At 44.6% G+C, this 61,373-nt stretch overlaps 4 protein-coding genes across 5 annotated transcripts; 1 reads left to right on the top strand and 3 right to left on the bottom strand.

Moving 5' to 3' along the window:
• The first annotated feature begins 9,164 nt into the window (after window positions 1-9,164).
• Window positions 9,165-12,598, top strand: LOC109786890 (subtilisin-like protease SBT3.9). The gene is made up of 9 exons (XM_020345450.4): window positions 9,165-9,355; window positions 9,442-9,631; window positions 9,711-9,869; window positions 10,192-10,808; window positions 10,922-10,995; window positions 11,086-11,349; window positions 11,453-11,570; window positions 11,681-11,852; window positions 11,957-12,598. The coding sequence occupies exons 1-9, from the start codon at window positions 9,239-9,241 to the stop codon at window positions 12,502-12,504; spliced, it is 2,259 nt and encodes a 752-aa protein (XP_020201039.1). The 5' UTR covers window positions 9,165-9,238; the 3' UTR covers window positions 12,505-12,598.
• Window positions 12,599-28,005: 15,407 nt separating this feature from the next.
• On the bottom strand, window positions 28,006-30,639 carry LOC109786889 (uncharacterized). 2 transcript variants are annotated; one of them, XM_020345449.4, is made up of 5 exons: window positions 30,449-30,639; window positions 29,461-30,139; window positions 29,201-29,377; window positions 29,005-29,096; window positions 28,006-28,919 (listed from the first exon to the last, which is right to left on the bottom strand). In XM_020345449.4, the coding sequence occupies exons 2-5, from the start codon at window positions 30,112-30,114 to the stop codon at window positions 28,196-28,198; spliced, it is 1,647 nt and encodes a 548-aa protein (XP_020201038.1). In that variant the 5' UTR covers window positions 30,115-30,139; window positions 30,449-30,639; the 3' UTR covers window positions 28,006-28,195. The 2 variants fall into 2 exon arrangements, with proteins under 2 accessions (XP_020201038.1, XP_020201037.1); XM_020345448.3 differs by having other exon boundaries at window positions 29,461-30,136; window positions 30,449-30,638.
• An 8,282-nt stretch (window positions 30,640-38,921) lies between these two features.
• On the bottom strand, window positions 38,922-41,060 carry LOC109786888 (transcription factor bHLH162). The gene is made up of 2 exons (XM_020345446.4): window positions 40,698-41,060; window positions 38,922-39,699 (listed from the first exon to the last, which is right to left on the bottom strand). The coding sequence occupies exons 1-2, from the start codon at window positions 40,929-40,931 to the stop codon at window positions 39,256-39,258; spliced, it is 678 nt and encodes a 225-aa protein (XP_020201035.1). The 5' UTR covers window positions 40,932-41,060; the 3' UTR covers window positions 38,922-39,255.
• Window positions 41,061-50,788: 9,728 nt separating this feature from the next.
• On the bottom strand, window positions 50,789-53,113 carry LOC109786893 (transcription factor bHLH162-like). Its single transcript, XM_020345453.4, has 4 exons — window positions 53,040-53,113; window positions 52,787-52,951; window positions 51,682-52,071; window positions 50,789-51,033 (listed from the first exon to the last, which is right to left on the bottom strand). Exons 1-4 carry the CDS (start codon window positions 53,064-53,066, stop codon window positions 50,965-50,967), a joined length of 651 nt encoding a protein of 216 aa, XP_020201042.2. The 5' UTR covers window positions 53,067-53,113; the 3' UTR covers window positions 50,789-50,964.
• Between the last annotated feature and the right edge of the window lie 8,260 nt (window positions 53,114-61,373).

Raw genomic sequence — 61,373 nt, 5'->3', positions numbered from 1 at the left:
CATGGAAGCTTAATTAAGCATGAAGACAATTCAGGGCTCAATATGGTACGTGGTCAACTATGTGTTAAATATCATGTTATATTTGGCCAAAGTTTCAAAGCAATCACACCTTCATATTCTTACTATTAAGTAGGAGTACTATTTTTCAGTTGAGAGAGAATAAGTTAAATTACCATGGAAAAAATTATATTACCATCATTTTGATTGGAATAATATTTTATAGTGGTTTTCTTATGCTGTGTTGTGGCATATCTTGTTCAAAACATTGCCTTAGATTATTAAAAATCATCTTATTTTGCTCGAAACTACCTCGAGATCGTTACAAGCTGAGTACGAGCCACTTTCTACAACTGGACTTTCAGTTTCACTTAGTTTGAGCTCGCTTGAGTTTCAATATAAGTTGACCAGAGCCAAGTCCAACTCGCTCGAACTCGACTTGTTTGCAGCCCTATTCGTATGTAATACTACCATTTAGATCAATAATATGAGAACTGAAACTACAATATGTAAAAGTTAGTGTGCTTGATTATTGCAGAGTTGTGGAATATTTATTGAATATGAGATGCAAGAAGGGTGCATTTTAAAAATGGGTCTTTTTTCCATGCATGGTGACATGATGAGTCGGCATAGTTGCATGTTGAGAGAATTAGAGTTAGTGAGGATCAACTATTTAGGTATATATAGGATGTGCACTAAATTTATTTTGGATTTTTCTTTAAAACTGGTTAATTAATCCAATGTATTCCCCTAGTTGATTTAACATGTGCATATTGGACATAGTCATGGTAGGCATATGCATTCAGATAAAGATGGTGTAGTCATGTAATCACGTTCAAGAAAATGTTAATTATCTTCTTTTGTATTTTGCGCTTGTAGTTAGATTAATTACGTGTCATGTCACAAAATTCCTCTATTCATGCCACACTGTCAAATGCCTACGAAGCGAATATATTTGCTATTCAAGATGGTCTACGACTGGCGGCAATATACTGCAATGCCATGTGTGATCTAGACAAAGTTTTAAATAGCAGGCTATAGCGGGGCTATAGCGGTTTGAGTACGTGCCGCTATGTGCATAGCCCGCTAAACTTACGAAATAGCCAGCTATAGCAGGCTATAGCCTCGTTATAGCTGATTTGAAGGGCCACTGATATTTGGCATAGCCCGCTATTTAAAACACAGGATCTAGGCCGACTTCTCAAAGGTAATCAAATTCTTAACATAGAAGGAGGATGCTTGTTTCAGCCGTGACAATATCGTTCGGGGCATCAAAGAGTTACTATCGGGAGGCAGGGAACTTGTACTTATGAAGACTTAAGTAATAGTGAAAATAGAGCTGCAGATACTATAGCCAACACTTCTAGATTTGGGCAACTCACAGAGGATACCCCCGATTTCATTGCAGACAATATGGATGCAGATTGTAATTCTATTCCTGAGTAATAAAATCCCCATCTTTCTCACAATTTTCTCTCCCGTTTGGCTCTTGTATTGCATTTCAGTAGCATAAAAAGTAAAATGTGTTCAAACTTTGATGGACAAGAAGTGATTTGATACCTTTTAATTTGGCCAAATGTTGGCACGCCAAATATTGACATCAAATCAATCATCCTTTAAATATCTGAGCTACGCTTAGTTGACTTGGCAAGCTAGGGACTGGTGAATTGGGGAGTGATGATGGGCCAGCAAGGCTGATCATTAAGATTACGACCCAGTTTCGATTAGTGATGCACGTCTTCGTGGATGGTTCACCACAACTATATACAGGTACGTATGTGTTGATGGAAGCCGTACGTTATTTTCAGTGTACTAGTAGTAGCTGAGAATTGAGTTGATCGATCGCGATTCCTGAGAAGAGCTACACGTGTACATACATACTGGTTTAGTTACTTAGGAGTCGTCTCGTCTAATTACAGCGACTTACGCCGGCACTTAGGAGTTGTTTAGATAACCCAACAAGCACACAACGAGAAGCCCATGCTAGCCCACAAGGCTCACATACCCTAGCATACACTCGCCCCTACGGAACGCACACAAGCACACCCTACCCCTATAAGCAACTCCAAGAGACTGAGTCGGGCATAACATCTTGAGATTGATGAAGTCACCATAGACACCTCCTAGTCAAGGAGAATGTCTTCTCTCACTGAACGAACATCGCCGGAAAGTCTGAAATAGATCCAGAAAAATGCGAGCACCAATGTCAAGCCTAGGATTCGAACCCTGATGGGCTAGGGATATATTCTCCTAACCATCCAACCACAGGTTGGTCGGCAAGGAAGAGATCGATTGATAGGAAGACAAGTAGTGAATAGGACGAGAGAGATAGACCCAAATAAATAATTGCTAAAATATGTTTTACCATTTTCTCATCTAAACTAACCGAATTACTAGGAAAACCAGTTTTTTTTTCTAAAAATCCTGCTAAAACACATTTTAGTAAAATTAGACGTTAATTTTCTTTATCCAGACAACCATTTAATGGTCGCAAATCATAACTAGAGGTGTAATGTCACATCCCACGCTAATTCCTATAGAGCCGAAGAGTGTGATAAGAAACCTCAAGATTGTGTACACTATATTTCGGCTAGGCCCATAGACTGCACATGGGCTTAAAATGTCTTCTGTGCATGTGACATTTTGTTCGAAATGAATTTAGATATAAAATTATAACTTCCACACCGGGAGTCCAAACATAAAATGACATAAACTAGTCTTTCACAACATTTTTGAAGGCGAAATTATATGGAAAATTGTTCCGACAATACATAATTAAAATGTCCACGTGACTCAATAAAAATGATTCCTAGATCACAAAAATGTTGCAACAAAAAATGTTCATGCATATGAGAATAAATGTATTTAAAAAATGATCATGGTGTAACAAAAAATGTTTATGGTGTATTAGAGAATTATTCATCATGTATTTGAAAAATATTCATTGTATATGTACAAAACTGTTCATCATGTATTTTAAAAATGTGCAGCTTGTATTAAAAAAATGGTCCTTGTGTGTTTAGAAAATATGCTCATCTACTGAAAGTCACTTATTAAAAATGGTTCATCCTGTATTTCCAAAAAGTTGATGGAGTATTAAACATTATTTATGGTGTATTTGATTTTTTTCATCTAATTAAAAGAAGTGATCATGCATTTTTATAAGAATATTAATGGAAACAAGAAAAGTGTTCACGGATTCTGAAAAATGTGCAAAATATGTATTCACGTATTCTATGAAGTGTTCATGTAACACAGTCATTATGTATTTCAAAATTGTTTATCACATTGTAAAAATTCCATTACGGTAAAAATATGTTCATCACATATTTACAAAATCAATAAATGACATACATTTTGAAATACTCGAAGAACAATTTTTAGATACATGAAGGACTTTTCATACATGATGAAGAATTATTAAGGGACTGAAGATTTTTTTTAAGTGTATGATGAATAATTTCTAGATACATGGATCACATATTTTAATACCTGAAATTTTCTAAAGTACGTGCTGCATATATTTCTGAAATACGCGTTTGACTTTTTAAGAGTTAGAAAAATACATAATGCTTTTTCATAATACGTTATGAACGTTTTTCGAATACAAAAAAAATCTTCAGAAAAACTATGGAAGTTTTTTTATAGAGGATGAACAAAAAAGAACTTGAAGAAAGAAAATACATAAAAATAGGAAAGAAAGAAAATATACACTCAAAACTGAAAAAGTGAAACGAGAAACGAACAAAATCAAAAACAAAACATGAAACCAGCTAGAAAACCATGTTGAAAAGGCCATAATAAAAGCCATAAATAAAATTGTGGGAACCGCAACACAAAAAGGAAAATAGGTGAAACTGCTATTCCCCTCGCTATTGGCGCCCTGCATGCTGACAGATGCTAATAACATCCCCGCAGGTGACATGCATAGGCTTCTACGAATGCTATATCTCGCCTAATGCAAGTTGTAGAGTCCACTTGCGTACAGCTGCTCCAATTTTGGACCCCGCATTGGTCGCTCTCAGGATCTACAGCAGGGTGTTTTTTTTTTTTAGTTTTTGTACTTTTTGTTTTTTTATTTCTCTTGCACTTTTCTTTCTTTTATTTTTTTTGTTTTAAATTCTTTCTCTATTTGTTGTCTCTTTTTATTTTTATTTTAAAACAAGTAAACTCATTTAATTTTAAATGTGTTCCCCTTTCTTTTTGTCAAGCTCGCATTTTAAATGTGTTCCCCTTTCTTTGCCTCACCCATCAAGCTCGCAGTAGGTGACAAACAAATGCACCCGTAACGACCTGCGACGGACAACAATTGACAGTGGTGCAACACGCGCAACGGTCATGATGGGCCGTTGCAATACATGGTAACGACCTGTTTTTTATGGTTTTATTGTTTCCTGGGTTTTTAGCTAGTTAAAATGCAGGTTGATCGGCCCCAACTGATTTTAAATATTGTTTTGCAAATATTTCTCGGTTTCATGTTTCCCAATGTCCGTGCAATACATGGTAACAACATGTCTTTTAGATACACATTTTTAGGACATTATCATGTAAGCCAAAAAGCAGTGGCACAGGTGCTAACATGCACGGCCGTTGTCCGCGTTGCCGGACATGTCATCTGAGCAAATGAAATGTGGTGTTCACTTTGATCCGCGATTTCGGTGTTGTTCGGGACATTGTAGCATGACTTCTTTACGGCAAAGTTGGTGGCGGCAATATAGAGGACTTCGTCTACGGTGGTGCTCTTTGAATACCAGGTCTCGAGTTCCGGGGTGAAAACCCTAGGTCTCACCCTCTCTGGGTGTACGTGGCAGCGGCGGTTTATGCTCCCTTGCTGAAGGCGCTGTCTGGAGCTTACTCGATCTTTCTCTTCTGGGTGAAAATCCACGATCCGGCCTACATTGTTCGATCAGGCGACGTCGGTGCTCATGCATCTTCCTTATTGAAGGTGTCACGGTTGGGGGAACCTTCTCGTCATCCGGGTACTGCCAATGGCAATGGTACTGTTGAGATTTTCCTGCAGTGGGTCGTTCGCCTCGCCTTGACCCCTATGGGTCTTTTTCTTTTATCTTTTCAGCTGTGTGCACCGCTTGTTTCGTAGTTTAGTGTTAACCACCACATTTGTACATTATTTGTGAAAGCAGACACTATTTAATTAACATATGACCTAATCAATGTGCAGGCGTTGTCATGTTGCTACCTAGTACCACTGAATTTGTTTTTCCAAATAATGTATTGTCCTGCGACCATGACCACATTTCAATTTCATTAACTGACAAATATCTACGATCAACCAGTTACAATATACTCCCTCTGTAAAAAAAATATAAGATCTTTTAGATCACTAGTACAAACAAACATTGGTTCCGTGTAAATATGTACTACATAACATGGCACCTCTCATGCATCGTCTGCTCGCCCTGCGAATAGTGGCGGAGCGTGAACCATAATTAATGGGTGGCCAAACGGGATCACAGACAAGATATAGCTACAGAGATTAGAGAAGCCGGGTGATTAGAAGAGATATTAGTAGAAGGAGGGTGGATAATTTCTCACGGAAGGGGGGGCCAGGGCCCGGTTGGTCACACCGACGCTCCGCCACTTCCTACAAACCAGCTTCTACTCCCTCGGATTCAAATTAAACAAAGTTCTAGATTTATGCTAAATTCCAAGTTTATACGAAAGTATTTCAACGTGTAGAACACTTCGTAAGTTTCATTAGATTCTTTATAAAATATATGTTTATACCATGTGTATTTTTAATATTGGAGGTCTTACCATATTTTTTGTGAACTTAATTAAACTTAAACAGGTTTGTCTTAAATCAAACATATAACTTAACCTAATTTGGAATAGAAGGGGTGGTGGGCTGGGGGTGGGGTGCAATCGCCTACGATTAATTTCTTGAGCTAATTCAATTTTATTTACATAGCCGTTGATTTTTTAAAGGCATAGCCATTGATTTTTCAAAGGTGTAGCCGTTATTCAATCGATCTGATGCACCAATAATTCAAAGAAAAATAAACATGTATGCTGTCACTGGATTCCCACAGGCACCGAGTTCTCACTCTTTGTTGACCGGAGTCTTGAAGGGGTATTGGAAAAACAGACGTGTGGAGTTGGTTCATGTAGATTCACGTGCGTAAGAGATGTGTAAAAGAAGGTTTGACATGATGTGACTTAATTTGAAACTTTTGACCAGAGAAAAAAATTCAGATTTGGTCAAATTAGCTTAATCCATTCGCAGTGGGTGAACATATGATTCATTCGTACAAATGATTCATTTCCGCCAAATGTGACGTTCAGAAAAGATTTAATTGGACCCAGACTCCAATCGTGGAACATCCTGCTCCAGCGGTTGTCCACGGTGCACCTGTCACATGGGTCTGATGTATTTCGATGGAACCTTCATGAGAATGGAAAATTCTCAGTGGATTCTATGTATAGAGCGTTAATCCAGTCTGATGTGCCAGTTCATAATAATAAGAATATCTGGAAGATGAAGATACCTCTTAAGAATAAAATCTTTGCATGGTATCTTCGTCGCGGAGTCATTGTTACTAAAGATAACCTAATTAAGAGGAATTGGCATGGAAGTCCGCAATGTGTCTTTTGTCATCATGATGAGACAATAAAACATTTAGTCTTCCAATGCAAATTGGCTCGTCCTATATGGTCATTCATCCAAATAGCTTCTGGCTTGTATCCTCCTTGTAGTGTTGCTAATGTATTTGGCAACTGGTTACATGCGATTGATCACATGTTTAGAACTTTTCTCAGGGTGGGAGCGCTTACCGTTATTTGGTCGCTTTGGCTATGTAGAAATGATAAAGTTTTTAGCGATAAAAGTACTTCTCTGATGCAGGTTATCTACAGATGTACCGGGACTCTTCGTTTATGGTCCTCTCTACAACGCGTGGAGAATCGAGACCTGTTTACGGAGGTGTGTACACGATTGGAGGCTACGGCGAGGGATACTTTTACCCAACATGGGTGGCGGCATGATCTTAGGATTGGCCCCCTTCCGCTTTAGGCGTTATACGGACTCTTCATGTTTTTGTATTTCGCCTTATTTATTTATTTTTCATTTGTGTGAGAAGACCTTATTTGGCTGTGTGCATCTTAGTAAAACAGAGGCCGGGTGTAATACTTAAATCTTTTAAGTAATAAAGCGCCCCTTTTTCGAAAAAAATGATTGCATTTTGTCACTGTCATAACTCCATGCTTCTTAGTTAAGTGTTAGTCACCACATGTGTGTACACTTTCCCTTCTTCTTCCTCCATGCGCGCTGATCACCGTGTAGCTTTGGTGGTGCTACTGCTTTGCCTTTGCATGTTGTCATGCAGAGTACACGCAGGATCGTCTCACAAGGTAATTGATTAGTTATAATGCTCGATCGGAGTTTGTATATATATATATAAGGATTGACTATTCGTCACCCTGGGTGAGAAATATTTATTCTTCACCCCTTGTATTTTACCACCAATGCACTGTAATTTTACGTTCCATAAGTTTTGTCTTATTTTTGACGTAAAAAGACACCGTAAGAAAATATATAGTCGCTGTAAAAATATTTTATGTTATGTAAAATTACAAACGTAAAAACATAGTGTAAAATATACATAAACTCCAAATTGTCTTGTCTTATGACCTATATTTTATTTTCTTATACCAAATTTTACGTAGTGAATCAATAGAAATGTAACTATTTGAATTCAAAATGTAATTTAATTATGAAGTGATCGTAAGTTACCTCGGGTGATGAATAGCATCACTATATATATATATATATATATATATATATATATATATATATATATATATATATATATATATATATATATATGTGGAGATCTCACGTAGGCAAAGCTCGCCAGGAGAGCTGGACGCCGGTCAGATGGACACCGGCGGCTGCCAACGCCAATATACGTCAGCGCTTGGGCCTCTTGGTTGAGTGAAATATATATTGTACGGACCAATTGCATTATAAGTAAAGTTATTATTAGTTCAACATAACTATAATGTCAAATCAAATTAATTAACTATCCACTGGCTCGGCCTAGCTACCTTCGAAGTAGCTTCTAGATGCAATGGGTGGATGGGATTGGATTAATTCGGCACACTAATTCAATATGCAAAATGTTGTTAATCAACCTGGTGCACCATGAACCCAGAAACAATGGACATGTATGATATCACTGGATTCACACCCCATGCATCGATCCATCCCCCATCGTTCCTTTGAGATTCATGCCCTGTTTTGTTTTTTTGGCAAAGTTTATCTTGTTTCAAAATATTACATGATGATTCATGAGTTTTTTTTCTTGTTTCAAAATAGTATATGATATTTAGTTGAGATTTCTTTCTTGTTTCAAAATGTATCATAATATTTCATTGTGTACTAGAAAATCCACTCCACTCTTATTTGTTGGTATGCAAGAAAATATTATGATACACTTAGAAACAAGAAAAAAGACCTGATGAAACACTACGAAACAGACGATGTGGCATGAATCTTAAAGCAGCAACAGACGATGGATACATGCATGGCAAAAATATGATTTCTCTGCGCGGCAGCTCCGTAAAGCTTGACCGGCGCGAGCGTGTCTTGAAAAGGTATTGGAAACAAACGTGTGGAAGTTGGTTGATGTAGATGCACGCATGTGGTATAAAAGATGTTTGACATGATTTGGCTGAAGCTTTCAACTGGAGAAAATATATTTGATCAGGTCTGGAACTTCTCCATCACGGATATGTCTGAACTGGGCATGTAAACTTCAAACATTATAAATAAGCTCAAGTTCAGGAATTATCAGTGAAAAACAATTGTAGAGGCAGTCGTTCAACAGGATTTTGTGCGTGTGTGTGTGTGTGTGTGAGAGAGAGAGTGAGAGATGACTTAATCAATGCTTTAGCGTTAACCACCACATGCCAATTAGTAAAAGAGATGACTTAATCAATGCTTACCTTACCTCTGGGTTATTGACTTGGCTACACATGTCTAGATCAATGGTAGGTCAGGGGTGCTTTCGCTTTGGTTTCAGAAAACTCATGTAAAAGATTAGGTGGCGGTTTATAATTCTTCAATGGAAATTGTTGAGAAGGCTCGTTTGCTTCGGAAAAGGGAATAAAAGAGGTGATGGTTGGAACAGAGGATTAGTTCTAACGCGCAGCATGTATCCACTATAAATTCGTACTCGAGTACCCATCACATTACACATTACATCTCAGAACCAAGCGAGCAATGGCAAAGGGGTTCTTCTCTTCTTCCTCCTCGCGCGCTCATCGCCGTGTAGCTTGGGTGCTGCTTTGCCTTTGCATGCTCCTATGCACAGTGCACGGAGGATCATCATCTCGCAAGGTATGTAATTAATCAAGCAAGCAAGTTTCCGTGGTTCAATTAGTTAACCCACCTTTGCATGCACTCATGTGTCTATTCATGTTTAGGTCTACATAGTTTACCTAGGCGACGTGAAGCATGGGCACCCCGACCACGTTGTGGCTTCGCACCATGACATTCTCACCACTCTTCTCGGAAGCAAGGAAGAATCTTTGGCATCTGTGGTGTACAACTACAAGCATGGCTTCTCAGGCTTCGCCGCCATGCTTACACCGGAGCAAGCAGAGCAACTTGCAGGTTGGGACTCGTCGTCCAGTGAACATCTCGATCAGTTTTGCCTTGCATGACAATTTCTGATATGATGTGATGCGTGCAGAGTTTCCGGAGGTAATCAGCGTCGAACCAAGCAGAAGGCACAAGGCAAGCACCACGCGGAGCTGGGACTTTCTTGGGCTCAACTACCAGATGTCTGGCAGTGCGCTTCCCCACGGAACCAACTACGGAGAGGATGTGATCATCGGGGTGATTGACACCGGTTAGTATTTATCTATTTATCAGTTACCACTTAATTACCACCACCTGGTCTCATATCAATATATGCCATGCATATGTTTAATTTAATCTGGATAATTATTTAGAGGCCGGCCGGGAGATAAGTATTTTTAATTAACATTGGTAAATTTTCTGATCATACATAAGAATTCACGTTCAGTGCAAAATTGTTAAGAATTTTGTTTTTGATATGATGGCCATCGATTGGTAGTTGACTAAGAGCAAATTATTTTCATGTCAGACCGAGCCAATCACTCCCATCTTAATTTGGCACCTTGTTTTTCTTACACAAACCGACTAATCAGGGATCTGGCCGGAGTCGCGAAGCTTTAGCGATGAAGGGTACCCACCGATACCATCAAGGTGGAAAGGGATGTGCCAACTCGGGCCGGACTGGGACAAGAACAACTGCAGCCGCAAGATCATCGGCGCACGGTTCTACGACACTGGAGTTTCTGAGGAGGCCCTCAAGACGGACTCGCTCTCGCCTCGTGACTATAGCGGCCACGGCACGCATTGTGCATCCACCGCGGCGGGCTCGGCCGTGCAGGCGGCCAGCTTCAATGGCCTCGCCAAGGGGGTAGCACGGGGAGGCGCACCACACGCTCGCATAGCGGTCTACAAGACCTTATGGGGCGTTGACGGCTTCGGCGATACGTCGGCCTTTCTTGCTGCCATCGATGATGCAATCCACGATGGTGTGGACGTGTTATCGTTGTCCGTCGGATTCCCGGACGAGAACTCGTTCGGCGCCCTGCATGCGGTTCAGAAGGGGATCACCGTGGTGTACGCGGGCGGGAACGACGGACCTAGGCCTCAGACCCTTGAGAACACTTCACCGTGGGTCATCACCGTGGCAGCGAGCAAGGTTGATCGGTCATTTCCGACGGCGATCACACTAGGAAACAACCAGCATATACTGGTAAGCATACGTGCATGACTGAGGAAATCTCCGAAAAATCACAAGCTCAAATGTTCCGGTGTGTCTATATTCCTATTCCTGAGCAAACTCTGCCTGGCTATTTCATTTTGTAGGGTCAGTCCCTCAACTACCACGTGGTGAACTCATCGTCCGGGAGCAGCCGTTTCACAGGCCTTGTGTCAGACGAGTAAGTAAACCAAGTTACCTGTTAGTTCTTTATTAATATCTACTTATAGGGCAATTCTGACGCAGATTTCATTTTTCTTTGTGTATGTAGATGTACCATAGCATCTCTTAATGCCACTGCCAAGGACGTGAAAGGGAAAATCCTGCTCTGTTCTCCCTTGCCAGATGATCCATTGGCGATCGCCCCAGGGATCGTTTTCAACAACGCGTTACAATATGTCCGGAATGGCGGGGGATCCGGACTTATTTTCGCTCAATATACAACAGACCTTTTAGGTGTTTGCCAAGGCATAGCCTGCGTCATCGTGGACCTTGACACTGGTAAGAAGATCAAAAAATACATCCTTGGCACAAGGTACGTACCGTAGGCGCACCCAATTTCATTACATTTAATTTGTTGCAGTTGCATTGAGTCTATCCCTTCTGATTAATAGACATTTTCATTTGTAACTAAGCAGCTCTCCCATGGCAAAGATCGAACTGGCACGCACCGTTATCGGGAAAGAGATATCCGCACCAAAAGTGGCCTCGTTCTCCTCTAGAGGTCCATCACCTGATTACCCCGAAATTATCAAGGTACATACAGTACAAATGTGGCAAGAGTGGACTAGCGAGCCATTACCAAGCCTATCATCAGCACATCCTTGTATCAGCTTTTGTCTCACACTGTCTTCCTTCTTCAATAGCCTGACATAGCTGCACCGGGAGCCAACATCTTGGCAGCAGTGGGAAATTCCTACGTATTTATGTCTGGAACGTCAATGGCAACCCCACACGTTGCTGGCATCGTCGCACTGTTGAAAGCACAGCACCCAGATTGGTCTCCTGCGGCGATTAAATCAGCCATCATAACCTCCGGTAAGCGAACTGCAGCTAGCCATTGCCCTGAGATCATCTGATTCCTAGTTCACCAGTTCATGAATTTTTTACCTTTGTTTTGCTGTTTCTGCCTGGTGATGAAGCCCATGTAACCGACGAGCGTGGCATGCCGATACTGGCAGAAGGGCTGCCTCGAAAAATCGCTGACCCATTCGACTACGGCGGTGGGAACATCAATCCTGGCGGCGCGGCCGATCCCGGTCTGGTCTATGACATCGATCCCCGCGACTACAATAAATTCTTCGGGTGCACCATCATCAGGAGGGCAAACGTGAGTTGTGATGCGACAACGTTACCGGCATATCACCTGAACCTGCCCTCTATCGCGATCCCTGAGCTGAGGCGTCCAATCACCGTGTGGAGGACAGTGACAAACGTCGGCGAGGTCAACTCCGTGTACCACGCAGAAGTCCAGAGCCCAGCTGGAGTCAAGATGGAGATTGAGCCGCCGGTGCTCGTTTTCGACGCCATGAACAAAGTTCATACGTTTAAGGTGAAGTTGTCGCCTATGTGGAAGCTGCAAGGGGACTACACCTTCGGCAGCATTACGTGGCATAAGGAACAGAAGGCTGTGAGGATTCCTGTTGCAACCCGAATTACAATTCAGGACTTTTATGCGGATGTTGCATAAATAACTCGAGGTGCAACATAAGTACAGGAAATTATGCTCTTGATTTGCACTATAATGAATAACAACAGTAAATGGATATAAATTCTTTATAATGGCTGTCCCGGGGCTACTTTTGATACTCACTTAGCCTAGAAAGACATTTATCTTGTCGGAAGGCATTACTTATGATACTTAGCCACCATCCGCACAGATGACTAAGGCCGGTCATAGTGGGAGTAACTTAGCTAGTAACATAGCGCAGCCCGAGATAAGTCTGCTTATGTGGCATGCAGTTAATGAGAAGAGAGGTGTTTTAAGTAATATAATACGTTACCGTCACATAGCACTTCCTAAGATAAAATTAGTGTACGAACTAATAAATACAACCACTTATTACACTATCTCTATGTTACTCCCAACTATGAAAGTAGTAACATAGACTAGTGTCATATGCATGAGCATGACACTTGTTAACCGGATAGAGTGTTGACAAGAACGATTAACCATGCATATGATTACTAGTCAGAAGATTATAACATTTAACTCTTTAATTATCCTTAATTTTCAAGGGTATCTGGTTTGTTTAATACTAGATTCGAGATCTTTTTCACAAAAACTCATTTTAAATTTTCTTGATCGAAAGACATCTGCTGGCTTGGCTTACTCCCAAACTAGCTTCTACTTGATGGAATGTGTTTGGATTAATTCCACGCACTTATATGATATGTATTACTTACATGTGCCTTATAATGTCACTCGATTCTCTCATGCGTCGAATTCTCTCACGCTTTGTTGTGGTAGTACATGGCACAATCGGGGCCAACAATTCCTTGATATTGGAGGTAGATCTGATGTGTAGATCGCGTGCCTGTCAGCTGGATGCGTGTCTGAGACTATAGTCGATGTGGCCAATACTTTGAAACTTTCAACCATAGAATCAAAATATTCAGAGTTGGTCCCATTTGGTCAAACTGGTTTGATCCAATTGCGGTGGGAGAGTTATGTACATATGATCTAGTCACGTCCAAATGATTGCATTTCCTCGTTGTTGCTCGTAGCCGCCTGTTTCTTAGTTTAGTGTTAACCTCCACATGTGTACATTATTTGTGAAAGCAGCCGCTGTTTATTTAATAGAAGACTTAATGCATGCTCAATTATCCCTGTCTTATAAAACTGGCTCTGGAGTGGTCAGGAGTGGCCCGGGGGGGGGGGGGGGGGGGGCATGCATCTGTTATAAACTAGATGATACCCCGCGCGTTGCTGTGGAATCGGTTGTAATATATTTTAACGAGATTTTATTGGGTGGAATATAAATATTTAGATAAATAACACATGAACCACTATAAAAAATACATATAATTCATTGTATTTGATTATTTGTAGTTGTAAAATATATATTGAATATAATTAGAATAATAAAATAAAAATCTTTTCCCATGCATGGTTGCATGTGGTGGTGGTCTTTTCCCATGTATGGTTGCTTGTTGAGGTGGACATTATCTCATCCATAATTGTATGGTGATGTAGCATGCTTGCATGTTGAGATAAATAAGTTAGTGGGGATGAATCTCTTAAATATATAGGGTTCATGCTCCGCGCGCTAGCACCATCACATTACACATTACATCTCACGTTCAAACAAGCAATGGCAATGGAGTTCCTCTCTTCTTCCTTCTCGTGCCCTCATCACCATGTAGCTTCAGTGCTGCTACTGTTGCTTTGCCTGTGCATGTTGTCATGCAGAGTACATGGAGGATCATCTCTCGGTTTTGCTTTGCACGACCATTTCTGATGCCATTGGCGATCATGTGCAAAGGTCATCAGTGTCCAGCGGAGCAAAAGGCACAGGGCGAACACCACACGGAGCCGGGACATTCTTGGGCTCAACTATCAGATGCCTGGAACTACTGGTAGTGGGTTAGAACCACTGTCTGGGATCGTACGTACGTAGGATGCTGTCATTGGAGTGGTTTTTTTTTTTCGGGGGTCATTGGAGCAATTGAGTGAACTGCCTCGCATCTATATATGTCATGCAAAAATATGTCACACGTGTGTTTCAATTGAATTTTGCTACATTTTAGAGGACCGGGAGATAACTGTAATGTCGATACAATGACCCGGTAGGACTAAGTACTAATTATTTCCATTTAACTTGACACGAGTTGTTTCTTATACAATCCGACTAATCAGTTCACGGTGTATCTGAGCGGGAACAACGTGCCTAGGCTGCAGAGCCTTGAGAACAGTTCACGGTGGGTCAGCGCCCGTGGCAGAGAGCAAGATTGACCAGTCGTCCCTACGGCGATCACATTGGGAAACAAGCGACATATAATGGTATGTAACTATGGAGCTAGTTTTTTTCTAGAGGGTATTCTTTATTGACTCATAATTTCGTATCGAGTGGATACAAACACAATTGAGTACACACTTTTTGCAATCCACGAAATAGAAATCCGGAGGTTCAAACTCGAGAAAAAAGGATGTTCGATGCAAAACATGTTTTCCAGAATAAAACCCCCTTTGGAGTTCACCGGGCACGAATAATTCATGGGGAAAACCAAAAGAAAGTTCAGAGTCTAAAAACAAGAAAGTTTATAAAAAAGAGCATGCAAAACATAGATAAAAAATTGTATCAGAAAAGTTCAAGTTTTTTTTTCCGGGAAAGTTCAAGTTAGAACACAGTTGATTTCTAATCTTCAGTACTGAAAAAGTTCCTATACGGAAAAGGGTGTCTGGCGAAAAAAGAATTGTGGAAGGCATATGCTAAATCCGAGAAAGTTAGCAGATGAACAATAAATAATTATAATAAAATAAAAAGTTCACTTCAAAAAGATAAACACCGAAAGTTTAGATGCAATTACACCGTAAGTTCATATGTGTATTTTTATACCAGAATAAAACCTATAAAAGGTTTGATGTTAACAAATTAAAATGTTCATCCCATGATTGCTTGACTGGAAGTTCAAAAATTAAACAAAATGATGTTATTTTTTGCGTTTTTAAAACTGCTCTTAATCCATGATGAACACGAAAAAAGGTTCACCATGAAAAATTTACTCCTATTCAACAACTTTCCTATAGTATATTACATGCTTCTTTCTGACAAACTATTCAATAGTTCAATTTATGTCGTCCGATAGGAATTTCAATGAATTCAAATATGTTCACCATGATCTATTTTGTAAAACGTTCAACATGACAACAACTTACCAACGGTATATTGTTTTCTCAATTCCGATAAAAGGCCACTGAAAAACAAGTGAAGTTCAAACCGTAAAACACCCTTAGTTCAAACCCGCACAGGGCTCAGTTCAAGTGCCCTACAGATGGTTGCGAATTTGAGAAAACGTTGAACAGAAAAAGGTTTCATATTTTTTATGCCTTCCAATGGTATATCATTTGGCTCACTCCCAAGATAGTTCTTGAAAAATTTGTGCCCGGATTTATTTTTGTATCTGAATTTGATTTTGAGTTGTGAGGTATTTAAGAAACTTCTTTAAAAAAATTGTGCCCAAACGAATTTTCCAAAGGGTGCGCGAGCAACAACGACAACACATCCACACCATCGTGGATCGCATCGTCAGTGGCAGCGAGCACCGTGGCTGTGTTGCCTTCGCTGGTGCCCCAGAGGGACTTGTACACCGCGATGCGAGCCCGTGGTGCACCTCCTCGTGCAACCCCCTTGGTGAGACCATGGAAACTGGCTGCCTCGACACCAAGCCCTCCGCGGTGGACGCACAGTGTGTGCCATGGCCGTTGTGGTCCCGGGGCGAGAGCGAGTCCAACTCCAGATTGATCAAAAATTCCTGCGCTCTAGAATCGTGCACCGATGATCTTGCGGCTGCAGTTGTTGATACCCCAGTCTAGCCCGACTTGGCTCGTTCCTTTCCACCTTGACGGTATTCGGCCGCACCCTTGGTCTCTCAAGCTTCTTGACTCCGGCCATATCCCTGATGATTAGTAGGTCTATATAAGAAAAAGACCTTTAAAAACCGGAGTGATTGGCTCGATCAACTTGGAGATCATTATTTCTTCGTGGATTGATTGTTCATATTCGATCACTTGTTGTTCTACAGTGTACAAAATCAAAATCAAGCAGCGGTGATTAACTAAATAAATACTAACCGGTGTCAACCACCCCGATGATCAAGTCCTCTCCATAGTTGCTTCCTCGGAGTAGACCACTGCCGGTGCCAGGCATCTGGTGGTTGAGGCTCCGCGTGGTGCTCGCAATGTGCCTTTTGCTTGGCTGTGCACTGATGACCTCCGGAAAGTCTGCACCAGTACATCACATGGGAAATTTTTATGCACGCAAAACTGACCTAGACGATGATGGCGACGAGTCCCGACCTGCAAGTTGTTTGGCTTGCTCCGGCGTAAGCATCGCGGCGAAGCCTGAGAAGCCATGCTTGTAGTTGTAGACCACGGAGGCCGGAGATTCTTCCTTGCTTCCGAGGAGAGTGGCGAGTGTATGTTACGAGAATTGAACGATGTATTACTCAGGTGCAATCACACGTATATATGATGTACAATGGTGGACCACGACCTCAACTATACAAGGAAACTAAGAGGTGGGCCCAATACACAACACATATACTCAACCCCACCCCCCCCCCCCCCCCCCCCCCGCGCAGTCGAAGCGGCACCATTGCTGACGCAAAGACTGGACCGGAACTCCTCAAATGACGCCGTAGGCAAGCCCTTGGTCATGATATCTGCAAATTGCTGGGAAGTAGGAACGTGTAGAACACGAATATGCCAAGAGCCACCTGTTTCCGAACAAAATGAATATCTAACTCAATATGCTTGGTCCGACGATGATGAACCGGGTTGGCAGAGAGGTAGACCGCCGAGACATTGTCGCAGTAGACCACCGTAGCACGGTCGACAGGACATGAGAGCTCCTGAAGCAGCTGGCGAAGCCACGAACACTCGGCGACGACGTTGGCCACATCGCGATACTCAGCCTCAGCACTGGAGCGAGAGACCGTAGGCTGCCGGTTGGATGACCACGAGATGAGCGAGGGTCCAAGGAAGACACAGTAGCCCGAGGTGGAGCGATGAGTGTTGGGGCAGCCCGCCCAGTCGGCATCAGAGTAGGCGGTGAGAACGGTGTCGGTGGAGGCGTGAAGCGTGACGCCGAGGTCCATAGTGTCACAAACATAGCGGAGAATCCGCTTGACAGCGGCCCAATGAACGTCCCGAGGAGCATGAATGTGAAGACACACCTGCTGGATGGCATACTGGATCTCCGGTCGAGTCAAAGTGAGGTACTAAAGAGCCCCAACAATAGACCGGTAAAAGGCAGCATCCGAAGCAGGGGACCATCCGTGGCAGAGAGCTTGGCCTTCGTATCAACGGGCGTAGCAGCAGGCTTGCAGTTAAGCATGCCAGCGCGATCCAGGAGCTCATGAGCGTACTTCCGCTAGTGAAGGAAGAAGCCATCCGGACGGCGCACCACCTCAACACCGAGGAAGTAGTGCAGCGGACCCAAGTCCTTGATGGCAAACTCGGCGCGAAACGGGCAGTGAGCTGACTGAGAAGACCAGCCGTACATGCCGTCAAGATGATGTCGTCGATATAAAGGAGCAAGTATGCCTTGTCGGAGCCCTGGTGATAGACGAACAACGATGCGACTGAGTGGGTAGAGCGAAATCCGAGCTGGTGCAGAAACACCGCGATGCGCTGGTACCAAGCGCGAGGAGTCTGCTTGAGTTCGTACAAGGACCGCGAGAGCAGACACACGTGGTCGGGAAGCGCCGGGTCAACAAACCCCGTGGGCTGCTGGAAGAAGACCTGCTCCTCGAGGTGACCATGAAGGAAGGCGTTGGAGACGTCCATCTGGTGCACCGGCCAGGCACGGGAGACCGCAAGGTGGAGAATCGTGCGAATCGTCCCGGGCTTAACAACCGGAGCGAAGGTGTCGGTGAAGTCGATGCCAGCGCGTTGCCGGAAACCACGAACAACCCAGCGTGCTTTATAGCGGTCAAGGGTACCATCAGGACGGAGCTTGTGTTTGAAGACCCACTTCCCGATAATCACGTTAGCGTGCCGGGGACGGGGAACAAGCTGCCACGTCCGGTTGCGCAGCAAAACATCAAACTCCTCTTGCATCGCAGCCATCCAGAGCGGGTCACGAGGAGCGGCTCGAATGAAGGACGGCAACGGCGACGGCGTAGAGGTGGATGCCGCGTGGATGTGCTCGTCCGAAGCATAGCGCGAGCTTGGGCGAAAAACGCCCGTACGGGCGCGAGTGACCGGACCGACCATGGGTGGTGAGTTCGTAGCCACCGGTGAAGAGGCACCCGGGGGCGTCGAGGCCGCGGCCGAGGACGAGGCTGCGGAAGCTCGGTCCGTGTGCGGGGCTGAATCGCTGGCCGTCGAAGCCGCGGTCGAAGGGGGCACCACAGGAGCCGGTCGCGATGGAGCGGCGGAGGGCGGCTCAGACATCGCGCCGGCAGAAGAGGCCGCGGGGGCCGCCGTGGCGAAGGACGGCGGCGAGGTGGACGCCGAGGCGGCCGCCGAGCCGGAAGACGACGTCAAGGTGGGGCCGACGCTGGACCCGGAGGCAGCCGGAGACGCGTGACGCGCCTCGAAGCCAGGGCGGGCCTAGGGCGGCGCGCGAGCGCCTCGGGCGAGACGCCAATGGTCCCACATCTTCAGCGGTGGGAGGGACAGCCGGAGGAACCTGCTGAAACGGAAACACAAGCTCATCAAAGTAAACATGTTGGGAGGTGAACACTCGATGGGAGACGGGATCGTAGCACCTATGGTCCTTGGAGTTGGAAGGATAGCCGATAAAGATGCATGCAACAGAACCTGGTGCAAGTTTGTGAGGAGAAGTGTCGGCAGTGCTATGATAACAAAGACACCCAAAAATACGCAAACCATCATAAGAAGGTGGGTACCAAAGAGAAGATGGTGAGGTGCGTAGTTCCACCGCGGGCGACAGGGCTGAAGATTAAGGAGCAGTGATGAAATAGCAAGTGCGTCTGGCCAGAAGAGAAGCGTCACATTAGCGTGAAACAGGAGCGTGCGAACACAGTCATTCAGAGTGCAAAGGACGCGTTCGGCTCGACCGTTCTGTTGTGAAGTATACGGGTAAGTGAGACGAAAAACTGTGCCATGGTGCGACAGAAAAGTGCGGAAAGCAAGGTTGTCGAACTCTTTTACATTGTCAGTCTGAAGAGCAAGAATGGAACGTCCAAACTGCGTGCTGACATAGGAGTAAAAATCCGTCAGAATGGAAAGTGCATCCGACTTGCGCCGCAAAGCAAAAGTCCACACATAATGAGAATAATCATCAAGAATAACCAGATAATACAAATAGCCCAAATTACTAGGAACTGGAGAGGTCCACATATCGCTATGAATTAACTGAAAGGGAAAAGAAGCAATGCTAGTGGAGTTATTAAACGGAAGACGAACGTGTTTGCCGACATGACAGGCATGACAAGTGTGATCCTCGATCTTATTACAACTGAAACTGAAACTCCTAAGAATATGACGAAGAGTGACGGGGTTGGGATAACCCAAACGAGCGTGCCAGAGATTAACGCCAGCGGAGAGAGCGACCGGTGCGGTGGTCGTGGAGGAAGGCGGATGCACCGGATAGAGCTCGTCGGGGCTGTCACATTGGTGAAGTGCCATCCTGGTTCGAGCGTCCTTGACACAAAACCAAGCTCGTCAAATTCAACAGTAACAGGATTTTGACGAGTGAAACAACGAACGGAAATAAGATTCTTAATAAGATGAGGTGACACAAGTATGTTAGACAGAGATAAAGACATGGAATTAGAAGGAAAAGAAGTGTGCCCGGTGTGTGTAATGGGAAGGGTGGAACCGTCGCTGACAATGATGCGGCGGTCAGTAGTGACGGGAGTGAAGGAGGTAGATTATCAGGATGAGCAAACATGTGAGCCGTGGCCCCGGTGTCCATGTACCAATCACCGCCTCCAATGTAGTTGTTCGGCATAGGGGCGGTGTGCAGCACGGCGAGAAGCGCCGGATCCCAAGGCGCCGGTGGCAGCGCCGGCGAAGGTGACAGGGACGCCATCGGGAAGCCGTAACCGCCACTCAGCTACGCGGTGGGTACCCTCCATAGGGCTGCGGAGCCGCGCAGTACGCCTGATGCGCCGGCGGACGCGGCACGGGAAAAGTCGGTGCAGGAGCCCGTGGGACCGGCATGGTGTATGCATGTACGACACCGGTCCATAGGTTGTAGCCGGCGGCCCACGGAGGAGGCACCTAGAGCTGCTGCTGCTGACGAGGCGCGCCCGCAGCCTGCTGCTGCTGGGCGCCGCGCCGGCCTCCGCGGCGCTTTTCGGCGGGTGGTGCGGGAGGGGCGGGGGCCCCGTACGGGGGAGGCGGGAGGGGCAGCGGCGGCTGCTGCTGCTGCGGTGGCGGGTAGGGCGCCGGATGGCGCTGCTGTGGGGGCGCGGCCGGGGCAGCGGGTGGCGGTGGTGGCCCGCCGTGGGTGGTACCGGCGGCGAGGGCGGTGTGGATGGCCCGCGCCTTCACCTGCTTCATCCGCCTCTCCTCCAGCCGGAGGTAAGCAACGAACTTGGCGAAGACGAGCTCAGGGATGAGGGTGAGGTTCGCCGCGGCATTGCCGAAGTCCTTGTTGAGGCCGGCGGTGAGCGTGCTGGGGAGGAGATCATCGTCAATCTTCGCGCCAATATCGCGGAGCTCGTCAGCGAGAGTCTTGAGGCGGCGACAATAGTCGTCGATGGAGGAGTTGTCCTGGTGGCATCCAAAAAACTCTTGCTGCAAAAAAACACGACGTTGAAAACGATTGTCGGTGAAGAGCCCGTTCAGCTTGGTCCACACGGCGTGGGTGTCATCACCGTCTTTCGCGGCCGTTTGAAACAGGTCCGGCGAGATGATGAGGAAGAACCACCGGATGAGCGTGGCGTCGATGGTGGACCAGTCATGGAAGTCAGGGACGAGGCTGGAGTCGACGGAGCCGTCCACATGGTTGACGAGGTGGTAGTACCGGAACACGAGGGAGAAGTATGTCTTCCATGCGTAGTAGGAGGCGTCCATCTGGGAGAGATGAACCGGAACCCGCTCATAGATGTTGAGGTTGCGGATGTCGTTGACGTCGGGAGGGTTGGCGTCGGCGAATGGGTTGGAGTTGATGGTGGAGCCGGACGAGGTGACAGACGACGACATGGCGGGGAGGTGGTGGTGCGGCTCGGGCTAGGGTTAGGGTTTTTGGCGGCGGCGGCATGGGAGAGGTGTGGTGGCAGCATGGGGTGGAGATGCAGCGGCGACTAAGGGAAGCGGCGGCGGCGAGGAGAGAAGACGGCGGCGGCGCTAGGGTTAGGTGGCTGCGGGGTGGCGCGTGACGGCAGAGAGCGGTGGCGGCAAGGGCAGCGGCAAGGAAAGCGTGGCGGCGAGGGAGGAGGTAGTGGTGGCGGCGGCGGCGCGGCGGCGGCGGCGGCGGAACGGAAACGAGGTTGTAAACCTAAAAAACTGATACCATGTATGTTATAAGACTAATACCATGTATGTTCAACGACGGGAGGTGATCGTTGCTACGGTGTTTCAATCCATCCCCCTTAATATTCAGTTCAGACGGTCGTTAGTGGGCAATCGTTGGGAAGCTTGGCTCCATCTTGTTCGGAGACTAATGGATGTCCATCTTACTCAACAACCCGATGAATTACGCTGGAAGCTGACTAGGTCTGGAGTATTCAGGGTTAAATCAATGTATATTGATGTAATTAACTCGAGCTATATTCCTACATCCAAACATGTTTGGACTGTCAAAGTTCCTTTGAAAATAAAAGTGTTTATGTGGTTTGTCCATAAACAGGTTATTTTAACCAAGGATAACTTGATTAAGCGTAATTGGACAGGACCTACGAGGTGTAGCTTCTGTGATCGGGATGAGACGATTAAGCATCTCTTTTTTGATTGCCCTTTTGCCAGAGTACTTTGGCGGACGGTTCACATTGCTTTTAATATTATTCCACCGAACTCCGTCACCACGTTATTTGGGACATGGCTAACTAGGATTGAGCCTGAATTAGCGAGACATATTCGTGTTGGAGTTTGTGCTCTATTGTGGACTATCTGGACTTGCAGAAATGATTTGGTTTTTAACAGAACATCATGTATTCACTTTTTGCAGGTTATTTTCCGAGCCACGGCTGTGATCCGTTCATGGTCGCTACTCACTCCGACGGAGGCCAGGGAGCATTTGGTTACTGGATCTATCCGCTGGGAGATGGTAGCTCGGGATATCTTCAACCGGTTTGGATGGCGGTCATGTAATAGGATAGGCAATTAGTTTACCTATCTATCTTTAGCCAGCCGGTTGTGGCATATTATCTTGGCTAGTCTGTGTGTCTAGCCTCTTTAGCTCTGTGTGAGCTGTCCTCTGCTTATTTTTTTCAGTTGGAGATTTTGGGAACCTTGTGAGACCTTTTATTTTGTTAATAATATGGCCGTATGCATCACTCTTGATGCAGAGGCCGGGGAGAACCCCCTTTTCGAGAGAAAAAAAATGTATGTTATAAGAATTGCACGATGTATTACTCAGGTGCAATCGTACGTATATATGATGTACAACGGTGAACCACGACCTCAATTATATAAGAAAATTAGAAGGTGGGCCCAATACACAACCCATATACTCGCATGTCATGGTGGGAGGCGACGACGCCCGTCGGGGTGCCCATGCTTGGGTTTCTCGCTACGAGTTCTTCAAAACTAGATCCCCTATGGATACGTTTCGACAAACTTTTTGTTTTGAGCAACTTTAGGTGCTAAAGAGATAACTTTAGTGCTATAGGAAAGCAACTTCTTAGTTTGCCTACTATGATTGCCTATCAACGAGAAGTCATTATAAGGTGCCTCCCATGACTATCATGTTCATTAAATTCACATATCAGTTGTCCCCAAAAGCTTATTAGTGAAGCTGCACTATTTGGAGACGTCGAGCGCACCCTCCCAAGCCATTCAATTTTGCACGAATCGCGCGCAGGTGCTTTCCTGTCTGGTGTGACAACCGAAGGTATGGTGAGGCCCCTTCCAAACAAAACAAAAAAGAGATAACCACTGCAGTTCATGGAAGCACCGCCCCACCCCCACCCCCACCCCACCCCATTTTCTGTCGGTTATCTTCGAAGAGACGGAGGGGGAAAGGGGAGGGGATTCGCTCGTGCGCCACCATGATTCGCCGTGGAGGGAGGCAGCAGGCGACCTCGGTGGCCACACAAATCGCAGCTGGATTTCGGAAAAACTATCACACAACAAAAAACACACAGAAAAAGATACTTGGATCCTTTTTTAATGCACAATACATGAAAAATAAGATAGTTGCCCACAATTAACCATACAGTTGCCTAAAACTATGTATTTCATTGGCTAAACCTCATGAACAAAAACATTACCAAAACCCCGATTTGGCCAATATCTAAAGGTTTTAGAGGTTTTAGATACCTTTCAATTAAGTTTGTGTCATAGTGGCGTGTCAAGAATTTCTTCTCTCCGGGTGGGATCCAATGGTATGATCGTAAACACTTGGCGAATGATCATAGAGGGTGGCGGGGTAGAGCTGGTCATGGGGACATAACTAAAACCATGAAGTTTTTTTTGTAGTATTAAGTTTATCTGTGAACCCCTAAAAAACGAACATGTGTATGTTTGTTATCCATTTTGCTGGTGTCATAGTTGCCCACAATCAGCTATACAGTTGCTTAGAACCATGTCTCCAGTTGCCCAATCCTCATGAACAGAAACATTACCAAGTTCATAATTTGGCTAATATGTAAAGGTTTTGGATACCTTTCAATTAAGATTGTGTCATAGAGATGCATCAAGAATTTCATCTCCTCGGGGTGGGATACCTTGGTATGATCGTAAATACTTGGCGAATGATCATATAAGGGGAGCGGTGTGGAGCTGGTCATGCGGACATACCCAAAATCATGAAGTGTTTTTAGGGGATTAAGTTTATCTGTGACCCTACAAAAATGAACATGTGTATGTTCTTTATCCTTTTTTCAGGTGTCATAGTTGCCTACAATCAACGATAATGTTATCTAAAACATGTATCCCCTTGCCCACAATCAAGCATACAGTTGTCTAAAATCATGTATCCAGTTGCCCACAATCAACCATATAGTTGTCTAAAATCATGTATCCAGTTCCCCACAACAAACCATATAGTTGTCTAAAACCATGTGTCCAGTTGTCCAATCATCATGAACAGAAATATTAGCAAGACCATAATTTGGATGTAAAGGTTTTTGATACCTTTCAAGTTTGTGTCATAGAGATGCGTCAATAATTTATCTCCTCGGGATGGGATCCCTTGGTACGATCAAAAATACTTGGTGATCCGGCTTGATGTCGAAGGGAGCAATGGACGCTGAGGGGCCCTGAGAACGCCCCCTTGTCGTTCAGTTAGGAAGATTTCGGACGTACGGACTTGTTCAAACAAATTAGGTGACCATCATTGGATGGTTAAAGGTGTCTAGAGAGGTCGATCCTGACATTTGGGGTGATTGGATGTCCTTATGGTAGGCAACTTAGAGGTGAAGCTAGTCAATTGGTAGTCCTGGTAACCAATTTAGAAGTATACTCCGCTGATAGGTAGTCATACTAGGAGAAAAAAATGAGTTTATTTCCTATAGCACTGAAGTTGCCTATGTAGCACACAAAGTTGGTTGGGGAAAAAAGTTTGTCGAAATCTACTCATATGGGATCTAATTTTGAAGAACTCGTCGCGAGAAACCCAATAGTGAAAACAGATCGAAATTCTGACATCCAAATCAAAAGTTATGACTTTAAATTTTTTTGAAACCCTACATAAATGCACGTGGTCTCTCGGCTGAGATAACCTGAGAATGAGAGACTACGTACTTTCCTTTTTTGGTAGGCTAGGTTGACATGTCACATCAATTTTTTAATATAATGGGTGTGCTCGAGTAGTCCATCGAATGCCCATGCGCTGCCTAGCCATGGCCCTGTTTGGATACTCTAACATAATTAGAGTTAGAGTTATTTTCTAACCCACTCTAACTCAAATAAGCACCTCTCCATCGGGATAGTTGGGTTAGATGAAACTAACCCACTCTAACCCTACCTGTTTGGATATTTTTGGGTTATTTAAGCCCCCAACTAACCCAAACTAGCTCTAACCCCATGATCCAAACATGGCCCATGTCCAATTTTACAGTTGTTGCTATGTGCGTCTGCCTCACTCCTGACCTACCGTCGATGGAGACGTAAGTACGTAGCCAAGTCAATTAACACAGAGATAATCAACCTTTGACTAGGTCATCTCTTCATTAGCCTTCTCTTTCAAACATAACTTTTTTAGATCTCTCTTTCAAACGTAATGTGCACACATGTGGTGATTAACACTAAATTAACACATGTGGCAGCGAGGGTAAAGACGGTGAAAACAATGCAATCATTTGGACGTGCACGAATGGATCATACGTTGGTTCGCCCACCGGATTATTAAACCAATTTGACGAAATCCAAATATTCATAATTTTCTCCCGTTCAAAGTTTCAAATTAAGTCACATCACGTCAAAGCACCTTTTATACATCTCTTATGTACATGCATCTATATCAACCGACTCTCACGCGTCTGTTGTTTCAATACCCCTTCGAGACTCGGGTCAACAAAGAGTGAGAACTCGGTGCGTGTGGGAATCCAGTGATCTCTAATGAAACCAATGAAGTGTTCAACACATTGATATGTTAATTTAAAAACAGTATAACGCGGCTACCTACGAGCCTCCACATCGTTTTGAGCTTTTCAGCCTTCGGATCGCCCTAACGGAACTTGGGACCTGGTATAAATCTAGAATTTCACTTAACTTAAATCCGAGGGACCAGAAGCTGGTTCGTAGGCCGAGCCAGCCGATAATTGTGCATGAGAGGCGTGATGTTGTGTAGTGCATGGTTACACTGAACCAATGTATGTAAATATATTGTAATTTGTCGATTAGAGATATTTATAATCAGTCAAGGAAATCAAAACTTGGTCATGTTCCGTAACCGCCGGATAATATATTAGTTACTAGTTAGCGAAACGAAGTCAGTGTCCAGTGACGCCTAATGATAGATAGCAACATAAATTTCCTTTTTATAGTGTTTTTAGGTTCGGTTTTATGATGTTTGTTTACCTTTTTTGTTTATTTTCTATTTTTGTGTCTTTTTTACTTTTGGGGCTTTTATTTTATTCTTATTAATTCCCAGAAATTTTAAAAAATTATCACTTTTTTTGAAAAAAAAATCATAAATTTTAAAAAAGAAAAATTTCACATTTTATAAAATCAAAGAGCCTATATAAATAACTCGTCATTTAAAAAATGTTAATGGTTTTTGGGAACATATTTGGAATTTCTAAAACATTCAACCATATTTTATAGAAAATAGAATTTTAAAATTATACTGATTTAAACTTTTCTACAACAGAAGGCTTTTTTTACCACGCTTGAGACACTAAGTCGGTAGGGTCTATCTGCGCTCGCATTATGTGTCGCTCATACTGATTTGTATTACATCTCGCCTCAAGGTTTTAATTGTTTGGTCCGACTTTTAATTTTTTTTTCATTCTCTATTTTTAATGGTATCTTTGCAGTTTTTACCATTTTCCTCTTTTCTTGCTTTTCTGTGTGTATTCTTTACGGTTTTCGTCGGTTTCAATTTTCAATCGATTTGTCTTTTTTTTTCTTTTCTTTTATATGTGTTTTTGAATGTTTTCATTGGTTTCTCTGTTTTAATTTTTTTTCTCTTTCTACCTTTCTATGTGTCTTTCTATACGGTTCTCCTCTATTTTCCTTTTTTCTTTTATTTTTCTTTTTTTCACTTTTTCATTTTCTTATTTTTGTAGTACACGTTGCAAGTTTTTGTGTACATGTTTAAAACATTATTTTTGTATACATGTTTAAAACATGATAAGTGTTTTTTTCGAATAAATGTTTTTTCCTATTTTCACATTACACATTTTTTGTACACATTGAAAACATTGTTTTTATACCAGGTTAAAAAAATTCAAATACATAATAAGATTTTTTAAAATATATATTTTTTATGTGTACTTTTTTTCATACACGTTGTAAAAAAATTATACGTCAGGAATTTGCTTTACGCAAGGTTAACAGTTTTTAAAATACATGATTTACAGTTTTTTCATATAGATGTTTATGAACATTTTTCTGAATATGTGCTAAACATTTGTAAAAAGTCACAAATATGTTAAACATTTTTGAATGTCAAGAATATATTTTTAGTGCTATCAACATTTTTTATCGCACTAAACAAAATTACACTGTGTTAACATTTTTCAAATTGGGATTTTTTAAAAATATTTAAAAACATGTATTTAGAATATTTTGGAAATATAAACGAAAAAACGCATGACATCGACATGATCTTTGGAGTTAGTAAATGAGTGATGCTAATAATACTTTTGCTGAAAGAAGGAACGGAAACAAATCAATCAGCTGTTGGTTTCTGGATCCTCCTTTGTCCTTAGCAACACCAAACCGTTTTGATTTCGTCGAATTTTGACTCATTCATAAAACAACAAAACAATGCACAAAAGGAGCAGAGCATGCGTTGCTGTGGAAAGAATAACGAATTTTGATTTGATTGATTCATACTACATACGTACAAAAAACCGAACAAGAGCTTCAGTGTTCGTTCTTCGGTGCACATGGTGAGCAATTGGTGAGGGCCTCAGGGGTTCTTGGCCTTGATCCTCAGCTTCCGCGCGATGGCGGCCGCCCTCGGGTGCCCGGCCTTCCGGCTGTCGCCGCCGCTCTGCTCCATCTCCACCCAGTTGATCACCCGGAGCACCAGCGACTGCGGGCAGCTCTGCGCCCCCGGCTTGCCACTGCTGCTCGTGCGCTTCTTCTTCAGCCCGGCCTCCAGCGCGGCCTCCAGGAACTCCATGAACCAGCCCCCGGCCTCGGCCTGCATCTGCCTCGCCATCCTCAGCGACGACCCCAGAGGCGAGTGCGCCACCGCCACCGCTGCAGGAGCGGACGACCTCTTGCTCTTGTCGTCGCCGTCGCCGACGGCCGTCTTGTCCAGGCACTTCCTGCTGGCGCTGGAGCTCCGGGCGGCGCCGCCGTCCGGCCGCGACGAAGGGTCCTGCAGCGTGCCCGGCGCGAAGGACACCGACTTGGACACGCCCCCGAACCCGAGCAGGCCCCGCCGCCTCGCCGGCGTGGTGGCCCTGTTCTGCGCGATCTCCTGCAGCACGTTCGGCGCCGGCGACGCCTCGGCCTCGGAGGCAAGCACGTCGCTGGTGGCCGCGGCGGCAGCCATGGAGGTGGCCGCCTGGATGGACTCGATGTCGGCCACGGCCTGCGCGGCCTCCTGGTGGAAGCAGAGGAAGCCGTCGAAGCACGCCGCGGGCGCGTCCGGCCTCGCCGCCTTGCTCACCTCGGCGAACATCCTGGCAACAAAACCATCAAACACATTCATTCTGGTGAGCAAAGATGGCAATGAGGAACGAAGAACACCATTGATGGAGGACATACTTGTAGATCCTGACGACGTTCTCGGTCGCCGACGCGTTGCGCAGCGCCTCCAGCGCCGCCTTCTGCGCCTGCTCCCTCTGCTCCATGGCCTCCTGAAATGACAAATTTCGCAGCATCGGTCCAGAGTTCAGTGTTCAGAGTTCAGATAGTACAACTGACAGAGACAAGGCTATCTGAATATCTGACGATCACACACCTTGCCGAGGGAGCTGAGCTTCACCGGCACCGGCACACGAGCGGCCGACGAGGGCCGCCGCTTGGAGGACGTGGCGGTGCTGCCGACGTCGTCGTCGGAGACCGGCGAGGAAGGCTCCTCCTCCCTGGGCCTCCTGCTCATGGTCCGGACGGCCGTGCAGCTCATCGAGCTCTTCTCCTGCACACACAAACAGCTCAGCTTCAGTTAAGTTCAGCTTCAGAAGCCATGGAAAAAATGTTCAGTTCAGAGTTCAGACGTACCGGTTGGAAGGGGCTCTTGGGGATCTTGTTGGGCGGCGGAGGGGGGTCGCCGCGGTCGGCGACGAAGCTCCGGCTGCGGGTGACCAGCCGGGGCATGACGCTGGTGCTCTTCCTGACGGAAGACACCGAGCTGCGCGCCGGCGAGGGGCGCTCCTTGACGGGCGTCCTCTCCTCGAAGCTGAGCGCGATGGGCCTGACGACCTTGGGCGACGACGCGAGGAGCACCCCACTGGCGCCGCCATGGTTCTCGGGGCCCCAGGATCCCCTGCGCGGCGCGGCGGGCTTCCTGGCGGGCTCGGGGGTGCCGACGACGAGCGGGTGGCGCCCGGGAATCGGCCTGGCGCCGACGACGACGGGGACGGGGGAGCCCGGGTCGAGGCGGTCGACGTGGAGGAACTGGCCGAGGCTGAGCTTGTTGGCGAGGACGAGGTCGGCCTGCGCGGGGGGCAGCGTGGCGTAGATGGAGTGGGAGGAGTCGGAGACCTTGACGTAGAAGCGGCCGTGCTTGGGGAAGAGGTCCACCTCGTCCATCTCCGCCGGCACGATGTCCGTCACCTGCAGCACCGCCGTCCGGTGCTCGCCCACCGGCTTCGCCAAGCCCGTCTTCATCCCGTCCAGGAGCTTCAGCAGCACGCCCGCCGACAGCGTCGCCATGGCCGGCCGCCGACGATCTGATCTGCTGACATGGGAATCGAATCAGTGTACTGGGCGGCGATCGGGGAGCGCATCGCAAGAAAGAAAGAAACGCTCTGTTGTTCGCCTGAATCATGAAACCAACCAAGCTAAATTGGACTGCGGGGCATATGAATTCGAACGAAGCGGATCCGAGGAAACCCCGGCTGATTCGGGGAAAGAGAACCCTGGGCAGTTCAATTCTTGCCTTCTCAAGAAGAGGGCAGATCAGAAATCGATCAATCATGGCGGCATCGAGCGGGACAGACAGGGGATGATGAGGAACCACCAAACAGGGCGATGGTGTGGATAGTACCTGGGAGAGAAGACGGGGGGGATTCTTGATCTCCTCGCCGGTGAGCCGTCCGGCGACGAATTAACAGCCGGAGAGCCTCGGAGGGGAGCTTTGCGCCGACGGCGAGATCCCCGGCCGGCTGCGACGAGGGATGGAGGGGACGGGGGGTGGGGGAGGGAGCTGGAGAGAAAGATTGCAGCTGGTCAGGGGAGGGAGCAACGAACGGTAAAGAAGGGGGGAGGGCGTGCGGCGGCGAGTGGAGAGGGGAGAAGAAGGAGAGGAAAACGAAATTGGAACGTTGCTCAACGGTCGGCTCTGAGCTGGGGGCGAAATGACGGCGCTGCCCCTGCCACCTGTCACGTGACCTGTGCTCTGTTTTTTTTCCTGTAAAAAATGCAACAATTTGCTACTACGGTGCAATTTGGTCCCTTGACTCCACAACAAAAATGCTCTTCTGGATCGTCCAACTTGTCTATATGCTCTTAAATGCGCCGGACATCCGGGTTCAGCTGCTCGACCACGTACAAGATGACGGCGCTGCCCCTCCGTCCCTCTACACGTCCGCTCGTTCATTGTCAGCATCGGCCGTTACATGACGTATGCCCATCTTTGTCCTGTTCTTGGCTCACCGTTGTGTGTCCATACGTGCTTCGTAAATGCAAGAGCTCTTCGTGTCCCGATGCTCGCCCACGGATGGGATGACGGTGCCGCCCTTCCCTCTCGTAGGCCACACGTTCATTGCTAGCATGATTCGCCACGTGCCGTCTACCCTTTCTTGTTTTGTCTCCCTTTTTACGCCTCCACATTGTGCTTTCTACTTATCTTTCTTTCAATATTGCTAGGCCGAAGAACCATAGTATAAATTATTTATAGATGGTGAATGTTAATTAACAAGTGGAAAAGTTGTTTCAATTATCGTGACAAACAGGTATGGCACATGTGTCGGCGACGCACCTTGCAGCACTCCACCTTGCCGCAACTCCTCTCGACCTTGGGGGCATTCCAGTATTTCATTCTTCGCGATGGATAATTACTTTTGATTTTATTTATTATGGTGTTTTATTATCTACAACCGTTTCTTTCCTTTGGTTTTCTTCTTCTTCTTTACGTTTTCATTTTTTCTTCGTTTTCTTTTATTATTGAGGGTTTGCATCGAGTTTTTTCTTTCTCTTTTTTGTATATAACAGGAACATATTTTTTACATAGTTAACAATTTTGAAATACATGAAACATTTCTAATATACATCTAAAACTTTCTTTTGTGTACATGTCAAACATGTCCTACATATGTGATCAATTTTTATTTAAATATATGTTTAGATGCGTCTTTTTGATTTTTCATACACATTACCCATTTTTGTATACATATATAACATTTTTATATATCCCCTTAAAATATCAAATACATGATACACATTTTTTTCAAACATATATTTTGATGTAAACTTTTTTCATACACATGGGCATTTTTCTTACATACCAGGAACATTTTTTTTGTATACACAATACTATTTTTAAATGCATGGTCACCATTGTTTTGAAATATTAATTTTATATCTACTTGTTTCCATACACCTTGTACTTTGTTTTATACACCAAGAACATTTGTTTTATACATGTTTAATATTTTTCTAAATCACAATTTTCAAATACAATGTGCACAAAGCGAGGCTGAGGCGCACCCGTGAAGTAGCAGGTATTCCACCCAGCCTATGGGCTTTCTTATTTTGATTTCTTTCCTTTTTTATGGGGATTTCAGGGTTTTTTTCTATGGCAGACTCGCCCTGAGGGCTCTAGAACTGAGTTGGCTACTAGCGCTCGCTACATGGAAGGCTCCGTTGATTTTTTTGGGGAGGAGGGGGGGCTAGGAGGTCCTAATTGGCGCTTCACAGCCACCTGGTCGTGGGCTGGCTCATGTGGCGAGTGCCCGATCGCTACACCGGTTGCCCCACCCGGTCGCCCACACAAGAGTTGTTTGATTGGTTGTTGTTGACCAATTGAGTGGTCAACCGTTGACTTTAGAGAAATGAAAAGAAATAGAAAAACGTAAAAAGAAAAGAAAATGAGAATTCAAAAAAATTCACGAACTTTTGAAAACCACGCATTAAAGAAAACAAACAAGAAATAGAAAAAATTAAGGGGAAAGAAAAAGAACAAACCGAACTGAAGAACAAAATAGAAGAAAATAAATGAAGTAGGTGTGCATAAGCAGAAGAGTGGGCTGGTCGGCTGCACTTCCCTTAGAATGGTAAGGTCGGCAGTTCGATCCAATCGCCACCTTTTTTGGAGTTTTAAACGAAAAAAATAACGGAAATGAGCCAGCGCAGAGCGGATCGCGCAGAAGGGGGGGGGGAGGGGGTGTGCCCGTTTGCACTCACTAAAAAAAGGTTCTAGGTCACTCGATTTCCTAGTTCAATTGCTTCGGTCGGTTCCAAGCTTGACCGATCGCTGCTGGTGTTCACTAGGCTCATGTAGACCATTGACTTTTTAGAAACAAAGTTAAAAAATTCAGAAAAAACTTAAAAAGAAAAACAATCATAAATTTTAAAATGGTTCATATTTTTGAACAAAAAATCACAAATCTGAAAAGGTTTCAAAAAAAAAACTCATCCTGAGCACAAAGCAAGGCATAGGCGCACCCGTGAAGTAATAGGTATTCGACCCAGCCTATGGGCTTTCTTATTTTGGTTTTCTTTCCCTTTTATGGGGATTTCAGGTTTTTTGCTATGGGCGAATCTCCCTGAGGGTCCTAGAACTGGGTCAGCTAGTAGCGTTCGCTTCGGGGAACGTCCCGTTGATTCTTCTTGGGGGCCGGGGGGAGAGCTAGGAGGTCCTAATTGGTGCTTCGCATCCATCTGCTCGTGGCCTGGCCCATGTTGCAAGTGCTTGATCACTTCAGCAGTCGCCCGCATGGTTGCTTACTTGAGCGTTGTTTGACCGGTCGTTGTTAACCAGCCGTTGACTCTAGAAAACAAAGGTAAAATGAAAAAACAAAATAAGTTGCAAAAACTGAAAATTGTTCACGAATCTTTAAAAAAAGTTCATTGAATTGTAAAAAAGCCCCTGATTTAGGAAAAAAAGTTCATCGAATTTTAATAAAAGTCATCCAATTTGCGGAAACTTCATCAAATTTGAAAAAAAGGTTATGTAATTTTAAAATAAAAAACATCAAATTTGGAAAAAATTCATCATTTTAGAAAACAAATTTTCAGGAACTTTAAAAAACCACATTAAAGAAAACAAGAAGTTAAATAGAAAAAGGATAAGAAAAAAAGAAAAAGAACAAACCGAATTAAAGAACAAAAAAGAAGAGAAAAAGAAGTAGGTATGCATGAGAGGACGAGTGGCCTCATGGTTGCTGCACTTTTCCTTCAAACGGTAAGGACTGCACATCGATCCCATCGCCAACCAAACACATTTTTTTGGAGATTTAAACGAAAATAAAGAAACAGACATGGGCCAGCCCAGAGCGAAGCGGGGGTGTGCGTCCGTTTGAAGTTTATACTGTAACGGGCGCCTGAAGCGCGTAATAGTAATTGGCGCCTTATGCACCAGTTGGTGCAACTTGAGCACTTGTCAAATACTCCCTCTATCCCATAATGTAAGACGTTTTTCTTTCCCTGGTTCACAGGGTTTGGTCCGCTCCTAGCTTGACCGCTCGCTGCTGATGTTAACTAGACTCATGTAGACCGTTGAATTTTCAGACAAAAAAGTTCAAAAGATTCAGAAAAAATCATAAAAACAAAAACAATCACAAATTTCTAAAAAGTTCATATTTTCAAAAAAAAATCTCAAATCCGAAAAAGTTCCAAAATTTTGAAAAAACAAATCGCGAATTCATGAACAAGAAGTAAAAAAGTTCATGAATATGAAAAGTTCCAAAATTTGAATAAGTAAGAAAAGTTCATGAAATTCTAAGAAAGTTGATGGATTTTGAAAAACAAAATTAAAAAAATTGGAAAAAATTCGTAAAATAAAAACATCGTGGATATGAAAAAGTTCACTAATTTGGAAATATTTAACAAAAACAACAAGAAAATTTCATGAAATTTGAAAATAGTTTATATTTTTTTTTTAAACAACGATCACAATTTTGAAAAAAAGTACATTGATTTTAGTAAAAAGTTCATAGATTAAAAATATTCGTTGACTTGAACAAATGGTTCACATGTTTGAGGGAAAAAGTTCATAACTTGGAAAAAAGTTCACGAACTTAATGAAAACATTCACAAAATTTCAAAACAATTTCACGAATTTGAGAAAAAAACCATAAATTTGAAAAATGTTCATTAATTTGAAAAAGAAAAAGTAAAGGAAAAGAAGGAAAATAAAAGTAAAAAAAATGAAAAAGTAAAAACCAAAGAAAACTGATCCAAAACAAACAAAAAAAAGAAAAAAGGAAACCGGCTGGAGCTCCTCAAAACCGGCTTGGAAGATTCTGGAATCTTCCTAAAACCAGTGATTGAATCTATTGAGAACCTTTTAAATGGACCGGCCTACAAAAAATCGATTGGGAGGCTCGGTGTGCGCCAGGTTGTTTAAATGCCCGTAAACGGCGAATAGAAATTGGGGGTTCAAACTAAATTATTATTTTTTGATTCGGGGCGTTGGTTTTTCCGGTACTTTGGTTTCCTTCTCCTTGTTTTTTTTATAAAACATTAACATTTAATAAAAGGAGAGGAAACCAAATGAGAAAATAATAGTATTACTCTGTGCATAAAACGACGAAGAGGCGTAGAAATGAAGACATATGCTAGAGCATGTGATAATTGATCTAGCGGATAAGATGGTTGCGGCCTAGTTTGTTTGGTCCATTTCAGCTCGACGCCTCCGTGTATAAACAAGTCTTCCTAGTTATGTATCAGCACCATAAGCATATGCTCCCTTATACAAAATAAAGGACAATGTCACTCATTTAGTTGGTGAAATTTTTCTGAAATTTTATCGATGCCTAAAATGTTATCTATTATGCAGTGAATGGATAAATAGCTCGTAAAAAAATGTATGCATAAGATAAGAAAGGTGGTTAACTCTTTCAAAAAGGTGAAACGTGGTGCCCACCTTGCTAGTTTCAACAAAAGATGCATGTTTTGCATCACGGTGATGTCGGATCAACCTCTTTTTCAGAAGAAATTAGCACATATTGGTGAGACAGGACGGGACACGATGACCCAATTTTGTTGTGCCTTGACTCGTTGAATGAACTTTTAACAGGTGGAAGAAGCCTAAATAAATTATGACTGAGGTTGTTGCCGGCCGCAATTTCTTCTTCTTTTGCCCTACAAGAGAGAGAGAGAGAGAGAGTCCACACATGGTGGGTCAGTAGCTACGGTGAGACTCCCTGCACCTGATCTCGGACAAGATCATCCATGGAAACGAGAAGCCCTGAATAATTGCTCGTATGCAGTAAATCCAGCACGTGCTCGAAAGCGACGCGGCTTGGCTAGCTGCTCATGCACACATAGTAAAAAGATCGAAAAAGGCCATCATTGTTGCGTTGATCAAACCGACGATCTCCTTTGCTTGTCTATCGCAGTCACTTGTGTCATACTCCCTCCGTTCCTAAATACTTGTCTTTCTAGGCATTTTAAATGACTATCACATACGGATGTATGTAGACATATTTTAAAGTGTAGATCCACTCATTTTACTCCGTATGTAGTTACTTGTTGAAATGCCTAGAAAGACAAGTATTTAGAAATGGAGGGAGTACTATATAAGAAAAGAATCAGAGCAAACTTGTTTGGTAAGCAACAAGATAACAAAGCATCGTACACACGACCGGACAAGATGCTGTGGAGCTTTGGTGGGATTCGTAGGGAATCAATCCCCTCCTCCAATGGCGGACACGGTCGGAAGAAGCAGGATGTAGGGTATTACTCTTTGAAGACCCAAACCTGGGTAAGCTATGTGTGCAGACTCTGTTCGATACTTTCCACCTGGTCATGAACCCTACCGAGGGATCTGACAGTATTTTACACCGTCATCCGCTATTGCTCTCTTTCACCGTCCCAACTTTAGAAGAGATCAACGCATTGACCTTGCGAGAGCGAACTCGCGAGACTACGCCACCATCATGCGCACTTTCATCAACACGCGTCCAGCACTAAGAGCTCCATGATGCCGCAGAGATTGGCCGATGTTGATGCGGTAGAAGCCATATGCCGCTCCACCCAGGCCACCGCGCGAGAATACAGGGAGTGGGCGTGGGGGACGTAGGCACGCCACCATCATCCGATCCAAGAAATTTGAATCTGGGGTTTCCCCTGGAGCACACAGGGAGCAAAGATAGTCCCACGACGCCTTTAACGAGGTAACGACGCCCGCGGGTGCCGCCGTCGATGTTTTCGGCCAAGGCCGAAACAAGGTTTCGCTAGCTAAATTGCAGCAGGCACCAGCCGGACCACCGGATCCTCCTGCACCTTCTTTCACCACGCTCCACAGGAACAACCAATTCGCCGCCGGGAAGCAAAAACGCACAGCCAAAGCCGCGGCTGTGCCTTCACCGCCAGAATCCTGCTGCACCGCCGGGGTGGGATGTTGACGGCAGGGGAGGCCATAACTTTGCGCCGACGACTCAAGGCCGCGCCAACGCCGAGCCAGGGCACCCACGCCCCAGAGCCGCAGCTGAGGAAAGCCCCGCCGCCGTCTTCATCCCCTGCTCGGGCTTTGCCCAGCGGCGATAGGGAGATCCAAGGCGGCGACGATGTCTGCATTTTCTTTTCTCGGGCTTTGCCCTCACGATTTCTTGAGTTTGTTCCCTGTTGACGCAAACGCAAGCAGCTCAGACTCCCTGCATTATACATTATTATGCATCACAGACTCTCTGCACGTGGTGTGGAACAAGATCATCCATGGAGAAAAGAAAAGCCCTAATCAATTGCTCTTGAACAAGATCCAGCACGTGTCGTAAAGCGATGCGGCTTTGGCTAGCTAGCCAAACCATCCTTGTCACCCCGCACCAAACCAAGGATCTGCTTTGCTTGCTTATCACAGTCGTTTTCACATGCATGCATACCCTTGTTCTGTCATACATACATACATGCAGTATGAAAGAAAGAAGAAGCAAAGAGATTACTTACCAAATTTGTTTGATAAGCATCAGGATAACAAAGCTTTCCTACACACGGCCTTCCGGACAGATGCTCCTGTGTGGCTGCCGCTCGGATTCTTTCAGGGAATCGATCCCCTCACTCACCTAGCTGGTTCTCTGATGCTGCTGGTCTCTCTTTGCCACGCCACAAGGTCAAAGGCAGAGTAAATTGCACAAAATCATCATTTTGAGGGCTAGGTTTTCAGAAAACACTAGGTTACAGTTTCTTGACAAATTGCATCATGTCTCTCGTAAACATTTTGCAAAAACCACTGATCGGCGGATAAGCCTCTTTTGAGCACGCTTATGACACGTGGGGCCCTTTTTTGCCTACATGGCGTGACATTTTGTGCCAGATCAATTTAAATTTGAATTTACAAACTAGTCCTTACATTTCACACAGACCCCCCTTAATCAAAAAGAAAAAATGCAATTAGCCCCCACTCCCTTCGATCCCTTCTCTCCCTTCGATCCCCATCTCTCTCTTCGCCGCCAGATCCTCCGCTCGGCGCCAATCCACAGGAGGTCGGGCACCCACTCCCTCGCTTGAGATGCCCCAGCCTCCTCTCTCCTTCTCCGTCCTCGGTAGCCGCGGAGCGCAGACTCCTCTCTCCTCCCTCCGCGGAGCGCGGCGGCGCCGAGCGAGCAAAGTGGCGATGGCGCCGGCGGAGCAGAGCGGCGGTCGCGTGGCGTGTCGGCCATTGCGCTGCCGCCGTCCTTGCTCGAGCAGCACGGCTGCACTGGCGGAGGAAGGTGAGGACGGCCTGGCCGCTGGTCGCCCGCTGGCTCTAGCATGCTCTCTCCGCACCAAGATGACGCGCCGCTTTTACTCTCGACCACGAGAGAGGACGTGTCCTGCTCGAGCACCACATCGGAGGACGTGGCCAGACCGTCGCGGCCTCCTGTCCTCCGTCCCGACGACCACGACGGCGAGTGCGGCGTGCAGCTCGCGCGGTGCGCACGGCTCACGCTGGGAAGGGGCACCAACGGCGGGGTCAGGGTGGTCAGGCTCGCCGCTGCGTTCTTCGCGGCGTCCGAGGCCCTCGAGGCCAGCGAGCAAGCCGGGGCATCCGCAGGGAGAAAGATAGAGAGAGAAGGAGAAGGGCATCCACCGGGCAGGCCGGCAGGGCATCCAAGGAGCTGGAAGGAGGACGAGGATGGTGTGCGGGAGAGACAGATCCCGATCTGAATCGGGAGGGTGTTTTCGCTTTTTGACAATAGTGTTACCCATGTAATGCTGTCTTTGGTAAAACGCTATGCCACATCAGCGAAATAGGGGCCCCATCTGTCATAAACGCACTTAACCGAGCCAGATCCGCCAATCAGTGGGTTTTTTAAAAAGATTAAACAAGACAAGGTGCAATTTACTCGTCAAAGGCACGATCAACATCATCACAGAACTAATCTTTGAAGAAACTATACTAGTCTCCGAAGGTGTTCTGGAAGCTCAACGACGTCCTGAACAACACAACGTCTCAGAACAAGTATACATAAGTAGCTACACGCTAGATTTCCTTCAGACAAACCTGAAGCTCACTCACAAGCAGAGTGAGGAGCCATTAGCCAACCAACCTACCAATAGAAAGCCAGGAAGAATACTACTACAAGAGGGGAAAAAAGATCAACTGCCCGCAGCACAGCTGCAAATTAATCAATCTACCAGCTCCATCCATCTCCTTGCAGGTCAGTTGATCGGGTCGCCATGGCAAAAAAAGAAAATGCTAGAGAGACAAAATCATGTCAGCAGCGTCGAGACGGTGGCTGCGGCGGCGAGGCCGCGGAGCCTCTGGGCGACGCGGCCGGCGTCGAGGCCGATGCGGGGGCAGAGCGCCTGGGAATGGAGCGTGTAGAAGATCTTGTCGCCGACGACGGAGAAGCTGGCGCTGACCACCTCGGCCCCCTCCTGCTCCAGCACCGCCATCACCTCGTGCAGCCGGAAGGGACGCCCGGCCTCGCTCGCCAGCGCCACGTCCAGCGTCCCGTCCTGGTGCCGCACCTCGATCACAGGCAGCGCTGCCGTCTGTGACTTGTAGTCGCCGGCGGAGACGGAGGATGAGCAGCCAACGGTGTTGCCGGAGAGGGCGGCCTGCTTGCGGCGCTTGAGGTCCTCGATCCTGGCCCGGAGCTGCTTGATGTACGCCGCCGCGCTGTCCAGCTGGTCCAGCTGCGTCGCCGCGTCCTGCATAGGCACAACCAACTCTTCGTCGTCAGATCGTGCTTGCGCGCGCACACACACACAACCAATCTTGTGCTTTTTAGCAGTTTAGCTGCACATCAGTCAGCTGATGCGAATTCGGCGTCAATCGATTTCTAAATGAATGAAGAAAGGAGATGTGTCCAGAGGTTGAAGAAAACTGTGGGCCATTGATTTTGCATCAAACGGTGCACAAATCGATTGACCTCAAACCAAAAATTCAGCTGACTGATTTCTAGCCATTCCCGCTTTTTAGTGGCTATTACTAGTGGTAAAATAAATAATTGATGCACTGGTTGCCATCATATTGTACTAGTTTCAATCAAGATGGTCGATCTACTGATGTATAGAAAATGAAGATTTTGTGTGGAAGAGAGAGAAAGGCATGTGCCTCGATTCAGAGGAGTGATCTGCAATCTTTTGTAAGTAGGTCGGTGAGATGATTATTGTGAACACATCTTTTGAGGATTTTGTTGACCACGAAGTATACATAGTTTTGTTCAGACTTATCCGATTCGGCCGGGACGTGGAGTGAATGAGTGAGTGGTACTACTTGTACTAGCACACTGCTGTCTGATGAGCGAATCAATCTGCCACGTGTGGAAATAAAAAATCTTGGTGGAGCTATACTAGTAGCACGTGGCCACCAACCAATTTCAGGCAGACATACAGAGAGGAGAGCACAATAATTCATCTTCAGTGGACCAGGGAAGTAGGTGCTTCACATCACACACGTATTTTTTTGTTTTCAGAAAGAAAACAGTTGTAGTCTATCATGTGTACAGGCAGCCTTTTATTTCTTGTTTCTTTTGTAAATATACTGTATGTATTCTCTACTGTATAATGTGTTTTACTAGTGCTCGTGGGTGGTCAATTAGCTGTGTGTCCTGTCCTGACAGGCAGCGGCATGAGTTGGGCTAATCAATCAGCCTTTTTGGGCCAAGTTAAGAGAAGTCGACGAAGAAGACAAGACAAGAGTTTACCTTGTTGCTGGACGGCGGCGAGGAAGAGGAAGAAGAATAATGGCGGAGGTGGTGGGTTGAGGAGGCGGGCACGAGGGAGGAGAGCTTGAGGCAGAGTCCCTTCATGTGCAGCCGCCGGTTCTTCTCCACGTCCTTGCGCTCCATCTTGCCGCTGCTTGTGGTGTGGTGGCTCCCGTCCAGCGCCATGGCGCCGGCGGCGGCTCCTCCGCGGTCGCTCTGCCTCCTGCTCTTCATTGCAGTGGTGAGTCGAGTTGCGCTTGGTGTCCCTCAACCTCAAGGAGGAGGAAGGTGTGTAGAGACGGGGAGAGGGAGGTATTGGATTGGGTTGAAGCTGGGAGCTGAGGCGAGGTGTGGATGAAGATTGGAGCTGGGGAGCTTATTTATACAGCCGGAGCGGCTTGCCGTGTTGTGGATGGACGGACGGACGCACGGCGACCGATTATATTATAATTAATAAAATAAAATGGAGCAACCGGGCAGCTAAAAAGGGAAAAGGAGTGATAGAACGAATCAGTTGAGTGGTGGTGGTGGTCAGAGGTCAACCCCGCTCCTCTGCTCCGGGTCCATGGGAACGTGTATGTTTTCCGTGTGGGTCCCACAAATCGATGATCTCTCCACTGCGCAACCACGTTGTTGCTTTGCTCGGCCATGTGCAATGGAGTGTGGCGAGGGTAACGGTTCACCAAGTATCGGAGACCTATCATGCACGCTCTTCCTTGCTGTCTGCGACGCCCGCCGACGTGCTGGCTTCGTGGTCGTGGCGGTTGTGCGTGGCCTTGGCGGGGACGGCGATGTCCTCCTCATCGTCGGTCTTGCCCCACACCTCGTCCGCCGCCTCATCGAATTCCTTGTAAGGGGCCGGGCAGGCAAATTCCGGGGGCCTGTCTTTCACAATCATGCACACATGCCTTCCAAACTCATCCTCCAATATATGGATCATATGGACAAGTAACAATGCCCAGTTAATAATCACGTGATGATTTCGGCGTCTGTCTCCACATAAGACCAAACTAGTTACTCCATGGGAGTTGAGAAATAGACTGACAGGGTTATGCCACGGTGGATATGTTGATTTGCTTCGGATACTCATATATATGCATGCAATAATTGTGGGTTCAAGGCAGAGCAACGTATTCCGTGACGCACCCGGGTGATGTGACGCGGGCTGTGTATGTTGTCTGGAACCCTGTTTGTTTTGCTTGTTTTTATTTTTGTATTTTCAAACTCCTAAAAAACTTTATTTTATTGGAACAAAAATTTGTCACATCACTATTGGGCCAGTACCCCAAAACGGCATACTCTAACCACCGACGAAATGGCATGCATGTTTTGTCAAATTAAGCTTTTTATCAAGCGATTACTGTAAGGCTTTTTTTTTCCTGAAAAGTTGCTTCGCCAGGACAAAAAGAAAAGCTACTGTAGACTAGTTAGCCACTTGATAAGGCGCAAAGCGTGTATAGTACAGCTACGCGATCACGGCCGGTAAATAAATATTCATCCAATTCTTCCCGTGATTTATCTTATATTTTAATTAGAAGTTTGGTAAGTAAATTAAAGTAGAATTGGTTTACAAGGTAAGTAAATTAAGGTGATTTATTATTATACAGGGAAGGTTGAACGAAGGGGTGATGGGAAGAAAGGTGAAACGGAAACCTTATATTCTTTTTAAGTAGTAGAAATTTTCAAATTCCCACAAATCCTTATTTTATTGAAATCAGTTTCCATCGATATTTCTTTTTCTATTTAATTTCTTTTTGTCTCACTATGCTCATTTTAACACTTTCTGGTATTGGAGTTAAGAGACGGTAAAAAAAATGGCATGCATGTTCTGTCAAATTAAGCTTTTCTATCCACAGATTACTGTAAGGTTTGTGTAAGCTAGCCAGGACAAAAAGTAAAGCTAGAATAATTAGCTCTATACTTGATAAGGTGCAAAGCGCGTATAGTACAACTACGCGATCACGGCCGGCAAATATTTTAATCGCACCTTGATCCTTGAATCTCCATGGCTAAGCTGCCGATGCTGATATAGTTTCATAATGAGACAGAGCACACATGCTGGATCGATGTTAGCGCGAGTTGACAGATTATAAAATTATGGTTTTGACGTTTGGTCGCCACGAGCTATACAAAATTATACATATGAATACTTGTATTCACACTTTATGTAATGTACAGCTGACTGTGGCGTTTATAGGAGTTGTCAATTCTCCTAATTTAAGCACTTTAATTATTTGAAGATGCAGTTGTGTCAATTAGTTAACTGAAGATGTTATAATGTGTTTATGGTTTCTAAGATGATAAGTGACACAATAACAATTAAATTAAGCAATCACATGCGGAATTTTGGTGGAGTTTACACCACCTCGGCCCGGCAAATTATATTAACTAAAGACGTAGTAATTTAAAGTCGTAATCTCATGATCTTTTGATCAGGATATCATGTCTATGTGCATCACAATGATGCAGAGGCCGCGGGTTTAACCTCCTTTCCGGAAAAGATCATGTAAAATTCGACACTTGGTAAAAGTCAACATCGTTATCCAAGTGCAACATTGCTCCATTTAAATCTATATGTGGGCTGATCCACATGTTGTTTTACATAAAGTTGTATTTTACCCTTTACAGAGCTATTGTTGCGAGAAACAATCACAATCGAAAAGATCTAATCAAAGAATTACTGATGTGAAAAAATAATACGGCAGTCACTTCCACACGCCAAATAAAGTATGTACTAATGGACATGTAGATTGATTCCTTGCTGGTACCCTCTGGCGACGAGAAAGAAAGTGAAGTTTAGCATGGGGCCAAACGCCATCACATCTTCATTGGGCACGTTTACATGCATGTAACATCGGCCTAGCTCTCCCTTCCATACATCACTTCTCTTTTTCTTTTGGAACATAAACATCAACATATTGCTGAGTCAATGCGTAGTATATATATTCATTTATTAGGCACGAATCATACTTTCCTCAATCTTCTGTTTTGTACAAAGTTTCAGTAGTTTAGAAACTAGAATTTGCTTTTTGTCAAAGAACTATTAACGTAACTGTCAATGTCAGGCCAAAGTCTTGATGTTGAAGGTATTTGTTGCTTTCCCCAATTAATTTGTTCTCAACGTGAAAGTGCAAAATATATGTAGTCTGAAAAAGGCCTCATGCATCCACGAGGTCGAATTTCTTTAATCTGGCCGGAACCAATAGCTACGTAATGAATTAATATTTATGTGTCACTGGTGAATTGCGGCTGTTTAGTTATTTAATTAAAGTTAAATCACATGCTGTTTTGCTCACAACCGTGCAATCGATAACTCGCCATACATATTGCAGAACTCGCGAAGTTGTTCAGGCATCTCCAGAATGCAATTACACAACCAAATATTTATCATAATCTACGACATACTAACACAATAGCCACACCACCATACCAGATTGTTTCTTTTGAGTAAAAGTTTCCGATCTATTCATCTTCAAATATGGTAGTACATCAAACACCAGAAAAAATAAAAATTACATCTAGATCCATAGACCACCTACACACGACTACAAACACTAAACCAAGCTGAAGGATTGATTTGAGACGCCTATCATGCACTCTACAGTGTCGTGGCTCAATCAATATATACCACCGAAGATATTGGTGTGTAAAAAATAATGCAGTCACTCTCACATGTCGAATAAAATATGTACAAATATGAACAAATGGAATGTTCTGTTCGTCCCCACCCAATCAATCGCACGCTCTCGGTCCGCCTGTCATCGACCTACCGGTCGGGTTGCCCGGGTGCGTGTCCTTCGGGCAGATCAAAAGGCTTGCATCACCCCCAAAAGCCTGCCGCCGCAAGCCACCCAGCAACAGATGGCTGGGAGGCTCTGTTTGCCCTCGAGCTGCCCAGTAAGACGGGTACTCCACCATTCTTTATAGGAGTAATAGTTGATGAGATCAAACAGTGTTATACATGCCTCCGGTTATCTTCTCTCCTGTGTGAACTAAAACATCAATAATGTTAAGTAGCAGACGAATTGTGCAATCGTGTGTGCTGCATATATACGGTGCTGTGGTCAGCTATCTCAAAACGCAATAATAGCACTGTTAGCTTGGCTTTTACACACTTGTATATACAGACACTATATTCACAAAACCCCAATCATTATCATTAGCAAGCAAAAAACAAATACATTCACTATCAATGTACGTTTCATATCGACCATAAGCGCTCCAAGCAGCCTTTACGACTTTTATTAAAGGGGGCCTGCCTCTCACAATCATGCACCCCCACGCCTTGCACAAAATATATGGATGATAGAGAAGTCACAGTACTTAATTAATGATCACGTGATGATTTTGACATCTGTCTCCACATAAAACCAAACTAGTTACTCCATCGGAATTGAGTTATAGACTGACAGGGCAGTGAGATGGCTATGTATGCAACATTGGATATGTTGATTAGCTTCAGATAATAATATATGTATGCAACAATTGTGGGTTCAAGGCACAGCAACGTATTCCGTGACGCACCGGGGTGATGTGACACAGGCTGTGTCTGGACTTCCTGACGATTAGTATAACCCGGTTTGTTCTGCTTGCTTTTATTTTTGTATTTTCAAATTCCCACAAATCTTTATTTTATTGGAATCAGTCTCCATTGATATTTATTTTTTCTATTTAATTTCTTTTTGTCTCACTATGCTCATTGTAACACTTTCTAGTATTGGAGTTAAGAGACCGAAAAAAGTTTGAGGGAACAAAATTTTGTCACATCACTATTGGGCAAGTACCCTAAACCGGCATACTCTAACCACCGACGAGATGGCTTAAAATGGCATGCATGTCCTGTCGAATTAAGCTTTTTCTCTCAAGAGATTACTTTAAGGTTTTTTCTATCAAGAGATTAGTGTAAGCTAGCCAGGACAAAAAAAAGAGAAGCTAGATAGTTAGCCACTTGATAAGGCGCAAAGCGCGTATAGTACTGGTACACGATCATGGGCGGCAAATATTTTATCCTCGAATCTCCATAGCCAAGCTGCCGGTTTCATAATGAGACAGTGCACACATGCTCGATGTTAACGCGTTCAGCAGAGAGTTGACAGATTTTAAAATTATGGTCTTGACTTTTGGTCGCCACGGGCTATAAAAAACTATAAGTACATATTTCCATTCACACTCTGTATTCACGGGAATTGTCAGTTCACCTAATTTAAGCACTTTAGTATTGCTAGTGGCAATTAATTAATTCATTAATTATTTCAAGATTTAGTTGTGGCAATTAGTTAAATGAAGGTGTAGTAATTTGCTTATGGTTTCGTCTGATGTAATTAAGATGGCAAGAGTGACACAATAACAATTGAATTAAGCAATCACATGCAACATTTTGGTCGAGTTTATACTCATCCGCGCACCACCTCGGCCCAGAAAAGATCAACTAAACATGCCATAATTTAAATTCATAATCTCACGATCTTTTGTTAGCAAATCATGTAGGTGCGCATCATAGTGATCCAGAGGCTGGGAACCTCCTATAAAAAAATCATTTCAAATTTGACACTTTGGAAAGGTTAACATTGTTATCCAAGTGCCATATTTCTTCATTTAAATCTATATGTCTGATCCATATTTTCTTTTGCATAAAGTTATTTTTCACCTTTTACAGAGCTATTGTTGTAAGAAACAATCACAATAGAAAAGAATCTAATAAAAGAATTACTGATTTGAAAAAACAATAGGGCAATCACTTCCACGCGCCAAATAAAATATGTACAAATGGACATGTAGATTAATTCCTTCACGGTGACTTTTCGGCCCCGCCCAATCACCCTCTGGCGACGAGAAAGAAAGATAAGTGGAGTGGGTCCAAACGCAATCACATCTTCATTCGGCACGTTTACAAGCATGTAACATCGGCCTAGCTCTCCCTTTCATGCATCACTTCTCCTTTTCTTTTGGAACGTAAACATCAGCATATTACAGAGTCAATGCGTAGTATATATTCATTTATTAGGCACGATTCATACTTCCCTCAGTCTTCTGTTTCGAACAAGGTTTCAGTAGTTTAGAAACTAGAATTTGCTTTTTGTCAAAGAATTATTAACCTAACTGTCCATGTCAGGCCAAAGTCTTGATGTTGAAGGTATTTGTTCCTTTCCCCAATTAATTTGTTCTCAACGTGCAAGTGCAAAATATATGTAGTCTGAAAAAGGCCTCATGCATCCATGAGGTCGGATTTCTTTAATCTGCCTAGAACCAATAGCTACCTAATGAACTAATATTTATGTGTCATAGGGAAATTGCGGCTGTTTAGTTATTTAATTAATGTTAAATCACACTGCTCTTTTGGTCACGACCGTGCAATCGATAACCTGTGATACATATTGCACAACTCGTGAAGTTGTTCAAGCATCTCCAGAACGCAATTACACAACCAAACATTTATCATAATCTATGACATACTAACACAGCAGCCACACCACCATACCAGATTGTTTCTTTTTGCGGGGAAATTTCTGATCTATTCATCTTCAAATATGGTAGTACATCAAACACCAGAAATAACAAAATTTACATCTAGATCCGTAGACCACCTAGTCACGACTACAAACACTAAAGCAAGATGAAGGATTGGTTTGAGAGGCCACGCACTCTACAGTGTTGTGGTTCAATCAATATATACCACCAAAGATATTGGTGTGACAAAAAGTACCGCAATCACTTCCACTCGCCGAATAAAACATGTACAAATATTTACAAATGGAATGTTCTCTTCAGCCCCGCCCAATCACTCGCACGCCCTCGGTCCACCTGTCATCGACCTGCCAGTCGGATCGCCTGGGTGCGTGCCCTCCGGGCAGATCGAAAGGCTTGTATCACCCCCAAGAGCCTACCGCCGCAAGCCACCCGGCAACAGACGGCTGGGAGGCTCTGTTTGCCCTCGAGCTGCCCAGTAAGACATGTACTCTTTATGGGAGTAATAGTTGGAGATCAAATAGTGCTATACATGCCTTCGGTTATCTTCTCTCCTGTGTGAACAAAAACATCAATAATGTTAAGTAGCAAATGAATTGTGCAACTGTGGTCAGCTATCTCAAAACCCAACATTGTTAGCTTCGCTTTTACACACTTGTATATACGGACACTATGTACACAAAAACCCAATCATTATCATTAGGAAGTAAAAAAGAAATATAGTCACTATCAACGTGCGTGTCCTATCGACCATAAGTGCTCCAAGCAGCCTTCAGCAACTTTTATTAAAGGGGGCCTGCCTTTCACAATCATGCACCCCCATGCCTTGCACGATATATGGATCATAGAGAAGTCACAGTACTTAATTAATGATCACGTGATGATTTCGACGTCTGTCTCCACATAAAACCAAACTAGTTACTCCATCGGAATTGAGATGTAGACTGACAGGGCAGTGAGACGGCTATGTATGCACCAATTATGGGTTCAAGGCAGAGCAACGTATTTCGTGACGATGTGATACAGGCTGTGTCTGGACTTCATGTCGATTAGTATAAACCGGTTTGTTATAATTGTTTTTATCTTGGTATTTTAAAATTCCCACAAATCTTTATTTTATTGGAATAAGTTTTCAATGATACTTATTTTTCTATTTAATTTCTTTTTGTCTCACCATGCTCACTTTCTGTTATTGGAGTTAAGAGACCGAAAAAATAATCGAGGGAACAAAATTTCGTAACATCACTATTTGGGCCAGTACCCTAAAACGGCATATCTAACCACCAACGAAATAGCTTAAAATGGCATGCATGTCCTGTTGAACGAAGATATTAGTGTAAGTTTTTTTTGAAGTAGGTTCGTGTCAACTAGCCAGGACAAAAAGAATAGCTAGAATAATTAGTGACTCCCTCTGTAAAACTAACATAAGATCTTTTAGATCACTAGTGATTTAAAACTCTTATATTAATTTAAAGAGGGAGTACTTGATAAGGTGCAAAGTGCGTATAGTATTGGTACACGATCACGGCTGGGAAATATTTTAATCACGCTTTGATCCTTGAATCTCCATTGCTAAGCTGCTGATTTCATAATGAGACAGAGTACACATACTCTTTAGCGCGTTGAGCAGAGAGTTGACAGATTTTAAAATTGTGGTTTTTACTTTTGGTCGCCACGAGCTATACAAATCTATACATATTTGCATTCACACTCTATATGTAATGTAGACCTGAAGGTGACGTGTATAGGAGTTGTCAATTCACCTAATTTCAGCACTTTTGTATAGCTCATGGCAATTAATTAATAAAAGAAGATGTAGCTGTGGCAATTAGTTAACTGAAGATGAATTAATGTATTGCTGGTTTCATTTGATGTAATTAAGGCGGTGAGATGACACAATAACAATTAAAGTAAGCAATCACATGCGGCTTTTCGTTGGAGTTTATACTCATCCGTGCACCACCTTGCCCTGAAGATCAACTAAATATGTCATAATTTAAAGTCATAATCTCACCATCTTTTGATCAGGATATCATGTCTGTCTACATCACAGGGATGCAAAGACTATGGGTTTAACCTCCTTTAAAAAAATCATGTCAAATTCGACACTTTTTAAAAGTTAACATTGCAGCCCCGCCCAATCACCCTCTGGCAACGGGGAAGAAAGCGAAGTGGAGCATGGGTCCAAACGCAATCACATCTTCATTCGGCACATTTCCATGCATGTAACATCGGCCTAGCTCTCCCTATCATCCATCACTTTTCTTTTTCTTTTGGAACATAAACATCAACATATTGCTGAGTCACCCCGCAATTTTTTTGTTGAGTCAATGCATGGTATTTATTCATTTGTTAGGCACGATTCATACTTCACTCAATCTTTCTACCATATGTACCCTGACATCCACATATATTGCTTTTTGTCAAAGAATTACTAACCTGACTATCAATGTCAGGCCAAAGTCTTCATGTTGAAGGCATTTGTTCCTTTCCCCAATTAATTTGTTCTCAACGTGCAAGTGCAAAATATATGTAGTCTGAAAAAGGCATCATGCATCCACGAGGTCTAATTTCTTAAACCTGTCCGGAACCACTAGCTAACTAAGGAACTAATATTTATATGTCTTGGCGAAATTGCGGCTGTTTAGTTAAATAATTCTTGTTAAGTCACACTGCTCTTTCCAAAAAAAGAGAAAAAAAGAGTCACACTACTCTTTTGGTCCCAGCCGTGCGCCCGTTATCCGGGATACACATTGCACAACTCAAAGATTTGTTCACGTATCTCCACCATGCAATTACCCAGCCAAACATTTACCATACACACCTAGCTCTCCCTTCCATGCATCACTTCTATTTTTCTTTTGGAACATAAACATTAATATAGTTGCTGAGCCAGTGCGAGTATGCATTCATTTGTTATGCACGATTCATACTTTACTAAATCTTTCTACCTTACACACCCCAATATCCACATATATTTTCCTCTGTTTCGTACAATGTTTCATTAGTTCAGAAACTAGAATTTTCTTTTTGTCAAAGAATTATTAACTTAACTTTCAATGTCCGGCCATAGTCTTGATGTTCAAGGTATTTGTTCCTTTCCCAAATTAGTTTGTTCTCAACGTGCAAGTGCAAAATATATGTAGTCTGAAAAGGGTCTTGTGCATCCATGAGGGCTAATTTCTTTAATCTCGCCGGAACCAGTACCTAACTAAGGAAATAATATTTATATGTCATGGTGAAATTACGGCTGTTTAGTTAAATAATTATTGTTAAGTCACGCTGCTCTTTTGGTCCGGGATACATATTGCATAACTCGCGGATTTGTCCAGGCATCTCGACCATGCAATCACACAACCAAACATTTACCATAATCTAGATATCGAGCAATTAGTACATGAATGAATTCCAAAATTTTGTTTTCCAAAAAAGTTCTCCAGTGATGTACTGACACGGATGCTATTGTTTGGAGAGGGTGCATGCACTCCAGTTGTTGTTGTTGTTGTTGTTGTTAGCCGAAGTATACGTACACCACATTTACAACTCTATATTTTAACATGTACAACAAGCTATTATAGCCCAAAACTTGTTAATACAAATTATAGAGGGTGATTGTAGATCGAAGATTGATCAACATATTTTTTCATACATTAATCATGTTGTGAGTTCAACACCTTTACTAGCTAGTTAATGTGTTTCCATCCCTAATCATAGTCAGTTAATGAATAGACATCATGTACCATTTGTGGGATGTTTTTTTATACAGTTAAGTGATTTTTCCCTTTTTACACAAATCGACTTACTATAATACCAATGCTCCCAGACGTTCGGAAACTCTTGAAACATCTATGCCAATTCTAGTGCTGAAGGCCTGCACAATAACAAGAGAGAAATTTATGAAATTAGTTAACTTAATTTGATGCAAATTAGAAAACTTTATAATTTGATATTTAGATTGAAACCAATCCTCCATCACAGAAGGCAATTTTTTGCAGACGTGTCTAACTAAATTTAGCACATACATTCTGGCTACAAGAGAAGGACAGAAAAAAAGGAAATCAATTAAGGTGTGGATGTCATGTTGTGTACGGTTGTTTTCAAACTTTTGGGCTAGCTTCCCCGCTTCTTTTGTTTCTCTCTATCGTTCTATAGACCCAAAAAAAATATGATTGGAGAGGAATTTATAGTTCTGCAGTTAAGTTTCACATTTGCACAGGGACACTCTTATATTTTCTTTTGTGCCTTTTACTTCTATATATGTCGTTAATTCAGTTTAATGTTATATTAGAAACTAACATTACCCGTCAGACAAATATGAACACATATTTTTGATAATGCTATCGCTCCAAGGTTCCAAAAAGGAAATAAAATAATATTTTGACACAAAAATCAGTTCGTTCAGAAAATAATGCTTTTAATGATACACTTTTCATTCCGCATAAACTATATTTTATTTGTATAATTAATTATTGGTCGAAGTCTTAATTCTAGGACTTACGTGCGCAATACGTTTACGTACCCGGGAGTGTATAGTGTAGAATATTCTGTGGGCAGCAACAAAGTGATTAGCATTGATGATGACGGCTCCTTCTTCCTCAAGAATGGTGATCACCTCATGGAGCTTGATAGGCCTCTCCGCGCTGCATATCAGTCTCACCTCCATGCTTGCATCGCCGGGTTGCCGCACCTCCACCATTAGTGGCCATGCCTCCAATTTTTCTCCTCCTTGTGACCCTGCGCCACCGCTCGTGGTAGCGGTGATACTGGGAGTCGAGATGCCACTAACTCCTAGTAAGGTAGCAATGGCTTGTATAGAGGTCTTCTTGTGTTGTTGCTCATCGACCCGCTCCTTGAGCTTCTTGATGTATGATGCCGCCACATCCAGGCTGCCTAGCTGGGTCATTGTATCCTATATATGCATTAAAGGAACAATAATATGAACACATTATGAAGTGAATTTAACTTTTTTTTTGATGACATGATTTCCTTGGCTGATAGCCACCCTTTTTCTTGATATTACACGAGTTGTATTTTTCTTCCAATCTATTCATGGTGATGCATGTGATTACACATAACAAACCTTTTGGATTTGAAACTATATTATTCATAGCATCTCGTGTAAACCCATAGTTTCAAACAGCTCATTATCCCGGCGCTATAGCGTTTAGACGGGCATCATGCTAAATCAACCAGCACCAATTAGAGCACTACTATAGTGCAATTTAGGGCGCTAATGCTTCTGCCGGTATTTGCCATAACCCACTATTAAAACTTCGCGTATTTTTTCTGGGGATTTCCTTTAATCCACAATGTGTTTGTACTTTGCACTTGTTTTCGTATAGTAGTACCTAAAGTGAAAATAAATGCCCAACAAACACTCTTAATTACCATTCTCCACTGATATATTCACAATATATAAACTCATTACCACCTGGACAGGATGAGATCAAGATATAAACATGGAGAATTGGAGAGAAACAACAAACTAGCTATCAACTACTCGTATATATATAAAAAAGAACAAGGTAAATCCAACCTTTATTGGAAAAAAAAGCTATCACACTGTTCAGTTATATGTAATTAGAAAAAAAATAGCATGTGAAGAGAAGTGTGTTCTTAATTACAGTGTGGGGGAAGTGTTCTTTTGGGATGAGGGACGCGAGCTTCTCGCAGAGCGCCTTCATGCGCTGCCTCCTCTCCTTCTCCAACTCCTTCTTCACCGGTACCGCTGTGCCGCCGCTTGCCCTGGTCCTCTTTCCGCGCCTCGCCGGCTTAGCCTTCAGCTCCATCTAGCTCAGCAGGTAGAGATGGATCAGCAGCCGCGGTCTTAATACTCTATATCGAAATTTAATTTAAACGTAATGGAGAGGAAGATACCGAAGTGCAGGCAGCTGCTAGCTTCATGGAGGCAGCTCTAGCTAGGCAGGATGAGATGGAGGAAGAAGAACGAGTGCCTGTGTGGCGTGGCCGGCCGGAAGGGGACCTGAGGATATATCCTAGGCCTATGAGAGTATGGAAAATATGCCAGGTATAAAATGTATTAAAAAAAAGTGAGGTATATATGTGGCTACAGTAATGGATTTCAGTACGTGCACATGCTACAGTAGTGGTTGGAGAGGGATGGAGAAATTTCAACGGAGCTTTGCATTTGCAGCTGTGTGTTGTTGTTATGCTAGCAGCTAGCAGCGTACGAACGTATTGCAAAGCTCCGTGTGTTTGAGTGACAAAGGTGACAGCAGCGTGTGCATGCATGGATCCATTGGTTAAACTCACGTACGATCGAGCGTATATTTCTCGGCCGTGGGCGATATATACAGCTAGCATGCATGCATGATTGAGTGGGAGTGGGCCTTCTGCCATTGGTACCAAGCTAGGCATTATTTGTCCCTCTTCACCACAATGAACTTACTGTAAGAAAAGAAAAAGAGCTCTTTTTTTTTCCTCTAACGCAGCGACGTCTAAGGTCGGCGTTACAAGGATTGCCGGTTGAAGAGGGAGATATTCTCTTAGAGCAATGCTAAAAAAGTTTATGTTATTTCTCTTAGATCGTCATTGTCATTTCTTAAGACGTCATCGTACAGAGCTGTGTTGATCCACCGTCTCTGTGGTTGAGCTCACATGTTAGCTTTATATTTAGATTTTTAACGCACGATTTAAACCTGATTTAATGAGGTTAATAAAGCTACTCCGAAGGCCTTCTTGTAGAACAAAATTCCGCCAGATAAGATCTACTGTCTTTACTCTCCTGACCGCAGAATAGCTACTGTACAACATTTTTTTACGCTACTAGGAAAACAAAACTCACACACGTTTTTCGGGTGGCCGTACCTTGGCCAGGCCCCAGACCAAGTTGTGGACCCAGAGCAAGACAGATGCATGCCAAATAAGTGCATTTACCAGAGCCAAGTGATCACGTTTTACGCCACGCTCTGGACCATGGACCATGTACCAGAGCCAAGCGATCTATATTGCAGATCCTGTAAAATCTTCTGCAGCAAAAAGCGCTTGTGTTATACGTACCACAATATCTTTCTACGAGAGAGTGGTACCTCACGCAGAATTGGTTCCTTAATTTGGTACTGCAAATTTAAATGAAAACTTCGTGCTAGAACATGCTCATCACCATAGTGCATACATCACCAACAGAGATATATTCAAAGTCGGTGGAACGACGAGGTCGGTATGGCGGGGTTGCAATTGGATGAGATGGGTGTAGCGAGGCCCGAGTCGGTGGAGAGACGAAGTCGGCACGCGTAGCGGCGAGGTCATACGCCGAGGGATTATGTGATCTGTCTACACAAAATAGCACAAGCCAAAGTGATAATTTCTTGAAATAATTTAATACGTGCTAAAATAATTGGAGTTGGCAGCACCAATAGTGTATGATAAAAAAGTGAGGTATATATGTGGCTACAGTAGTGGAACCGGCGTTTCGGCGTGAGCATAGCATAGGTAGTCTTGTTTTGCCGAACCATAGTCAAGCCGGAGGGCGTGGGAAGAGCGGTGGACAAGGGAGAGAGGTGGTGGATGGGATCGGGTTGGCGGCTCAGAGAGGGAGGAGGTGGATGCGGCTAGGGTTGGGGGACACCGGCCGACTTAAATAGCCGGATTTGGTCTCGGGCGGCGAGCAGGAGCGGCGCCATTAGGCGTTCACACCCTCCACCGGAGGAGACGTCCATCGGACCATCGGGTTTCCGGGGGACTCCATGTGGGACCCCATCATCAGTCTGACATGGCGGACGTGCCAGGGCTCGCTCGGGCGCGCCCATATCGGCCCCATATTTGGCTGGATATGACGGGTGCCGATCAGTCCGGGCATTTGAGGCCCGTTTAAGGAGCCCGTCTGGGTCGTGTATTCATGATCGGTCAGTGACCGGGCCGTCAGCTCGGGCGTTTGAGGCGGGTTTTGGGCGCCCAGTTGTAGACGCTCTTAATGTAGAATAAATTTACCAAAACAGGACCTCAACTTTCCTTTGGTTTTGGGGAAGTTTCGCTCCCCGTAAACTTTTGACAGCAAGCTAACCACTTGAAAATTCACGCCGCGCCGCTGCACCGCCAAAAAGTCATTGTGTCGTCGCCAGAATGTCATCATGCGTGTCACTGACCGGAGGGCCCTATGCAATTATCTAGTTTTGTTTAATAAAAAGTAAAAGAAAAACAGATTTAGGGGGAAGAAGTTTACAAGATCTGAAAAATGTAGCTCTCAGGAAATTTCCTCTAAAATTTACAGACATTGTGTAAATGCACTTTTACCATTGTGTAAAAGCAGTTTTACGGGATTTTTTTGGGACCTGTTGGAGTTTCTCTAATAGCATAGCCAACAGATGATAGGAACATTTGGTTCCTGGGTCTATATACACCTTATATAGAAAAAATATTAGTAATTACATAAAAAATATAAAAAATAAAAATATTTCTGAAATAAATTTGACCTTCCATTGTACTTTTAAAAAATCGACAAAAGAAAAAACCCTGTTGACTTGAGGGCTAAATACAAAAGTTTACATCAAAATAGTGTAAATAGTGTCTTCTATATACCATTAAATGCCGTTTTTTCCCGACATCAACTGTGGTTTTTTATTATATGCTAGTTAAAAAAGTCAAATTTATTTAAAAAACTTCTGTACATTTTTTACTTCTATCATAATTATTAAAAAAATCTTCATATCAGGTGTATATACACCCGGGGGTCAAAAGGGCATTTTCTAGCCAACAACTAGTTATATAAAGTTGTCACGTCAAATATAGCCAAACTAATAGTCCACTTGTACAATAGTTAATCATACTAGTATGTTATTAATATGTGACCCATCTTTTTTTCTCATAAAATGTGTGGGAGCACATGCTACAGCCGGTTGTAATTCTACAACCCGTTTATCATCTCTCTCTTTCAACTAGGCAAAAATCTAATGTGGCCTCACTTTAGGGCATCTCCAACGCTGACCCGCAAATTTGCTCCGGCATCCGTGCACGGACAGGTGGGGACTAGTCCGCCGCACGGATGCCATCAAAAGCTAGCCGCATATGTCATGTTACATTTCAAACCAAATTCAACAAAAATGACAAATTTTATGCAAAATCAAACAAACCGGATGATATTCATTTAAACCGGATGATATACTACCGCGGATCCGAGGGAGGATCGAGCAGATCCGCGCCACAACCACTTCCCCTGGCAAGCGACGACGACAAGGACCTCTGCATCGCCATCCGTCGCTCGTACGTGTCCGCCGAGACGGACGCCCGCCATCATCGCCGTAAAGATGCGAAGCGCTCCGCGTGGCGCTGGAGGAGTCGGAGCGGTCGGCGAGGCAGCAGGCGACAGCGTCGGAGAGCCACACGACTCCGGGAGGAGCAGTACCGTGAAGCTCGTCGCATTGGAGGGCATCATCATCTCCTCCTCCTCCTCCTCCTCCTCCGCTTCAGACAGCGACGACGACGATGACGCGCCCAGAGCAGCTGATGCCTATGTCGAGAACCCAAGGGTAAGCGTCTGACATGGAGGTAGTGCTGAAATCCCCTCCCCTTCCACTTTTAGTTGATATTTAGTACTGTAAAGTGATGAACTCGGCCGACATCTTTTGTATCCGACTATCGGACTATGTTATCTATGCCGGATTGCTATGTTCTATTCTCAAGTACGTAGGAACACCGTTTGCATGGATTTAGGGTAAGACATACGAGGGATGCGGCTGTGGAACAGAAGAAATGAGGTTCGTCCGGTCACCTTCAGCGGACGCGCCCGGACGCGTCCGCGGGCATATAGGGGTCAAATTAGGTGACCGTGGCTGTAGAGGCTCTAAGCATGCTATTATACTTGCTCGTCTGTTTGCCATTGTGCTGTTGTGTCTTCATACTTGTTAGTATTAGTAAAATTGATATAAAGTTGAGTCACTTATTTTTAGACAAGAGGGATAGAAGTGAGTAATGATGGGCTCGATCTCCATGCAGGCCGGCGCCGTGGCACCGCATTAGTTCAGTGAATGGATGGCATGCATGCGTCACGCCGGTGACGCGAGCAAGGCTGACGAACACCAAGATTGATCAGCTAGCTGCGGTGCCTTGGATTGCTTCTGGCTATGCCAGAATTGTGCCAGCCACGTCTCTCTCTCTCTCTCTCTCTCTCTCTCTCTCTCTCTCTCTCTCTTATACAGTATATCCCCGTGGAGAAGCCTCGTTGACACTGACACAATATTTGGGCATCTCCAACACGGACCCAAAATGGAACCTTCCTCGCTATCGGCGCCGGCCGTGGACGTGTCGCCCTTATCGTCGCGGCGAGGCATGAACGGCGGTGGCGGTCCGACCGACACGGACCTGGCGATATTGTCCTCAAATTCCTCCGCCGCCGCATCGGTATCATCGGTGGTGACCCAAGGTGACGGATCCACGATTGAGCTTTGAGCAATCGACTCTGGTTGGGTTTTTGGACTGGGCTTCCGTTAAAATTTAGAGCCACAGCCCAGCCCGGATGTCTTGTTTTCAGGTCAGCAGGCTGCCATTGCTCATGTCTATATCACGTGAAAGAGAATATCACATGGAAAACAACATTTAAAGAAAACTTGGTGAATATCTCATTTTAAGGTTTCTGAAGAATCTAAAAGAAAACATGAGATTTTAAGATGGTGATGTTTTATTGCCATAAGAAATTTTGAGTTGAAACACATTACGAGATGTGAGCAATGGTAAAGGCAAATTCAGCAAATAATAGTGACAATACTATTCAGCACTATTCAATGATGATTTTGCTACTTTTACAGCTCACAACCCGTAATGTGTTTGAATTTGAATTTATGTATGACAATAAGCACCACACACACATGTATAAAAACCAAGACTCTCTCTCACACACATGTATACAAACAAAGATTCTCTCTCTCCCTTTGTCTCTCTCCATCTCCCTCATACATGTATACGAACAAACAACTTATCTCTCCCTCCGCATACGTCGCGTCAAGCCCAGATTATTATTTCTGGCATATGCACATAATATCGATGTGCCTTTCACCAATATGAAGAATGTGCAAACAAATGAATGGCTTATCACATCCAAAAACCATCCATCCAAGAAATGCGTGGTCGACGCATGCATGCATGCATGGCTTATCACTAGTTACCCCTTCCAAACGTCACCGTTGCATTTCTCGTGACAAGATCTTTGAAACTAGATCCCATATTAATTTGTTTGACAATTTTTTTTCAAAAAAAGAAAAAGAAAAAGGAATAAAAAATAGAAACATGTTTCGTGCTTTTCACTTTCCGGGATGCATAGTTGTGCTTACCCGTGAAGCACAACTATGCTTTGATCCTTGAATCTCCATTGCTAAGAGCATCTACAGCTGCGATAGACAAATCTGGCCTCTCTAATGCCCGGACGCGTTCGCAGACACTGACCGGTCACGCCTTAAATAATGCAATTCAGATCCGGACACGTCAATTATTATATCTCAAATTCATACAAACTCATGCAACTACATTCATGCACACACATCGTCTGGCTACTCTGTCACTACTAACTAACATGCCATCAAACTACCAAAATTCGGCATGTTTGGCTATGGTGGAGATCATCCACGGCTGCCCTTGCCCTTCCCTGCGCCCTTGCCGTCCTTCTCGCGGAAGTATTGGTCGAAGACGCATTATGGATCGAGCCCGATCTGCTCATCGCCGGAGGTGTCCTCATCATCGTTTTTCTCCTTCTCCTCTTTCGATGGCAGTCCGGCCATGGCATAGACCGCCCGATTCTGCTCTTGGGTGAGGACGCGCATGTTGCTCCGTTGCTGTTTCTTCACAATGCAGGTGCAGATGGCTTCCTTCTCTCCAGCCACCCGCGCCGCCGCATCAACCTCATCCCCCACCGCCATTTTTCTCGTGATATACGGGCCTCAACGGCCCTTATCCTCTCCTTCCCACAACGGGCTGCCCGTTTCCAGTGGGACTTGTAGTCTGCCCGTTCGGTGATGGGGAAGGAGAGATTTTCAGGTAGTCGGAACCGCGATGATCCTGCCCGAGAGGACCCGAGCGCCCGTTGAGCCGACGCTATGGAGTCGCGCCGGACAGATCCGTCCGTCGGCCGGGCGCTGTCCTCCCTGGAGCGACGAAGTGCAATGCGGACCGCCATTGCCTCCTCCAACCCGCACATGATGACACCCCAGTCGACGGATCTGGACTGGTCAGAATCAGATCCGCTGCCCGCCATGCCAGAGGCGGCAGGATATCGCCGGAGGTGAGATCGGGTGGCAGAGGGGAAAGAAGTGTGAATTGGCTAGGGTTTGGTCCAACGAGCGAATGGGGACGAATATATGTGGGGTCGGGTGGGCTAGCGTGGTGTGACGCCCCCGCTTTGACCGTACACTAATCATGCACGCAAATGTGTACGACCAAGATCAGGGACTCATGGGAAGATATCACAACACAACTCTACAACATAAATAAGTCATACAAGCATCATAATACAAGCCAAGGGCCTCGAGGGCTCGAATACAAGTGCTCGATCTCAGACGAGTCAGCGGAAGCAACAATATCTGAGTACAGGCATAAGTTAAACAAGTTTGCCTTAAGAAGGCTAGCACAAACTGGGATACAGATCGAACGAGGCGCAGGCCTCCTGCCTGGGATCCTCCTAACTACTCCTGGTCGTCGTCAGCGGGCTGCACGTAGTAGTAGGCACCTCCAGTGTCATAGGTGTCGTTGTCGGCGGTGGCGTCTGGCTCCTGGACTCCAACATCTGGTTGCGACAACCAGATACAAAGGAAAGGGGGAAAAGAGGGAGAGAAGCAACCGTGAGTACTCATCGAAAGTACTCGGAAGCAAGGAGCTACACTACATATGCATGGGTATATGTGTAAAGGGGCATATCAGTGGACTGAACTGCAGAATGCCAGAATAAAAGGGGGATAGCTAGTCCTGTCGAAGACTACGTTTCTGGCCATCTCCATCTTGCAACATGTAGAAGAGAGTAGATTGAAGTCCTCCAAGTAGCATCGCATAGCATAATCCTATCCGGCGATCCCCTCCTCGTCGCCCTATTAGAGAGCGATCACCGGGTTGTATCTGGCACTTGGAAGGGTGTATTTTATTCAGTATCCAGTTCTAGTTGTCATAAGGTCAAGGTACAACTCCGGGTCGTCCTTTTACCGAGGGACACGGCTATTCAAATAGATAAACTTCCCTGCAGGGGTGCACCACATAACCCAACACGCTCGATCCCATTTGGCCGGACACACTTTTCTGGGTCATGCCCGGCCTCGTAAGATCAACGCGTCGCAACCCTACCTAAGCACAACAGAGCGGTCAGCACGCCGGTCTAATCCTAAGCGCGCAGGGGTCTGGGCCCATCGCCCTATGCACACCTGCACGTTGCGAACGCAGCCGCGAGCAGACCTAGCAACCCACACGATCACGGCGGTTACGTCAACACGGTCCAACACGGCGCGCGCCACTCAGTCGCTGACGTCAAGAAGGCTTCGGCTGATACCACGACGCCGGGATACCCATAACTACTCCCGCGTAGATGGTTAGTGCGTATAGACCAAATGGCCAGACTCAGATCAAATACCAAGATCTCGTTAAGCGTGTTAAGTATCCGCGAACGCCGACTAGGGCCAGGCCCACCTCTCTCCTAGGTGGTCTCAACCTGCCCTGTCGCTCCGCCACAAAGTAACAGTCGGGGGGCCGTCAGGAACCCAGGCCCACCTCTACCGGGGTGGAGCCACCTGTCCTTTCAGCCCCCTCATCAGAATCACTTGCGGGTACTCCTCGAGCCGACCCGACTTTAGTCACCACATGTGTCATGTATATAATGTATATAGTATATACCCGTGATCACCTCCCGAAGTGATCACGGCCCAGTAGTATAGCATGGCAGACGGACAAGAGTGTAGGGCCACTGATGGAACACTAGCATCCTGTACTAAGCATTTAGGATTGCAGGTAAGAGTAACAACTGTAGCAACAATGGCAGACTATGCATCAGAATAGGATTAACCGAAAGCAGTAACATGCTACACTACTCTAATGCAAGCAGTATAGAGAAGAATAGGCGATATCTGGTGATCAAGGGGGGGCTTGCCTGGTTGCTCTGGCAAGTAGGAGGGGTCGTCAACTCCGTAGTCGAACTGGGCAGCTGCAGTGTCGGTCTCGTAGTCTACCGGAGAGAAGAGGGGGAAGAAACAGTAAATACAATGCAAACATAAGCATGACGATGCGTGA

The sequence above is a fragment of the Aegilops tauschii genome, chromosome 3, assembly GCF_002575655.3.
Source record: "Aegilops tauschii subsp. strangulata cultivar AL8/78 chromosome 3, Aet v6.0, whole genome shotgun sequence".
Classification (NCBI taxonomy): domain Eukaryota; kingdom Viridiplantae; phylum Streptophyta; class Magnoliopsida; order Poales; family Poaceae; genus Aegilops; species Aegilops tauschii.
This window is presented reverse-complemented; position numbering and strand designations above follow the sequence as displayed.

Excerpts from the sequence above, each read along its gene's own strand:
- LOC109786890 (XM_020345450.4), top strand. The coding sequence starts at position 9,239 with ATGGCAAAGGGGTTCTTCTCTTCTTCCTCCTCGCGCGCTCATCGCCGT. Across the intron at positions 10,809-10,921 it reads GAAACAACCAGCATATACTG|GGTCAGTCCCTCAACTACCA; the intron begins GTAAGCATACGT and ends TTCATTTTGTAG. Across the intron at positions 10,996-11,085 it reads ACAGGCCTTGTGTCAGACGA|ATGTACCATAGCATCTCTTA; the intron begins GTAAGTAAACCA and ends TTGTGTATGTAG.
- LOC109786893 (XM_020345453.4), bottom strand. The coding sequence starts at position 53,066 with ATGAAGCTAGCAGCTGCCTGCACTTCG. Across the intron at positions 52,072-52,786 it reads AAGAACACTTCCCCCACACT|GATACAATGACCCAGCTAGG; the intron begins GTAATTAAGAAC and ends ATGCATATATAG. Across the intron at positions 51,034-51,681 it reads TCTACACTATACACTCCCGG|GCCTTCAGCACTAGAATTGG; the intron begins GTACGTAAACGT and ends GTTATTGTGCAG.
- LOC109786888 (XM_020345446.4), bottom strand. The coding sequence starts at position 40,931 with ATGAAGAGCAGGAGGCAGAGCGACCGCGGAGGAGCCGCCGCCGGCGCC. Across the intron at positions 39,700-40,697 it reads CGCCGCCGTCCAGCAACAAG|GACGCGGCGACGCAGCTGGA; the intron begins GTAAACTCTTGT and ends GTGCCTATGCAG.
- LOC109786889 (XM_020345449.4), bottom strand. The coding sequence starts at position 30,114 with ATGGCGACGCTGTCGGCGGGCGTGCTGCTGAAGCTCCTGGACGGGATG. Across the intron at positions 29,378-29,460 it reads CCAAGAGCCCCTTCCAACCG|GAGAAGAGCTCGATGAGCTG; the intron begins GTACGTCTGAAC and ends TTGTGTGTGCAG. Across the intron at positions 29,097-29,200 it reads AGCTCAGCTCCCTCGGCAAG|GAGGCCATGGAGCAGAGGGA; the intron begins GTGTGTGATCGT and ends TTGTCATTTCAG.